Raw genomic sequence first — 72,089 nt, 5'->3', positions numbered from 1 at the left:
ATTTTTTTATTCTTTCAAATTTCCTTTTAATAGTCATTGTGACTAAAATTAAAGTAAGAATATATATCATTATAATGAGTTAAAAGATTAATTTATATTTAAATCAAAGATAATCTAAATGAAAGACTAAGGGAGAATTTATATTGTATTCATATTATATTTTAGTATATTTATCATGCACTTTAAATATAAGAAATTACTATTGTTATGACATTTGTAGAGATACTCTACCTAAGTCAAATATTAACAAAAAGAAAAAAGAAAAAACTTTCTTTTATTTAAATATATTATCAAATATTATTATTATTATTATTATTTGTCTTTTTAAGAAATTTAGCATATTAAAAATAGACAAAGAAAACTTTCTTTAAACAAATTGTTATATTGAATGATTTTGTCAAAATTTTCAATTATTTCCTTTCAAAATTTTAGCTATATTAGAAGAAAGATAGAAAAAACTTTCTTTATTAAATTATTTTATAGAGAGATTTAATAGTTTTTCAATAGCAAAGTTGTTTACTTCTTTCATTATTATTATTATCGTTGTTATTATTATTTTATCTCCTTCATATCTCTTACCTGTTCAAGGCAATACATAGGTTCTCTTTGAAGTATTATGTTGAAAGAACAATAAGGTATTTAAATTAGTTTACTTTAGTTTTTTTTCTTATGATGAAAAATTTTATACTTGTTACTTAAAAAAAATACAATTTTTTTTTAAAAAGATTTGATGGTTTTGAGTTTTTTTTTTTAAATATATAAATGAATAACAATTAATATTAATTACACTTTATTTTTCTTAAATTTTAATGTTATAATACATTAAAATTAATCTTTTACTTCAAATATATTAATTTTATATAATCATGAATAAATATTTATGCAGTATTTTTTGTACTTGTAATTTGATTGTTCTTTATTCCTTTTCTTGCAACGTAGAGACATGTGGATATTAAGCAAGTGAAAATGTATTTTTTTTTTCCAGTTGTAATCCCTCTAAACAATTCAACATAGTGATGCATAAACAATTATTTAAGTGGATTATATGAGTTGATTGTGAAAATGTAAATTTTTTAATTATTTTTTTTTTGGTGAAATTTTATATTCTCATTCATCTATAATAAAATTCTTCAAAAGTGTTATATATATATATATATATACACACAAAATTTTTACTGATAACAAATAATTATGGTTAGATTCATTTAATGACATTGTAAAGCTAAATACACATTATTGATGATAACATATTTTAATAAGAAAAAGGACATATTACTAATGATACATAATTGCGGTTAAAAATACATCTTTAATAACAATATAAAATTGTAGCAAAAAATGTAGATTTATTACCATATACAATTTCTAATAACACATATATAGTGGTGATAAATAATTGTCATTAAAACATTTTTTTTAATTGCAATATAAACTTGCCACTAAAAACATAATTTTAGTGATAAAATATTATTGTGGCTAAAAGTTCGCATTAATGAAAATAAATAATTGTTACTAAATTTTATTATTTAGTGGCAACTTTATACTTTTTTGTGAATTATAATTTGAAATAGTGGTCATAATTATTGTCATTAAAAACAAAATTTTACCGATAAAAAATATATTATGGCTAAAGTTATAATAATTAGTGGCAATATTTTAAAATGGTGGCTACAACATTTAGTGATAGTACTTATAGCAATAGACTTGTGGCAACCAAAATATTGTCACTAAATCTTTTAGTGACAATTTTTAAACTATTAGCTGCAATTTTAGTCATGCCTAAAAAGCTTAATTTCTTGTAGTGTTTATAGGTTCCCCCTATCGGACTTAAGTGACTTAAGCCAATCAAGGCTTGGATCACTTAATCTAGTCAAAATGAGTCCTAATTGATTAATTAATCACATAGAGTCATCTAACTAATCAATTAGCCCAATCTAGGGACCTTGTTCACTATCCCTTATACAACCTTACATAATTTCCAAAACACCTTTTTTCACAAGAGTAAATCTAGAATCAATCAAACTCTCATAAACTATATTATCATGGGATATGAGTTCAAAGTGAGGACTATTGGGATCCATAAGAGTACTGACTTCCTCATAATCCAATTTTGAAGTTGATTTAACATTTCACTAAAAAGAGTCAACTACACTCTAGTATCCTATGTAAATAACAATTAGATGAAATTCGTATTCATGACCTACTATTCATTGCATGTAGACTTCCCAGGAATCAATGTTTGTAATCTAACAAAGTAGTATTATCACCTATCAAGATTATCTTTCCAATCCTTGAGTTACAGATCCCACTTATTATGTAATTAATTATCAATGTTTGGATGATTTTATGGTTCTTGACAATGATAATTATGTGTTGTCAAATACTTCTAATAGTTATTATTTGTTGATGACTACTTCTAGAAATACATATGATAATGGTAATCATATGGCATGTTAGACTTGGGCATATTGGGCAAGAAAGAATTAATAGACTAGTTAAAGAATATCTTCTAAGCCAATTCACTAAAATTGATATATCAACATGTGAATATTGTTTAGTTGGTAAAACAATAAGAAAACCATTCGAAAAAGGAACTAGAGTGGAAACAACATTACAGTTAATTCATTTTGGCATTTGTGGTCTTATGAGTGTTAGAACAAGGCATCACACCTTGGACTTTATCACATTGTAGTTATCCCATATCTTTATAGGACATATTGGACAAACGATTAATTTGAAACTAAAAGGCATGAACTCAAAATGAGGATTTTTTTAGGTTACGTTGATAAAAATGTGTTCATAGTTGATTAATTATATTGTTTTGTAGCTGAAATAATTCTGAATACATTTATAATATTGTATAATATACGGCTTCAAGGGATTAAGTATATACAATGATTCAATCTTAATGAGTGGTTACTAGTTGGAGTCTTCATGAGTAACTTTCTTGTTGCAACCTTGATGAAGTTAGGATGATGCTAGCTTTTATCCCATTGAGTGTCATGGCAATCTAATGAAGCAATAATAAAGGATGAAGTCAACAAATTTCTTAAACACTTTATCTTGTAAACTTATTTTTACACTAGGCAATTGGGATTCGTTTTAGAGGGTATTATGTAAACATGCATTATTTACAAAATATGAATAAAAAGAGAACCCAAAAAAGTCATTTTCACTGTAAGTGCATTTTAGAGAAAATAATTCTCATTTCATGTTCTAGAATAATATCTACCTCACATTACTTAAAAATGTCCTTACATGTGTTTTAGTTGTAAAATAGCATTGTTTTGGTTTTAAAGTAGTACTGTTTTGAGCTTAAAGCACATTTGTTAGTTGAATGATGCATCATCCTCATGTGGATTGGGTTGGTATGGATGACAACCCATATACACATATAAGAACATTTCTAGGTAATGTGAGGTACAAACTATTTCAATGCATGAAATGAGAATTATTTTCTTCAAAATGCACTCCCCATGAAAATGACTTTTTTGGGTTTTCTTTTCACCAATATCTTGTAAATACTGTATGTTTATATAATTCCCCCTTCATTTTTTATGCTATGATAAGGTAATATACTTTCATTTTTTAAGTGTACGATAATATAAAATTAATAGTTAAAGATTAAGTTTCAAACATGAATTGATTAATAGTCTGGATGTAAGCTACCTCTTAAAGTACTAAAATCTTATTTGAGTTTTTAATTAATGACGTTTAGATAAAAAATTATGAAGTTAGATTTATCTACATCTTGAAAAAAAGAAATTTATGCTCAATGTTATAAATGGGTTTTTCTACACTAAAATTTAAAATTATCATGTTAACTCATGTATAATAAATAAATAAATTTTAAAATATTAACTCATACATAATATTAATAACGCAAAAAATAGTTTTCGTACTAAAAAATAAAAGTTAAAAATTATTCCAAAAAAGTTCAAAAATGTGGATGTTTTACTGAAAGGGAAGAAATAATAATTGAAAATAATGTTTTATTTGGTAATTATTTTTTAAAACAATTTTGAAAAATAGTTTTTAGAACAAATTCATAAACTATTTTATAATGTTTTGTAAAACAAATGCCTGTTTAAGAACTTAAAATATTTTTAACCTATTTTCTACATATTTAAATATCTCTTAAAAATAACTCTTATAAGTAGTATTTTATTTTTAATCATTTTTCATATTTGTATAATTAATTTTTGAAAAAATATTCAAAAAATAAATAAATAAAACAACTAAAACAACATATTCTTTAAAAACATCATTTTTTTTTAAGAACAAAAATTGTTTTATATTTTTTAATTGTCAAACAAATTTTTTTTTTTTTTTTTTCTGTTTTGGAGAATAAAAAACCATTTTTGAAAATTGTTACCAAACAAGCCCTAACTCTTGATTATTTATTTTTTTATTTTTAAATAGCATATAATTTTTATACTCATCACATTTGAAAACATTTTTTGAAAAAAAAATATTGATGTTTAATGAAGGTAAATAAATATTCATGAAGTGTAGGTTAAATTTGCAAAATGGAGATTAGTTTGTACTCTTAGCCCAAATATTTAAAAATGATAATAAGTATATCAATATCATTATTAAGGAATTACTCATTTTCTATTAGGTTTTAATGGCTTTGGTCATCTATTTTTCATGTTATAAAATTAAGGCCACAATATGGATGGATTGAACCTGATCCAACTCAACCTAAACTTTAAGTTATGAAAACTTAATCATGAATTGAGAAAATTTAACCTAACCTTGGGTTGGGCTTGGATTGAGTCATTAAGGCTTTATCAACCCAAGTTCGAGCCAAAATCTCACTTTATTATTATCAATTTATATATGTTTTAAGATATAATGATAATTTTTTATGTAAAATATATATATATATATATATATATATATATATATATATATATATATATATATATATATATATATATATATATATATATATATATATATATATAGTCTGATCCTGCTAATCCAGTCAAGGCCACCCAACACCCAGTCATTTCAGGGTCCCAGACCTTTAAGCAAGTTACTAAGGCTAATCCCTCTCAAAAGGAATTAGTATCAAGCTCCTCTTTTTCAAACAAGCAAATTGTGGTGGCTGCCAACCCCACACCTCTTTCAACAAAATCAAGATATTGGCAAAATGATTTAAATCAAGCTCTTTTGGTTATTGAAAGAGAATTTTTCTCTGAAAACCCCAGAGAGATTGCTGCAAAAGCTTTTAAAGAAAATTTTCATTATCCCTCTGGTGATATTTTAAAAACAAGAGAGTTTTATGAGGCAGTCCTTACAGAAACTGGTTCTGTTAAGATTAAGCATCATGCTGACAAATTCAGCAATATAGGTTTGGCATTCTCCACCTGCCATATCTATAAGATTCTTACTGTTAAGCAATGGGGTGGAAATCCCAATCTTTCAAGGGAATTTTCTGAACCATCTAAGCCAAGGTTTTTTAATTATTGGGATTATCAGAAAGCATGGTTTAATGCTTTTCTGATCCAGAATAGGGACTTCCATCATTCATGGATGTTCTATTTTCCATCTAAGAATCAGCTTTCCTCTTTCCCATTCTGGTTCTACAGTTGGTGGACTTATTATGGTCCAACTATTAAGATTTTTCCTAAGCCCATCCTGGATGGCTTTTAGCTATTCAGAAGTTCTTTTGATGTCCCTAGAGAACTTTCAGCTTTTCCCCCTTCACTATTCTTTTTCAGCATTTTTGGCCTTACTTGGATAGTCCAGTGGGACTATATTATCATTACGGATGAATCAGCAGCCTTTCCATCTCTGGGAAGGACTTTTAAAACTAAATGGTGGGATGCCTTGAAAAATGATGCATCTATTGATGCAGTCAAGCAGTATTTCCTCAAGAACCCCACACAAGTCTCAGCCAGTGATGATATGTCTCAGTTTCTCCTCAAAAAGCAACAGTTACAAGCCTTGCTCGCAGCAGCTAAGACCCCTCAAGATTTCCAGAAAATCCTTGAAGAAGGAAGCTCAAGCTTCTCCCAAGAGAATTCCTATGCAGAGTCTGATGATTCAACAAGCTACCTTCCAGACAACGGTGATGACTGTGAAGGAATCCTTCCTCCAATAAGAAGATCTAAGTAATCATCAGCCTTATGTCTTCCATCAAGAATATTTCAAGCTCTGCAGTTTCTGCATCAAAAGCAGCAAGCATGTGTTCACACAGTTTAAAGATGCATTTCAGCCGAAAGCACGTTTCCGGTTCAAGAGTCAAAAGTTCTACTGTTCACTGTTCACTATTCAAGCACTATTCAAGGACGGTCTGTTCACTATTCAAGCACTATTCAAGGTCGGTCTACTGTTCATGGTTACTGTTCAAGATTCCCTTTTTGCCTATTTAAGGAGGCTCGGGTCTCATTTGTAGACACACTATATATATATATATATATATATATATATATATAACAATAATGATAGTTTTATTTTACCTTTAATTTTATGACATTTAATATATGAAAAAAAAAGAAAAATAGAAATTAAATATAAAGAAAAAATTGATCAATTTCTATAATAATTAAAAATATGATATTAAATTAATTTATGCTAAAATTAAAATCTTTTATTATATATAAATATGTTATTAATATCATCCTTATTATAAGTTTTATATTATCTTCATTTATAAGTTCATCTTCCATTTATAAATACATAACTCCATAAAATTAAATATTTTTGTAAGTCTTGTATTGTTAAGTTCTTTTTCTAACGGGTGTTCAATAAATTAACTTAATAACTTAAAGTGATTTAATAACTTAATTTAAGTCATTAAATAAATTAAGTATGTTATTTTAATTAACTTAATTGTGTGACTTAAAGTAAAAAATAAATTTAAGTAACAAGTAAAAACAATTAGCTTGTTTTTAAATTCATATCTTCATTTTACTTTTTAAACCTTATTTGTCTTAATTATCTTCACGATTTCATTTACTATTCCTTGATCTCCACTATTATTCAACCTTCTTTGTCCTACTTATAATTTATGAGCATAAAAATATTAATTTGATAATTTAGAATACGTTTTAAGTTAATTTTATTGAATAACACTAAAATTTAAATAAGAATTAAATAATAAATTTTAACTCAATAATTTAAATATAATTTAACATAAACTCAACTTAAATCATTAAATAAACCCTAGACTTAAAAAAGAAATTTAAACTTATACAAATGGATTCAAACATCCCATAAAATAGGAAAAGTTCTAGTGAGCTATACAAGTTCGAAGCATCAAACCATTTAATAAAAAATACTGACATGGAACCGACTCTCTGGTTTGAAACAACAATTGTTTCCATTATTAAAACATTTTTCTATTACTCTGTTGTTATGTCAACGGTGTCTCTTTCCGCTAGAGCTGCAAAATATAAGATGAACCCAATTGATTTTCTGCTGACAAAGTCTCCATCTTAGGGTTTAACCCCTTCTTCAATTGCTTTATAAATGTAGTTTATTGCTTGAGTACTTGGAATGACCACTTCCATTGAGCATGTTTATGTCAATCTTTTAGTGGTTCCTTCCCTCAGTCCCTTTCTTTAATGGTCACAAAATGGCAACAACCTTAAGCAACTTGGAATATTTAAGAAACAGAATTGTTGTTGCCAGAAGAAAGCATAATTAAACCTACATGTTGCTTGATAAAGAAAGTAATCCTGTACACAATTGGGGAGCCAGAGAATGCTTATGAGCTATATAATGCAAGAACTTGGAAGTTTGATTCGTGAAAGTAATGTCTCAGCCACTTATGGGGGGATGTATGGGTTGACCTGCTTTGCTTTTCATTTTATTGGTGTTCATTGCTGGTGTAATTTCTGAATGGCTGCAAGCTTTTCTCTTATATTGCTTCTGGTTTTCCTTGCTCTATGGCCTAATTCTTTTCTTTTTGTGATCTATCATGGGTTCTTGCTTTGTTCTATAGTCCTTGTCCTTTTGTTGTTGAGGGGCGTTTGAACCAATATGCTGCCATTGCCATTTGCCAAAGTCATTCTGATCTTTTTGTATGTTTTTGTTCAACAAGAAGGGAGTTTGTCTGGATAAAGGTAAGCTCAAAGCCAGCACGTCTTCTGTGATTGCTTCTTCCACCAAAACATGATTGTTTGTCATCAAACTTTACTTCAATCCTTCTCTTCTTCAAATGTTGCTTTCTTTGATGTAGATATCGGTCCAATTGGCTGTCACTTTTTGACACTAGTCGAAGGATTATGCGTCTTTGTCTGCTTATCTGCAGAAACTCATGAACTTCACGCGAGGACTTTAGGAGAATCACTTTGAAAAAAAGGTCTCATCGGGGGAAATAAATGGACTGGCTCTTGATTAATGACCCTGCGATATCAGAAGAATAAAGGGATGGTTGCAACAAAGCTTTCAAGAATATAAATGACAATGTGAACGAAGATTTTGAGATAACGCAGGCCTTACATCAAGTGACCACTCTAGGCCTAATACGATGAAAATTCAGACCTTATGAATGGCAAAAAAGTTGTACATACCAAACCCACTAGTCCAAAATATCCGACTTTGTGACTCCATGAAAAGGATGATGTGATAAAGATATATACAAGGACAGCCTTTCATCACATCAATTCTGAATGGAGAAGTTCGCGAGATTTTGATTGATGCCCCATACACCCTTTGGCAAAAGGGACAACTTTTTTTTTTTCCTTTCTGGCTATAATTTCTTCCACCACCGACCCCCTTCTCTATTTTTCCATGTCAGGGTCCGTTAACTTCGGCTTCTAGACTTCTAGTGTTCTACCCTTTTTCATTTTTAAATTTCTGGCATTTTAAATGGACTTCATGTGAGGGTCTTGAAAGGCGGATGCTCTCGGGCTCTCATTTTTTCAAATATATCGTTTTATAATAACAAAATAAATTTCATGAGGATCTTAATATTCATATTTTTAACTGTCAAGAACAATATGTTCTTAAACATAGAGGATGACTCGAAAATAGTTATAAATTGTTATAATAAAAAGAGTAATATTTCTAGTTCTATCATATTATTAATGGATGATATTTGGAAGTTATTTCATGATCTAAATATTAATGATTGTTGTCATATTTATAGGAAAACAAATAGAATAATAGATTGTTTAATAAGAAATGTATTTTTGATTTAAAATCAATCATTTAGTGGTCAAATTTCTCCAAAAATGTTAGAAAATTTAATTTTTAAAGATTACTGTGATTCATATTTCAATAGTTTTGTTAATCAAATATGTTTTTGTGAGGATATTAATATTCATATTTTTATAATATTTATAAAAATTATGATTTTATTATAATACTATCATTCCTATTTTATTAAAAAGTATTTATCTTTATTTCATTTGTAATTATAAAATTATTTTTATTTTTAATAAAACTTGAATTAAATTAAATTTATATTATATAAATTAAATTTATAATCTTTAAAAAAAATAAAATCTATTTTTTTATTTTTAAAAATAACTCATCAAATAAGTTTTTGGTTTTTTTTTTAAAGTTATTTTAAAAATTAAAATACTTTTTATCAAATATGAATTGAAATCCCACTTACGTGAAGATTTCATTCTCGATTGAATAATTTTTTATTATATTTTCATCCTCACTTAAATTATCTAAACATGAGGATGAATAAGGAAAAAAAAGATATTCATTCTCAGTCTTTATTTCCACGTATCAAACATGGTCGGAGTGGAATAGAACCAAACAAAAAATAACTCGCATGATTCATATGAAAATTATCAAAGAATATTGTATTGAAAATTGATGTTTTTTTCTCTGAGAGTAATCCAAAAATAGGGAAGAAATATGATCCATGCAGTAAGGCATAAGCAGTGGAAGAAATCTCTGTCCTTGACCACATGTTTGTTATTGAACATCTTCCACAAGTTAGGTGCAGGCCATTGAATATGAATGACAATAGAGTTAGGCTGCTGTCCATTGCAGCATGCCAGCATTTCTCATATGAATGAATGACAACGGTAGTTTTACTACTGTGTTAGCATTAAGAAAGCAAAAAAGAGAAAAGAACACAGCAGAGACTCCTCTTTGACTTAGCACGTGTTCAAATAGATGGAGTAAGCAAGACTGTATTTTGATTCCTCCTCCTCATATATCATTTTTATTTTTATTTTTAACTTTTAGTATAAAACACATTTTTAATTGTTAATAATAAATATTTCATACCGATTATTTACATTTTTTTTTAAAATAAGAGAGTTTTGCATTCAGCACAAATTTTAAAATTTAAGAAGTAAAATTTATTTCACCCCTTCGTTTTGTAATTAAATCTTAAGATCATTACATTCGATGCAAGTCTTTAAAAAGTAAGATATTTTATTTAAAATTATTATTATTATTATTATTTTAAAATATAAAAATTGACACATGATTAATCAAAATTAATAATTAATAAATTAATTAAATTTTATTATGAGAAAACTTGAAAGATAGCCAAACAAAAAATCAAATAAAAATAATTTTTACCTTATTTTTCTTTATAACTTTTTTTTTACCATTCAAAATATTATTTGATAATATTTATTTTTCAACTGAATAAAAAAATCAAAATATTTTATTTTTTTATATATATAAAATATTGATATCAATTAATATAAATAAAATGGATTTATCATTAATAGTTGATATCAAGTTGTTATTTTTAATTGAATAGAAAAAATTAATATAATAATATTTTATGATATTTTTTTATTTTTTATTTATATTAAGATGAAATTAATATAAATAAATTACAAAAGTATGACTAAAAAAGTTGTTTTAATAATTCAAATAAAGTTGATTTTGCTTTCTAAGTACAATGTGAAATATGCGGTATGTTAAAATTCAGACTTACACATTAACCACGTTTGGTTTGATTCCTACGCTCCATGATTTCTTTCCACTTCTCATGCCCTATTTGGATTCTTTCTGGAAGAAGCCCCAAGTAGAAATACCTACTGCCTACTACTTGACTAAAATTTTGTACCCAAATTCTAACCATATCCGCATTAAATAAAGACAACTATGTTTTAGCGGCGTATAAAATGGATAATGGGCCTACGGTCCACAAAAGTTGTAAAATTCATCTCAAAGGCTAATATGCATTTATAATTGAATTAAAGAATATGATTTTCTCGTAATGTCAAAAGTATTTAAAGGCCATGAAAATGGTATAAAATGAATTTATAGTGTGTGATTGCGATGTATCATATGTCATTCATTTTATTTTGTTTTTTTTTTTTCTTTTAGGTTTCTCATTCTATTCATTTTTTAAAATAATAAAAATAAATTAATTAAACTCACTTATAAAATAAAATTTTGATTTGAAAAATTTATTTTAAATTATAACTTTAAATTATTTTTAATGATTTCAACATAATTTTTTATTGCATATAATAAGAATATATATTGTATCAAAATTCTAAAATATATGCAAAAAAATCTTTAAAAAAAAGCGGTTATTGCTCTCTTTCAAATATATGATAATTATATTTTAAAAATACGATTATTAATATTAAATTACTTTCAACAACGTTATTAAAATGTTATATTATTAATAATAAAATAAAATAGGAAAATAAAAATAAAACAAAAAATAAATTTAATTATAGAAAATATTTGTTTAAATTATAGAGATATAAAAAGTCTATAATATGTCACTGTGCTTTCCTTTTTCAATTTTCTTTTGATAAAAAAAGAAGTGGAAAAATATTAAAATATTTTTAGAAAAGAAATTAAAAATATGACATAAATGTGATACTTGAAAAACAAAAAAGGGAGAGTAAAAGAGCGAGAATGAAAAAAAAATGAAAAAACATATAAAAGTCAAATAATCAAAAGTATGGGACCCACAATCACGTTCAGTTTTGATCATTTCCTTCAAAAAAAAAATAATGAAAATAAAAAAATATATATAAAAGTCAAATAATGATAAGTGTGGAAAATATATAAAAGTCAAATAATAATAAGTATGAGACCCACGATCACATTCAATTTTGATAATTTCCTTCAAGAGTATTTTTATCTTTCATATTTCATATCCTGAACATTAATTATGCAAAAGATATGGACCTCAAAAAAATACTTTAACGAGGCCTAAATCATAATTATCCCAATTAAATATATGAGAGTATTTAAAGGTAAAATATTTTGACCATTCATTAGTGTTACACATGTGACCTACTATTATCGCAGCTAAAATAGGCAAGACGAGATTTTGGAAAAATGTAATGCCTTTTGAAAGAATCGGCGGTTTCAAAGTAAAATGCTTGAGGTCAACCAAACAATATTAATGTTGGTAACGGCCCAAATTTTCAAAATCAATATTAGCCTGCATTTTAGATCATATGCTAAAGCCAGCATTCACAGTGTTGATTTTATAAATAGGTGTTTAGTAAATCATCTTGATATCTTAATAACTTAATAATTTAATTTAAGTTATTAAATAAAAATATGTTTAGTGAAATAATTTAAAGTTAAAAACAACATATTATATATATATATATATATATATATATATATATATATATATATATATATATATATATTTTACATTGGGCTCTTTCATTAACCCGTATAAATATAAATATCAATTAGTCCACCATATTGTTTCTTATAAAAAAAAACTAAAGAGATGGCTCCATGTGCTCTGATATGCACTATTCATAGTGCTATGATACAAAATATTTTATTTGAAGATGGTGATGGTGCAAATATATTTCCGGTTTTTAATCAAATTTAAGTTGAAGAAACTTATTCAAAGTATAAGTAAAAATAATTAATTTATTTTTAAGTTTATATTTTTATTTTATCTTTTTATCCTTATTTGTTATAATTATCTCTATAATTTCTTTTACGCTACTTATAACTTATGAGGGTAAATATGTCAATTTGATGATATAGAATAAATTTTAAATTAATTTTATCAAACAACTCTAATACTTAAAGTAAAAATTAATTAATAAGTTTTAAGTCAATATCTTAAGTATAATTTAACTTAAAAAACAATTTAAGTAATAAATATTAAATTTTAGGAAAAATTATGTTTTGGACCTAAAAATTGATTTTTCCATTTAAGTCAAAGACCTAGTAGAAGTATACAAATTGAGAAGAAAAATATGAAACTTCAATATTTCTCAAAATAACCTTTGCTTTATGAAAAAAATACAAGCACAAAATTCAAGTTGAAAATCATATACATAAACTTTTTTTTTTAACAAGAGAAAATAAAAATAAAACTCTTCAAAATAAAAATTGAAAAATCGTTTTTCTTAAAAAAAGTAGAAAAAACATTTTTAGAATAAAATTGAAAAGGAAAAAAAAATATTTTTTTAATAAAATTGAATTTCCCTTTTTAATAAATTGAGTTTTTCTTTTAATAAATTATTATTTTTTAAATAAATATATATTTTTTTAGAATTTGAAATCACATTTTTTTTTTAATAAATTTGAACTTTTTTTCCCTTAATTTTTTATAATTAATTTAAAATATTGTTGGGATAAAACGTGGATTTTTCATGTCATTGTCACATGTGCAACCAACCACCTTTTAAAAAAAAATTATAATATGTCATCTTCATGGGTATTTTTGTTTCTTATAATTTCATATTTTTTTCTTCAATTATGCTATTTATACGGTTTGAAGGCCAATTCAAGGTCCAATTAGATCCAAAATATAATACTCCCTAAATTTTATCAATAACGGGGAAGAAACTTTTACTATATATTTTAACAATTATTTGGAAAGCCATATTATGCCAATAATATTTGTTTTTGGAAAATTATTATTTTCTTTTTTTTCTAAAAAACTCTAGAGAAGATTAGGATTTAGGGTGGGTAAAATATTTTGACCCAGTGCAGCTAAAAGAGGCAACAAGTGTGAAACCAAAATGCGCGTGTTTTATTTTTTTTCTTTGTACGAGAGTTGGAGGTGTCCGTGATAAATTATAATAATATAATATACAGTCAGCATCCCAAAATCAAATATCTGCCACGAGTGGTACCGGTAGATGGGGACCACCACCATCATATGCGCTCTGGGGGCTGTCTTTACCAGTTTACCTCCAAAATGGGTTCTCGGTGAAGTGCGAAGGCTATATAGCCTGATAGCCACCATCGGTGCTCCTGCAAATCGATACAAATCATAGGCTTCGTACTTATTTTGGAGAGTGGAGAGTGGAGATTCTCTACAGTCTCGGAATGCCTTGCGTCGATATCTCTACGAATGTGAACCTAGAAGGCGTCGACGCCGATCCAATCTTCTCCGACGTCACGAAAGCCGTGGCTTCAATCATTGGGAAGCCTGAAAACGTACTTTCTCCTTCTCTATCTCCATCTCTGCATTTAATTCTTTGATGAAAGTGTTTTTGATTGTTTGGAGACGTGGAAATGTTTGGATTCGTGAATTTTGGGTTTTAGTTGTTTGACTTTTTGGTTGGGTAGCGTTTTGGCTAAGATCGGGAAAATCCATGGATTTCGGATAACTCTGAATTGGCGCTATTTGAAAGTCTCGCCATGTCGTCTACTCTGATCTCTTTTGTCTGAGTCGTCGTCGTCGTTTCCAGGATCTTATCAACTTCTTTTGATCTTTCTCCACTTCTTGCAGATTTTTGCCCTCTGCTTTAGGTCTGAACACTGTTTCTTTGAATTTTGTGAATTTTGCGAAGTTGAAGGTTTCTTTTAAATCCCTTCGTTTGATCTTTTCGGTTGCAAAATTGTTGAATTTTACTTGTTTCTCCTTCGAATCATTTTTTTTTTTAATTTATTTAGTTGATTTATTGCTGAGCCTACTCGGTTCTTTTTCAGAGGTTAGGTTTGTTTTATGTAACGTTGGATGAGGTGGGAATTGTCTGTGAGACAGTAAAAATCTACACACATGCTACTGGAATAATGCATGCAAGTTGTTTGATTCTGAATATCCAGAGGTCAAAAATCATGGTGTCTTTGAAATTCAAAATCGTTTCCATCCCGGAAATTTAATTTTAATAGGAAATTTATCACATCAAAATTGGAACTTTTTGGAATCGATTGATGGATAAAACATCTTCCTTCTTTCTTTTTCTTATTGCTTCTTTTTCCTATAGATGGACAAATGAGCTGACAAGCCAGAAGTCTTTGGCAGTTTCACACCTACTTCAATTGTGAGCTGATAACTTTATTCATATATAATACATATTCACAAAGGGTGGATCCGCCACCCACGTGAATTACCCTTCTATCAAAGACCGTTTGACATTTTTCAATGTGTATATGTTTGAAACTAATAGAGCGGCAGCCTCACTGCTCCCAGTGCAATCCATTAGGTCCTTAGCCCAAATGATTGATCATCAGAATTTATTCTGGTAAAAAAACCCCAAAAATGGAAATCTGAAGTGGAGCTAGCGGGAAATTCCACCAGTGCATAGATCCCAACTGGGGCTTTGAAATTGACGTGTGCTCATTTCACTGTTGAGTTGACGGTGGAATGCGCCACAAAGACCCTCTCTTTTGAGAGGAAGAGGCCTGGAGAACTATTCGGAATCCGTGGACAGGAATACATTTGAGTATAGCAATAGTAAGCTTTAGTAGTACAATGATTGGAGCGCCGGACCCAAAGTGTGCAAGCAATGGTTGCCACTGGAAAGTGGAAACAGAAATTATAGACAAAGCGGCCCATTATTTTTCACCCTGTTTCTTTCACACTGTCGATTTTTAAATTAGGACCATTCACCTGTCGTATGATGCACCTGTCATGGCCTCCTTCATTAACCCTTTCCCGATCATTTCGGGTTTCAAAGTAAAGGATGATTATAGGTCTTGTCAAGTGAAATTGGATGTGATGTGTTGGACGGTCGCCTCCTACCTATTCAAAGCATGGCTTATTCCATACTTTGAATATCAATAGACTATCTTTTATATATATACATATCTTTTAATTAAGAATTCGATAAATATCGAATTGATATTTTAATTTTTTCCTTTAGTATAATATTAAAAATTATGTCATGAATAGGATATTAATCGACTTGACATAGAAACTATCTATGTATAGTACAGGTCTTAAATTAGTTCTTGGAAATATTAAACAAAAAAAAAAAGGGAAAATGTGAATCGTGCAGTACGAATAGGGTATTAAAATGTTTCGTCTCGTGGGTTCCAAGTTGGCATGTACAAGGCCCTATCTTGTCCTTTGGGATGCGTTAATGTCTGGCTTGTTAATTGAACTGCGTACCCGAAATTTGAAACAGAGGGAACTTAATGCGAGGACGCTTAATTGTTCGTTTCCAGAAGGCAGCCAAATAAAGTTGCATGAATTATTCAAAAGACCCATCCTTTTTTCCATACTACACTAAATCAGCAACTGATACCGTTGTCTCGTGCCCACTTCTCCACGTTTTTTCCCTCTCTCTGGTTGTGGGCTTGTTTTGACTCTCTCTTATGGAGTCCGTCTCCGTCTGCCGACCGACCTGACAAGTTTGATGGGGCGAACTACCGTTTCAAATGCCCTTTATTGCTTTGTTTCCGTCTTTCATTAATTGGAAAGTTAATGACACACCAAACTATCACATTAGGCGTTATAAGTTAGAACTAGCTACGTGGAATTGACAATCATAATGTTAAAGAGGCTTGGAGCCCAAGTCAGGATGTGGATCCAATTAGTGGCATTACGTCACTTCCATCAAATATGTGCACTTCTTTTTTTGAAGTGTTTGTTATCTGTCACTTTCACATGTCTCTTTTAAAATTTGTTTTCATATCTATAAATCTAATACATAATACCCATTTGTTGTTTTAAGTTTAATTTACGTGTAGTGTGCTTTATGTGCCTTGTCTCTTTTTTCTTTAGATTAAGCTTTATTGTATAATTTTTGACTGCATTTGTAAAAGTATAACTAGTAAAAGCAACTGATTGACAGTTGACTGACTTTGGAGTCGTATCTCTTGTTTATTTATTCATTCATTTATAAGATGAATCACTCAACCGTCCGAAGCTCTTTGTAAGTGGTCTCTAGAACTAAAAAAAATCTCATCCCCTTTTTCCGGATCTTATGGGTCTACTGTAATGTCGTATTTAAATTCAAAATTTAATGCTGGCTTGCAATGTGGACTTTTCTTTTCTATTTTAAAATGGTTAGGCATCCATCAATTCGTATAAGTCTAAATGAAAGTGACAGGCTTCTTTAATTCTTGTTTGTTGGGTGGGTTTTGGCTGCTTTTTTCACAGTATGTGATGGTCCTACTGAAGGGCTCGGTGGCCATATCCTTTGAAGGAAATAAAGAACCAGCTGCATTTGCTGAGATAATATCAATGGGTGGCATCAACTCTGAAGTGAAGAGGAAGCTGATTGCCACCATCGGCACAATTCTACAGACCAAGCTCTCCATTCCCCGGACACGATTCTTCCTCAAAGTTTATGATACCACCATGGCACATAAAATCGCCAAACTTTGACTTTTGCTTCATACTTTTCAGTGCTTTACAGCTTAGTTAGAATTATTGTCTTTCAAATCATATGTCCCATTTAAATACTGTGTGTGATGACGGTCCAAGGTGTGTTTCCTATGGGTCGGCTCTCATATAACTTTCAATATGAAGCCAACATCGAAATTCACTATTCCCCAAAGGAATTTTTCATTGGTGCTTTCCTTTATTATTATTATTGTTATTATTATTTTCTCTTAATAAAGAGTTATTACCTTTTGCAATTAATTCTGGGTGCGACAAAGAAATGGAGGAGCCACTCCGACAAGGAGGTTGAAAATTGGTTGTGGAACCCCATCAAGATATGTAATTCAATGAAAAATATAATTGGAAAGTCTAACGGTTATTTTTATTTCTTTAATTAGCTAAAAGGAAACCTCCCCCTATTTGTTGACATAAAATAAAATAAAAAAGGACAAAAAAATGAAATTTATTATAAAATTTGTTATTTAAGAATTCTTATGAACTGCAAGGCGGAGAGGCTGAGAATCGCTTCCATTCCCAATAGCATTTAAAAAAAGAAAGATACTATCCCATGTGCAACCCGATTCATAATTGGCGGGACCCATTTCAGACTGATGGCCTAACTTGAATACTGGTCATGGTTAGTGCCCACAATTTTGGGTTATGGGTCTTGGGTCTTTGGCAGCTAGTTCACATTGGCCCTTGTCCTGATTTGTCCCGAATTTTGCAATGACTAGTTTGGGTTGTCGTATTTGTGAGATGATATTAGTTCAGGCTGGAGCTTGGGTCTGGCCGTCTTTTGGCTGGATTGGATGGCCCCATAATTTGTTGTTTGTTTTCAGTGGAAAACAAACGAATAACCAAAGTGTGAGTAGAACTATATGGGCTTTCGTTATATGGTTTTAATTCACTGGGGTTGAATAGTCCCATACATTTGGGGTAGTTAGTTCCCTTGAATAAAAATTATGTAACCTTCAGTAGATTGGAGCATCGGAAAGCGATCATTTGTAAAAACTCAAATTTAAGAGTATATTTCAACATAAAGCTACATTAGCCAAACGAAAGATAATTTAAACCTCTAAGATTCAAGATTCGGCATTTGATGGAGTTGATTGTACAAGAATTCGAGTTGTTTTGAAGATTAATGAATGAGAGTTTAAGTAATATAAAAATGTGGATGTTGAAATTTTATCATGCTAGAATTTAAGAATAAATTAAATTTTAATAACTTAGGTAAATTAAGTCAAATTAAATTAAGCTTAGGTAATTTAATTTAAACCAATTTTAAAGTGAAGGAATTTGAATAGTCCCTCAAGAAAATAAATTCAAGTCAATTAAGTAACGGGAGTTTGATATTTTCTTAAATAAATTAATAATTATTAGAACTTCGTTCCAAAGAATTATTTTAATTTCTTAGGTGACTTATAGGAAATTATGCAACTCTCGCCTTTTAGAATTATTAAGTTCAAGCAAAGGTACTCTTTGAAAAATATTTCTTTTATGAACAGTAAAGTATAATATTCTTTTAAAAATTTTAGAAGGAAAATTTTTGTTAAATGTGTAAGGACCCTCTTCTGGCTAGTCACTTTTGTAAGTCCTACTATCATAGACATTTCAATAAGTTTCACTATGGTGACATTTTCTGTAAAAATAAAAAAAAATAAAATAAAAAAATCCGAAGTTATATTTTCAATAGGTGTGTTCACAAAAGAAGATATTTTAGACACATGTAAGTATGTCTTTTTTTTGTATGTTTAAAAGCGTGCCATACAAATTCCCTATTTCATTTCTAAAAATACGTATATTTGGTCTTTATTCGCCTTAGTGGGCTTTGAACTTACTCATTTTACTTGGATGTTTTAGTTTTGACAAAGGGTCACATGGGTAGGAGGGGGTTTTGAAAAATCCATTTAGTTCTTACTTCTTAGTCATGAGATTAGTTTAATGGGTGACATTTTATTATTAATAGTTTAATTTACCAATTACCACTACCAATTTAGATAAATTACCATATTTGGATTATGGATTTCATATGTAAGGATAATTTATAATTAAGATATTTTGTTGGCTTGATTACCATTTGAAACAAGTTTTGTAATTAACATATTGTTAATCATTTTAGCTTGTTGGGTCCCTTACATGTCGAGCCTTCGGTCTTTGCATGTGAAATGATAATAGTGCCTTAACCTTTGGTTTGGGTCATACACAAGTAAAGGATTGGTCCTAAACTTCTTTACATAGTTAAGTTTGGGTTAGATGATGTGCAATAACAATCTTTATTTATTTATTTGAAATTTCAATTCCTTTAATAATTAAATTATTTCATTTCAAATTTTGTGTATTCCTTCCATCACTAATCCTCTTATGCCTTGAGATGAATAGGTTCTTATAGCTTCCATGTGTGCTATTTCATCTTGTGGCAATCAAGCATCCAAAGATATTACACCTTTTAGAACAATTGAAAATATAAATGTTCCAACTAGCAACACTAAAGAAGTTTTGGCACCTTTCTCTACAGTTGAGGAAATGACTCAAGTTGCGGGTTATTGGGAGAGATTGATTAAGCACTAAATTTGCACCGCAAAAAGCTCAATCTCACGTTATTAAGGCTTAAGCTTGAACTATAAGAATCCAATCATAGGGTTTATCATTTTCTAGTGAGAGCACTTTTGAGTAGTTTAAGAAGTTAGGTCCTCTTTTCTTCAAAGGAGAGCTAGACCAAATAGTGACAAAGTCTTATATTTTTTATTTAGTGAAGTATTTTGATGTTTTGGGTTATTTTGAGACATAGAAGGTGATGTTCACCATCTTTATGTTAAGAGGAGAGGTAAAGCACCGGTGGAAAATGGAGAAAAGACTTTTAAGGAATCATGAACTTTAATTTGGGATTAATTTAAGGGAATCTTCTATAAGAAAGATTTTCCGAAGAGTGTTTGAAACCAAAAGGAGGTTGAGTTTACACATTTAGTACAAAGTGATATGATAATGGTTGAGTATGAGGCTATACTTTCTCAGCTCTTTGGTTTTACTTTAAATCTTATAGCTAATGAGGAGCATAAGTCATTTTGTTTATGAATGGTTTGAATTCACTTTTGAAGGATATACTTTCTTTTCATAAGCTAAAAACATACTCAGAAGTTGTAGACAATGGCCTCATATTGAAAGGAGTAGTAAGGAGTTCTAACAATATAGGGAATAACAATATAAGAGAAACAAATATGATAACAAGGTAGTCAAGATTAGAAAAGATCCAATTAGTTAGGGAATAAAAATAAGAAGCTAACTCAAAAGATGAACTAACATACACCTTGTTCTAAGTGTGTTAAGAGACATTGTGATACCACATGCTATAAAGAGATTACTACATGTCTCAGTTGTGGCTAACAAGGCCATTCAATTTAGGAATGTCCACTAAAAAAAATCTCAAACTTAGAAAATTGAAAGAGAGAAGTCTCATTATGATAGAACCCTCAAAAGCATGACATAATGATATTACAGTTTTACTTTCATCTATCCTTATTCCATATATTAAGAGTCAACTTGGGTACATTGTACTTGACTTGGGTACATTAGGAGTTGTACGAAAGATCCAAATTATGAGTTCTTTGTAAGTAGATAATTTGTTCATAGTCGGTTCGTGGATATAGATAATCCATTTGAGGTTGCAATGTATCACCTCCTAATTGAATGGATGACTGGTCTTGGCTAGTGGGATAGGGTTTTAATGGTAAGTGTACTTGTGGATACAATTACACATTAGACAAAACTTATAATAAATCATGATGTAAGGTTATCATATTGTCATGATTTCACCAAGTTACTATGATTTATTATCTCTTAACCTTGAGAGATTATTGAGTTTGTACCTAAATTAGTAGTGACTTTGATTTACAAGTAAAATAATAAAATAATCAATATTTTAAAAACTAGACTGGATTGATCGATCGGATTGTCGACCGACGAACTCTTTGGTTCAATTAGGTGTCGTGGACCATTTATGGGTTGGATCGTTATCGAACCAAATGAACCAGCTGATTTCTTATGAACCGGTTAACTATTGTTTTGACCAAAACAACATTAAGTTTACTTTTCATTTAGCCGAATTTATTTTAACAACTAAGCCCTCCAACCCAATCACCTTCAACTTGAACTGGTATTGTATAGGTAAGAGATTTATATTACACATGGAATTCATAACATTTCAATGTGAGATTGGTTATAATATAAGGAAAGACGATTTGCATAAGTAGGGACTCAAGTCGTGGACCCATGAGTGACAAAAACAAGTGCATGACCACTATGTTATACACTTCCTTTGTAAAATTATATGGTAAGGTTTTATATATTAATAATAGTTAATGATAAGTATGAAAATATTATAAATTAATTAATATAATAATTTAAAATTTTAAAAATAATAAAATACATAGATATGTACATAAAATTAAATATTATAATTTTTTTTCATATTAAATATATCTTCATATTTAAATATTACACATATTTTATTTAATAAAATTTAATATATTACACATTTATATTTTCTTTATTATTTAATTTAATATATCAAATATAAAAAATGAAATGTTATTTAAAATTTGAATTATATATATTTAAATTTTTTATAATTATTTTTAATTTTAATAAAATAAATTATATATTTATGATATCATCGATTTGATTATGGTTCAACTACCAGTCTAACCATTGAATTATGAACTGATAACATTTCTATTTTAATAACCAGTCTAGTTTTTAAAATATTGAAAATAATAATATATTCCTTATATATTGAGGTTACTGTTGATAGAAGTCAATAGTAATATATATTATCAATAAAGACACCATGATATTTCATATACTTTGAGACAATATGTCCTTTTAGGTGATCCTAAGGATATATGATCATGAAATCTGTGACGTCACAATAATTATTTTAATGAAATTTGACATATACTTTTAGCGAGTTAAAGTGTGTCATTTAATCACATAATAGGAGAATATGTAACTAAAGGATGATAGAGACAATGTTGAGAAATTGATAGCTTTTACCTTATTAGATTATGGACATCAATTCATGGGGAGACTATACACAGTGAATAGTAGGTTGCGAACTCAAACACTTAGTGTTTCATTGTAATATACATAAAGTACTGAAGTGTAGTTAACTCTTTGTATTAGGATGTTGAGTCAACTTCAAAATTGAATTATGAGAGAACTAATATCATCCTATGAGTCTTAGAGGTTGATCAAGCTCATACCTTGATGACACAATTTATGAGGATTAGATTGGTTCTTGGTTTACTTATGTGCAAAAAAGGTGTTTTGTTAATCACACAAGGTTATACAAAGGTAAGTGAATGATATCTCTAGACTATACTTGATTAATTAGTGTCCAATTGAACTAATTAATCAATTAAGCCACTTAAGCCCAATAAGAAGTACATAAATACTTTCTTAGAGGTTAAGACTTCAGTTTTGGTTTCCTATCTACTTAGAAAGAGAGAGAGAACCCTAACTTCCACTCTCTATGAGATTTATACTGTCTCGATGCCTAGACTCAAAGAGGAGTCATTAGGGTGAAAAACCACTGTGTTTATGAGATCTTTTGGAGTTTTGGATCTTTTTACACTATTAGGAATTGATATAGGAACATCTAAATCACAAGTATGACACTAATCTCTAAAAATGTGGTCCTATTATGTTTCTATTGTGATAAGATCTAGAGAGCCTATGATAGAATTTTATGCATCCTAATGATCTTGGGTATGAGAATGAAGTAATTTGAGGTTCCCTACAAGTCTAAGGTGATGTTTTTCTTTTTTTCTTAAAATTCTAAATAGAACTTAAAACAATATAATGGTTATTAGTGTTAAGTATTAAGTTATTTGTTTTTTTTAAATATTTTATTTCTATTAAGTATTAAGAGAAAAAAAAAAACTAACACGTTACTTTTAGCATTTAAAAAAAAACTAAATATTTTGACATTTTCTATTTAGTAAAAAAAATTTAAAAATAAGTAATAAGTTAACAAAAATTGAAAAAATAAACAATCTAAAATTTGAAAGCAAGTTGCTTTCAACAAAAAGTTAAAAAAATAAACAACACATAAGCTAAAAGCTTAAGGAAGAGTATTTTCCATGACATACTAGAATGCTTAGGCTTTGTTAGATGTCATAAGTATTATTCAATTTCATTTCTAGTGAGATGGGGTTCTATTTTAGCTAGGAGCTACTTATTCATTCATTTTTGCATCATTTGTCGATTTGTTAGACTTACCTATTGGTTCGTTGGAATTTGATAGGTTTGTTTCCACTTTAGTTGGGAAGTCATTTTGTAGGGAATACCTTGGATTTCTCCATTCCTATCTTTGGACTAGTGAGGGTACATGCTTAGTAGTCATTAGATATGTTTAAAGTAATAAAAAGAGATTTTATTTAATAGTGAAAAAGTTAAGACAAAATGACTTCAAAAAGAAATTAAAAATTTTGACAAAGTGAATGACATATCAACATGCCTATCGGCACAACTTATTAACATGGCCCACCAAGATGGCCCCTAGCATGGCACACCGACACGATTGGCCCATGAGCTCATGAGCTGTGTTGGGTCAACTATTTGGATTACATGGGTTTGCATAACACAACACAATTTTTAAATAGGTTTTGTCAACCCGTAAAGGCCCGCTCCCATTTGGCACCTTTAGGTTGTACAAAAACATTTTCAATCTTCTAACTTAAATATAGAAAATATGGCACAAAAAATATGGCTCATGTAAGTTTTTGCTATACATTCTATTTTACGTAGTAGGTAGTTATGAAAAAATATAACATAATTCAAATATTAAATATAAGGCATAGAAGAACAAGATATTTTTGGAAATGATAAAATAATATAAAACTTTGTAGTGCATCTATGAATGATGCGTTGAAAGAATATTTTTGGTTCGGAGTGGGTTAAGGTGTCGTATTGATAAGGCGTTATAAATAAAATGAAAAATAAAGAAGAAATAGAGTTATAAAAGAATTTTGAGTTATAAAAAAAATCAAAATTAAATTTAATATTTAATTATTTACTAGAAAAATAAAAATTATCATGGATAATTGTGTGTTCAAAAACAATAACCATATATTTATAACATATTTTATATTTCCTCAGTCTTCTTTCCGAGGTGTTAACAAATATACCTAGAGGGCATTTTGGGCAAAAAGATTCAATCCCAAGGGAACCGCTATAGGTGGACAGGAGAAAGAGAGAGACAAGGGTAGCAACTAGGGTTTTGCAGAGCAGAGCAGAACAAAGAGTGATAGAGCGAAGATGCCTTGCCTGAACCTGTCCACTAACGTGAGCCTGGACGGCGTAGACACCTCTTCCATCCTCTCTGAGGCCACCTCTACCGTTGCCAAGATCATTGGCAAACCTGAAGCTGTAACCTCTATCTTCCTTTCTTTTCACATCCACTTTCTTATGCTTTACATGTTTTTAATCTCAGATTTTTCACTAACTTGATTTTTTCTATCGTCCTTTTGCTTGCTCCCCAAAAGCGTTGGGAGATGGAGTGACTAAGATTTTTAGATTTTCTTTTCACTGTTTGGGATACAGAAAATAGAAATGCTTACCTACATGAAGCCGACAAATTATCTGGATTCTTTGAGACTCTTCTTCGGAACCAAGACTCTACAAAATTTGTGATGTTTAAAGTTTTAATATCTTTTATTTTCTTCGGTTTTCTCCGCAAACGCTTGACCTAATCGATGCCCCAATATTTGTCTGGATGGATAGCTAAATTTGGATGTATTTTGCTTAGAATATATTTCTATTACCTATAATCTTGATGCAAAGTTTGTGATTACCCTGATTTATATCTAACATTTTTTGTTATTTAGAGCGCATTGAATTTGCTGAAAGGGAGTTTGATGATGGAAATCTACCTAAATGTTCATGCTTTGTTGGTTTTTCTTTCTTGCTAGTGAAGAGCGATCCAAACCCGGAGTAGTTGGTTCTTAGTTTATAATGGAGCTTGCCTATGTCTGTGCATCAAACTCGGAGACAATGTAGATAAAACTCTTGTAATTCTGGCATTTCTTGAAATTGCAAAACTGATTCATAGGGGCAATCTCAGTGAATTGGAGATAGCTCCAATTTTCTTTTATGGTCCCACTGTAGATGATTTTTTTTTTCCTCTCCCATGTGTAAAGTTGATTAAGCCATACCATCCCAACCGAAGACCAGTTGTGTGTCAATTATTTAACTGGAAAATTAGTTCCCTGGCAGCCAAACACCATTGTGTTTGTTTAGACTAAAACCTAAAACCACGAATTCCTCCAGTGTGGGTAATAGCATTTGTATTTAGCTCCTATTATTTTTTTTCCTTTTCTTATTTTTCTTAACAAATGAAAGGAAGTGTATGTGGTTGTTAGCTTAATATTTTTATATTTTTTAAAATTACAATTATTAGTTTTTAACTGTTTTGTGATGCCAATATGCAGTATGTGATGATTGTGTTGAAGGGTTCAGTACCGATTGCTTTTGGTGGGACTGAGCAGCCAGCAGCCTATGGCGAATTGGTTTCCATTGGTGGCCTTAACCCTGGTACCAATAAGGAACTGAGTGCTGCAATTTCTGCAATTCTTGAGACTAAATTGTCAGTGCCGAAGTCACGCTTCTTCCTCAAATTCTATGACTCCAAGGCAAGTGATCTCTCAACCTTTGGAGTCATTGTAAAGATGGGTCATTGCCATGCACATGTTTCATCTCATTGCATTCTTCCTGTTTGTTTAGGCCCATCAAAGTCAAGAATATGCACAGTGTTTGCATGCTTTACATCAGCACTAGATCATGTAAATAAACCTTTACTGTTTGAAACCATCATAAGAAGTCTTATTAGCTTTTAAATCTCTTGAGAATCCTTTTGAACTGAATTTTTCTCCAGCTGTTTCTATAGTAGGAGTCATTTCATGCTATTGCTGCCACCTTGATGATACTGATGCTGCTTCTTTTGCACAGGGTTCCAACTTTGGATGGAATGGGTCCACCTTCTAAATCATGCATAAAGCATGCAAACTATGTATCCGATGATTTGGTATAATAAGATCCAATGCGTGGTTCCAACTGGATCTTATGCATTGGGGAACTATATATCTGGTGATTTGGTATAATAACTACTTTGGTAATTGAGAAGGTCATTGTATCTTCTGTTATGATTAAGTGCTAAGAGATGTGTCTTCTTGTATGCCTGCTTTGTGGCAATGCTGACTAGCTGTGAACTTCTTTTGGAACTTTTAGTTTTCAAGAGAAATCAAGGTAACTTCTGGACTGAGTTACATGATGCTGGTCAAATGATATGGAGGTAGTCCTGCTGCAAATTTCAGGTTTGGATTAAAATGACCTTATGTTAATGGCATGCTGTTGTGGTCTTTTCTTTAACACAGTCTATTGTGGGAAATGACAACCACCAGATGCAAAACATGGATGAAGGTTCTTGATTAAGATTAGATGATGGGAAAATGAATTCATCAAATGCGTAAAAGCAAAATGGTATTTCATTTTGGGTGATTTTCATCTGAGCTGCCGGGTTACTTATGAAACTAGGACGCTGTCATGGCATCCAAAATCGCAGGGCATTAGAATTTCTTTCCCTGAACTAGTATATATTGTTGTTCCCCTTTGTCTTCGCAAGTTCACTCTTTATTGCCTGGGTGATGTTCAGCTGCTCAGTGGAATATGTTCAGACAGTAGACATCATATGCATCCTGTGAGGGATGAAGTCTAGGGTGTGTACCCCAAACCTAAAGGTTCCTTCCTCAATAGCTTAATTATGCAACCCATCCACTGTAGGGCACTTGCTGTTCGGAATTGAAATGTGTGCCTCTTAAGCGATTATGGAAGTAGATGATGGAGGCTGGTTTTCGCGGTCGTTCCCTGACATGAGTGACAACTTGGACCCCCCTTGGCGGTATCAGCAAAATAGTGTAGTCTAATATCTTCTGGTTAAGGGATGACACCACTAGCTCAGCATTCGGATATTCACAATTGAATTCTGCGCAGTTTACCCTTGTTTAGCTTGAATTCAAATCTTCCGGAATGTTCTATTGCGAGGCAAGCAAGCAGGTGATGCGTGTTGACTTTATGGATGGGAAATAAGGTAAACAATACGGGGGACAGTAGGGGAAGAGTCTTTTGTTGGGGCTTTTGAAGAAAAATATAATATTATGATCATCAATTTAATGGTATTTTATATTATTATTAAAAATTAGATAAATTTTAAATATTAATTATAAAAATGTATTAAATTAAACAACCATGGTACTAAAAACACTTACAAAAAGTTTTAGATTTCATATAAAAAAAACTATCATGATTTTTTAAAGGAAAATTTCAAAAGAATTAAAAAAAATTATTAGAAATTTTCAACAATTTAATTATTTCGTAGTAAAAACTTTTAAGATATTTTTCAAATTGAATAGGTGTACACCTTTATGTCTTATTGTCTTACCATTTATATCTTAATCTCATTTTTGTGCTTACCATATTTTCTTATGTGCTTTTAAAAGTGGAGATTGCTTACCATATTTTCTTATGTACTTTTAAAAGTGGAGATTGCTTAAGGGCTTGTTTGGCCATGTTTTCTAAAATTATTTTTTTATTTTTTAACTTAAAAATAGTTTTTAAAAACAAGTTTTAGAAAACAAAAAACATGGTCAAACATATTGATATTATCTTTCTGTTTTTAAAAACCTATGAAAACAACTTTTACTTATTTTCTAAATATTGTTATTTATTTTACTTCATATTTTAAAATTGTTTTAAGAGAACAACAATCAAACACTATTAGAAAATTTTAAAAATAGTTTTTTGTTTTTAAAATAAAAAACTATTTTTAAATCACACGATCAAAATAAACTCTAAGATTTTCATAAATATCAAATCAATACCTTAATTTTTTTTCAATAACTAAAATATAAGGTAATTGAAAGTAAAGTATTTTACTTATGTTTCATATAAAATAAACCATTAAAACACTAGTAACTTAATATTTAGATTTTGACAGATTCATCTTATATTCTTACATTCAAGTAAAAACATAAATAGTTAATAAGATTTTAATAAGTATTATTTTTTATAATACAGTTAAATCAACCATTAAAAAAAAAACAAGTATAAAAAGGAAAAAGATTAAATGAACAAGAAAAAATAAGTTTGAATAATATTGATAAGATTTTATTTTATTTTTTAATTTTGGTTTAATCTTAATATATTATTAGTAATTAATAGCAAATGTTATTTTTTTGGTAATAATATTTAGTTACAATTATTTTTTATTTTTTAAAATTAAATTTATATTTTTTAGAGGAGGCAAATTATTCATTTTGGTTTTTAATTTCCCAAAAAAAATTTACACGTATGGTAATTTTTTTTATTTGGAAAATTGAGGGGGACATGTGCCCCGCGGTTCCATCATTGACAGTTGTATTTGATAAAACTTAATAATTTTTATTTAATTATTTAAAAATTTAAATTGATGTTAAGTTAAATTATATTTAAATTATTCCATTAAAATTTATTATTTAATTCTTGTTTTAAATATTAAAGTTATTGATAAAATTAACTTAATCCTTATTCTAAATCTCAAATTGACATGTTTACCCTCATGAAATATAATTAATATTTATTATTTACCTTATTAATATAAAGTAATAAATTTATTTTTTTAAATGCATATTAAAGTATTATAAATACCTAAACTTTTATAAAATAATTACAAAATATTTATTATAAAAGATGAAATAATATTTAACTACTAAATAAATACACAACAAATTATTTTAAAATTTAATTCTAAATATTTTAAAATTAATATTAAAAATCAAACAATATTTATATTGCAATTAATAATAAATAAAAAAAATGTAAACTCTTGATGAAGTTGTGGCCGATAGTAATATTGATATTGAAGCTAAGAAGAGTTCAAACAATAATAGAAGTGAAGTAATAGTTGAGATTAAAAGGTAAAATGAATATGTAAATTTAAGAATAAGTGAATTAAAAGTTATTTTTTATTTTAAATTATATAATTAAGTTAATTTATCAAATATATTTAATTCATTGAATAATTTAAATTAAATTATTAAGTAATTCTAAATTATTAAGTTGTTATGTCAAACATCCACTTACAAGCCGTTGGACGGGTAAGTTGATCCGGGCTTAGCATGCTTAACCATTTAAGCAACCTGAGAGACCCTTTTCAGTCGTACAAGTAAGTTCCAAACGCGTCTTCCATACGAGTTTTCGAGAGTTCTACGACGACTTCCTATTAGTAGCCGCATGAAGGCTGGAACCGGAAGAGCATCGACTGTGGTGGTGAACCAGCCGCATCCTGCGTTTTTTTATAATGGACGGTAGTTTTAAAAAACGATTTATAAAATCGGATTAAATATGTGTAATAGCGGACCAGCCCCATCCTGGGGTGTTTGACAATTCTTCGATAGTTTTAAAAATAATTTATAAAATATGGTGGTGAAAAAAATATTTTCAAAACTGACCTAGTTTTGATGGATTACCAAAAAAGGTGTTACGTAATTCAATTAAAATGAAAATCATCTTTTAAAAATATATTTCTTTTAAATATAAGCCGGAATTGTTGATTAAAGAGTTGAATTCTAAAAATTCTTTAAAAAAGACTCACTAAAATCGTTTATTTAAGGGATGATTTATAAAAATAGAAAAGGAGATATTTCTAAAAATAAAAAATAAAACTAAAATCGTGTCATGATTTCTAAAATTTTTTAAGAATTTTTAAAAAGTTTTTGGAACAATTTAAATATAATATAATATAATTTCAAAAAATATTAATATAATTGTTTTTTGAAAAAAATTAGAATTTCATTTATTCTTATATTTTAAATTGATTGAAAATAGTTGTCATCCAATTAAAAGTTATTACTTAAAAAATATTAAAAAGTAATATAAAAGTGAAATGAACAGTGAAAGAAAGCAATAGATAAAGTTTAAAAATTAAAATATTTATTATTTATCAAATAAATAAATAAAAATTGGATCAGTTTCTATTTATAATATAATTACTTAAATTAATTTTTGAGATAAAATTCCAAATAAAGACCACAATATTTTTTTTAAAGATAAAATGATAAACATAATTTTTACTTTTATAAATATTATAATAGTAAATCACATTCCTTACTTTATTTCTCTAAGTCCTTCTTTTTTATCCCTATGTATGCTTGGGTAATGAATTGGGGAATCAAAGTATCATCCTCCAAGTAGGACAAGGCTTCCCATTGATACCTGGTTCGGCTCTCACGAGAACATCGCCACCATTTGTATTGCATCCATCGTTATTATTCTCTCAATTCGTTTAATAGAGACCGTAAGTATACGGACTTAGAAGGGTGTCATGACTTTTCACCATACCTTCTCAATAGGTAACCTAACCTCCGAATCTAGACTCAGTTTTTGCAGACACGTCTTTTCCAAATAAAGAGTCACATAGTGTTTTCTTTTTTATTTTATTTTTCATTTTAAAAATAAACAAAAATCAATGACAACTTAAACTTTTTTTTTAAAAAAAAAAAAATCAAATTTTCACAATAAAAAGTGAATCCCATTGTTTCGAGTGGGGACACACGTGAAAAATGCGGATTTACAAATATTTAGGTGAAAAACAAATTATTTTTCAAGACAAAAAAAATGAGAAGGTTAGATTATAAATATGAGATTTTATCATTTTTATCAATTAATTCTTTTACAAATTAGTTTTTTAAACTATAGTGCAGTTATCAAAATTTTCATTTTTTATTTTTTTATTTATTTTCTCTTTACATCTATGTTGTAGATCTCCCTAACATCTACCACCCAACTACCTCAAATCTATTAGCTTAACAAAAATCATCCACCACGAAAACCACCATCAATGGCAACTTCGTCTCCTCATCTCCCTCCCCGCCACTTGGATCTTCTTCTACCTCTTCTGCCTCTCTGATCCCTTCTCTTTGTTTCACTTTCTTCAACGTGAGACCCTTGACATCCTCATCATCCTCAACGTCGTCGTTGTTTTCCTCACCAACATGATAGCATACAAAAAAAAGCATGGTGGTAGCATACAAAAAATTAAGCATGGTAGCATATAGAAAAATGCATGGTAGCATATAAAAAATTAATCATGAAAGGGATAGATGGCTGATATGGAATCATACAAAAAATTAAGTATGAAAGGGATACTTGGTTGCAGATGGCTAATGTGGTTGCATGACTATATAGAAAATTAATATGTTGAGAAATTTTTTTAACTAAACACCCCTATCTTTCATCTCTTATTTATAGCCTCATTTCTTCAAAGAGGTAGGCTACAACAATACCTTCCTTTTTCTTTCCATAGCAAGACAAATAAGGTTACCTCCTTTTACTCATATACAAACCTACTATTTTATGATTGCCCATTCATATTATACACATGGTTCTTGCTTTTTCCCTATCATTTTTGTGAAACCAAGGTTTGGTTAATCTTGGTATTGATAATAACAAAATAAGGTTTGGAACTAATGATTATATTTCAAATGTGATTAGGTAAGAAGATTTCTAAAATGGCGATCACAAAGACAAAATCAAGCCAAAGGGAAATCCATAAGAAAAAGAAGACCTCAAAGAGAAGTATTTTCCAAGACCTAAGTTTTATAGGATTTCTTTGTAAGGTTGTTGGTGCACTAGGTTTTTCATGCATTACATTATTTATGGATCAAACTCATACAAGAGTTATTTTGTTTTAAATCTTTTAAAATTAAATGATTTCATGTTTTCAACTAAAACCTTATGTCAAATGTTTTTCAAACTTGTTTAAAAGGTTTTAAGTGGAAAAAGATGGTTGTTGAGCCAAAAATGACTCAATCAGTTGAATTAGATGAGGAATCGGTCGACCTATTTAGTTCAACCGATCGAGGGGTGCAAAACATTCTCTTTCTTTTATAACACTTGTTCAACCGATTGAGGTTGAACCTCAACCGGTTGAGAGGCGGTTAAGGGATAGTTGACGTCCAACGGTCACCTGTCATGCATTAAATACTAACGGTTAGTGAACCGATAGAGCCAAAGCTCGATCAGACGAACCTCCAACAACTAGTTTGACATTTTTCCTCTATAAAAATGCTCTTATTTTCATTGTTTTAAGAGTTTAACATTTCTAAACATTTCTTGAATATATTTGAGCATTAGGAGAGTGTTTTTGAGTGAATCATTGTTCTAAAACTTACATATTATTAGTGCACCATTCAATCTTAGTTTTCTTGTATCATTTGAGCTTTAAGTTTTGTACTAGAATTTTGTGAGATTATTTTTATCTTTATTTGTAAATCTTTGAGATGAAGAATCTAAGTGTGAGGTATCACTTAAGGGGTTATTCAATAGTGAGGTATCTTTTGAAGATTGTAAAAGATGCATGGAGTCAAAAGTCCAAGAAGGTGTATTGAAACCATAATCCAATTGTATTGCTTGAAAGTTTTGGTTTGAAAGTCTTGAATTAGTAAAACCTCAAGCTTGGATTGAAGCTAAAGGAGAGTGGATGTAAGCTGGGTTGTTTTAAACCACTATAAAAATCTTGCGTTTATATTCTCTTTTCCCTACTTTTTTTTTTTTACTTTATATTTAATTGTCCTTATATTGTTTTATTATATATTTGTATATAATTGTCTTTTATATTCACATAATTTAAATTTACAAAAAAAAAAAAAAAACCATCACTTTATTCACCCCCCACCCGGGTGATTACCTTAAGTTAAATTAGCTCAATTTTTCTAACAATTTTCTTGCATCAAAAGCCTCAACAACTTTTGTCTCATGTCCTTTTTTCCATTTTGTTACTCCATTCATCTCCATTTTGTTTTTAATATTCTTTTTAACTTACTCAACTGTTTGTTTAATTCAATACACTCTTTTTTAAAATCATTTCCTTCAACTCTTATATTTCATTAATTTTCACTTGGCATTCATTAATTAAATTTAGTATTGTATTTGTGTCTTCATTTGATATTTACTCGTTTGAAAGTATACCTTAACTCATTAAAATTATCTCTCATGTATGGTTTCAAGAAAAATAATACCATTATTGATGCTTCACTATTTTCCCTCGATGTTCTTTTACTTATAGACACTAAATTTCTCAAGCTATAATTTTAAATGGAATCTTAAAAGAAAAATGAATTAGTCTAGATCCATTTGGAAATCATTCCTCATATTTCTTTAATGTATTTCTCATGAACTTTTAATATTCTAAAAATGTAATTATTTTAGATGAAACCATATAGTATTCTCTAAAATTAGAGAAAATGATTAATTTGATCAAATTTACCTAATTTTTTGAATTAGTGCCATTAGTGTCTTATTTTCATAAATCTAATTGAATTTCCTTTTTGTTTATTTGTTGTTTTCATAATAGAGTGTCATCAAATTTTATCTATTTCCTTGCGATTCTGGTTTTAGCTACTCTTGTAAAGTACCAACATGAAAATGTTTCTCTGTTTGCCCAATACAATATAGCTATGTAAATCTCCTTATTTGCAACATTTATATATTTCATGGTAGTTGTGGTTTATAAGATCTTCAATTCATATGAGATTGTCAAAATTGAAGATGATGAAATATATCTCCTTATTTTGAGTCATGTTAAGTTCTTGAGTGGAATAGTATTTGCAACTTTGTTAATCTTGATCCTAATCCCATATTTTGGATCGTTCCTCCTTGTCATATAGACCATGTTCTGAGTGAAGATAGCATGCTATTAGGATAAAACATTTTATAACTTTGACATGTTCAAAATCAAGAATCAAAACACCACTAGTAGGGAATGAGGACAAAAGGAGCAATTACCTTCAGTTTAGGGTTTGTTGAGTTGGTTTGGCCCATTGGAGTAGTAAATATTTTGGGGTGTTGTAGTTTTTAAAGTGATGTTGTCCTATACTCTCGTTAATAGTGATGTTTTAGTATTAGTAAGTTATTTTGAGAAAACGTAGTGTTTTTTTTTTCTCTATACATTGGTAATCATTCTTTCCCTTATCCATATCAAAAGATCAAATGGCCATAAGTTTATGACATGTTTCATTGCAAACATGGTTTTATATAATAACATTATGAAATAAATTAATAAAATATATTTTCTACATGGTGTTTAGATAGGCCTCCCAACTATCCCTTCAAAATATATTATTATTATTATCTTATTCCTAAAAAAACCTCCAAAAGAAAAAAAGTTGTTAAAATAATTAAATCACTTGAATTAAACAACTAAAATTTAGGAATTTAATAATAGTCTTCTACCTTTACCCATAAATAAAGGTGACTTCTCTTGAGAAAGGGAGAGAAAATTAGAGATGGGAAAATCCAGATCTTAGAAAATTCGAAAGAAAAATCTAAGGGACAAAATCCAGAAGAGATTAGAAAAATCCTACGAGAAAAACTTTATACGGGAAATGAGGTAAAATCTCTTTACAAGTTTGATAAATGATAGAAGTGTTACACGTGTTTTTCACCATTCAACAAGTTCATTTAAAAAAAAAGTCATTTTAGGTCATCGATTAATCCTCAAATCTAAGGAAATAATTTTGCCATCTTATTATTTTCTTTTTTACTTCAGTAGTTTATGCTACCGTCCTGTTGAAATACCTGCCTCTGATGGAATTAGATGCTGCTGTAGGCTGATTTTCGTGGCTGTTGCCATGACATAGGTCACAACTTGGGGCTGTCGTGCTGTTATCAGCAAAATAGTGCAGGCCGTCTTCTTGTCAAGGGATGACTCAAGCTCAGAATTCTACATCTCCAGATTTTTAATCAAATATTACACCATCTATGTTTCTTTTCATGGAAAAAACTTGTTGAAACTTCTTTTGCGAGGTAAGCACGCACACGATGCGTGTTAATTTTTCTATCGAGGGGAATAAGGTAAACAATACAAATCATACGGCGGGTAAGTTGGTCCGGGCGTGGCTTGCTTGCTCATTAAGCAACCTGAGTGCCCTTTATCGGTCCTCCAAATAATCCAAACGCGTTTCTTACATACGATATAGGAACGAGGTTTGAAGAGTTATATGACGACTTCCCATAGTGTTATTAAAACCATTTAGGAAAATGAATTTAAAAATAGAATAAAATAAATTCCTAATTTTAATAGCCGCATGAAGGCTGGTCAGAAGGGAAAATACAAGTGGTACAAGGTTTATAATTGCGTAGTTAAATCCAATCAAGTATGGTGCAGGGGTGGACCGGCCCCACCTTGGTCCATCGTGGTGTATTGCCCTCTCTCACCTAAAGTCGGTGGAATTGTGAGGAAACAACGCAATACATTCTTTCTCCCTACATCCACGCTATAGATATCCCCAAAGATCTGTCACCCACCCCCCTCAAATCCAGTCTTGCCTAACACAAATCGTCGACCTCCAAAACCCCCATCGATGGCGACTTCGTCTCCTCCAATTCTCCCCATTTCCAACCCAGAAACCACCGCCACATCCGTTCAATCGCAGCCTCCGGTCGCCACACCCGCTGTCCGCTTATTTATCACCCACATCACCGATTCCGTCCGCAACGGCTTCGCTCAGCGCCGCCCCTGGTCCGAGCTCGTCGACCGCACCGCTTTCTCCCGCCCCGAGTCCTTCTCCGAGGCCGCCCTCCGCGTACGCAAGAACTACACCTACTTCCGCGTCAACTACCTCTCCCTCATCGCCCTTACCCTTGCCTTCTCTCTCCTCACCAACCCTTTCTCTCTCCTCCTCCTCCTTTCTCTCCTCGCCGCCTGGCTCTTCCTCTACCTCTTCCGCCCCTCCGATCCTCCTCTCGTCCTCTTCGGCCGCACTTTCTCCGACCGCGAGACCCTTGGCATCCTCGTTGTCCTCAGCGTCGTCGTCATTTTCCTCACCAGCGTCGGATCCGTTCTCATCTCCGCTCTCATGGTCGGTGCGGCCATCGTTTGCGCTCACGGCGCATTTAGAGTTCCCGACGATCTCTTCCTCGACGAGCAAGATCCCGCCGCTACTGGATTCTTGTCATTTCTAGGCGCTACCCCCTCCAATGTCGCTCCTGTAGTCACCGGACGCGTTTGAGGGTTACAACCATCCATCCCGACGGCGATTGTTAGGGGTAATTTTGTGATTGCTTGTTTAACTTTCGATCAAATTTTATTGTTCCGTAGAAAAAAAATTGAATAATCGAAATTTTCGTCATATAAATATATATAGGTTGGATATTGATGCGAAAATGTACGGATATATTCTCCTTTCCCTTGTTTTGAACATCTGGTGATGGATCTTTCAGGTCCATCGTACTTACCCTGTAATTTTCTTTATGATTGATTATATTTGTTAATTTGTTCTTCCATTCATTTGTGAAGATCTAATTTTACTTCGATTCTCTGGGGAATGCATATTTTCTTCTATCTTTTAGAAATTTGTATTCCGTAGAATGGTTTTGCTAGGGTTTTATCTCAGATCTGCATTCAACACAAAAGTCCTAGCGTTTCCATTGAGGCTACAAAATGAAAATGGCCTAATTTATCATTTATTTTCTTTAACGTATGCCCAATTTATTGATGCGCCTGCTTCAATGATATACCTGTTTTCATTTTGATGACGCAACAAATTGGCTTCCTTTTCTGCTGGTTGCAAGTAATTTGCAATATCATCCAGGGTCATGTGCTGTTAAGGGATCTTTCAGGATACTCATGTCGATTGTTATAGTGATCATTTTTGCTCTCTTGACAGATACGTTGAAGAGCAAGCTGTTCATAGGATTAGAATCAGATGACGGACGGGGAGATTTGCTCATTGAATGTAATTTGTATAAGACATTACCAGTCAAGGAAAAGCAAGAATTATATATGAACAGACAGTAAGATTAGTTGATGAATTAAATTTAAGTGTTGCTAAATGATGGTGTTTTTAATTGAGGAGAAAAATATTGGCATGTAGTTAGGGTGATTGCTGCAAAGTCTATAGGAGTTATAAAATGCGCGTTTCCATTGCCCTTGGGTTAAGCATTTTGTTTTGATCTGTTTGTTAGCAATCAATGATAGATGTAATGAAATAAGGCAAAGTATGGGTGTCCAGTTGGTTTGGGTGAATGCCTCGATGTGTGGTAGACGCACAAGCTCTTGGGTTTGATTCATGTTGCTGGCTGCATGGCTTGAATTACAAGGTGTTGGTTGTGGTGGCCACAAACAGTACCCCAAGGGTTTGGATTCCTATAGAGAGTCCAAAGGGCTCAGCCATGGAAGGGATTTGTAGGTATAAGATTTGTATGCACTGTCAAATAATTGAGCCTCTCGATTCCTTAATGTTGGTGGGAGGGAGGTTTAAAACTGTAATATGGAATGTGCTTTTCTCCATCACCATTCAAGAAGTGTTTCTTGGATTTATTATGAGGTATTTCTTTCTGGGCGGGCCGGTTCAGCAGTAAAGTGTTTGAATGTGTTACCCAAGCTTTAAATGGGGAAGCACTCGGAGCAATTTTGGAGCCGGCATTGAGCCCAATGGATCCGTAAATCATATTTTTTACTTGCTAGCAAACCTTTTTGGAAAAGTTTTATCCCACGGTGTAGTAGGGATAATCATACCTCTATTTTTGGGATGTAATATGTTTGAAAATATGATTCCATTATTCATATCCAATTTCCAAAATTTTCAAGTCCTGTTTCATGGGGATGAGGACCGGAATGGGGTGCAAGGCAGAAGCAAGAATTGAGGAGCCGGTCACTAGGGCCACCCAGGTGGATCCGAATCTGGGCAGGCACTTTTGATCAAAGCTCCTATGAAGTTACCGAAAACACTGCCCACCTCCCACCTCTCTATTATGAAAGTATAAGGAATAGTCCAACCAAAAGGTCTTCTAGGCGTGCAATTTGGGTGAGTTGAGTGAATTTTAACAATCATTTTCAATATTTAAATTGAGGTTAGGTTAGATTTTTTCACATCGATCTCATAAAAACAATTCAAGACTAACCCAACCTTAAATTAACGTTTTTATAATATTTATAATGTTTTATATATAATAATATCAATTATTTATTTATTTATTTTGTTGCTATCTTAAAACTTTGTCTTATTATTATTTGAATTTTGATATATTTATATAGAAAAATATTTTTAAAAGCATTAGATATTGATTTTGAATTATGCAATCCAACCAAACCAAGTTTAATATGAATTTGATCAATTTGAGTTTTAAAAAATGAAATGGGATTGAACTTGAGTTGATTGTTTCTTAATTTGGATTAGGCTTGGGTTAGTCAATAACTTGACCAACATATCCAAGTGGTGATTGTGGGGGACTCCCTTCCACGTGTCTTTTTTCCAACCCGGACACCTTGACCGTCTAGCACATGCATGCAACCCATTTGGATCATTCTGTCTGGACCACTACTAGTTCCGTCTAACACTAGGCAAAAGGAGGCCCTTTTCCCCTACAGGACCAGACGACAAGGAGAAATTGGACTCTCCAAATAGATAGGATCGTCCAATCAAGCCTTTAAGACCCATTGACATGCGTGATCATTTACACCTGACATATGAACGCTTGATGGGACCTTTTCTAGCCCTCAAATCCATGTCAATTAATTCCTGTAAATAACCCTAGACCACCAATAGATTGAGGGGAGAAACGGCTGCATAGTTTTAAGTCATGGCACGTCAGCTGATGACACTTGCCAGGCACCCAAAACTGTGATGATTACCTAACTGCCTGTAAGACAATCATCATTACAACGAGAGTCAAAGTGTCTAGTCAACACTATAGTAACACTCACTTTAGCATTATAAAAACCCTCTAACGAAGCACACATGAGGTACGTGTGCACACATACGCTTACCTATTCTCTCTCACAAAGCAACTTGATCTATCCTTGTTTGACTTAGGCTTCGAAGAGGCATACCTAGATCACCCGTTTGAACATCCTTTTGTGCAGGAAATGAGTTCATCCAGACCATTACTATTGGGCGAATTCTCTGATAAGCACAAAGAAGAGAGAAAAGTCGTCTAACTTCCATTAAGTTGGACGAATTTGACTCCAATTGGCTCAGAACCAACAGTAATCCTTGTCCTATTTGTTTTGTACACTTTGAGACCTGCGAAGCACAATGGATAGTCAAGGACCACCATAGTTTTTCTCGTCCACCGCCTCAAAACTAAAACGGTAGAACATCATACGTTGACCTATCCCATTATCAAGGGATATTCTCAATTGTGAGTTGACTAGAGATTGTTATGATCAAGGCAAGACCTCACCAGAGATGTCAGAATTGGTTGTTACTAGGCTCTCTTCTTGTAGGTGAGTCCAACATGAGTCAATTTCAACCGTAATCAACTAGCCATAGTTAGGTCAATGACAACTATACTTATTATAAGCGTTGGATCCCAGAAGATGATAACTCTTTCATTCGTATCCTCGCAATCTTAATCCATCACCCATACATAACCTCGTGTTATACACTTGGTGCTGAGGTTGGAACTACTAGCTTTGAGCTAATAATTTTGTATAAATGTTATTGTGTGATCTTATATTAACTTGATCGCCAGAAAAACGTGGTTGGGAAGCTCACAATTACCCTTTTTAAGTTTTACTTGCAGGAACTTAAGGACATTTCGCACGTAGTGGAAGCTTTAGAGGAACTTAATGTTATTTTTTTACTTTAAAATTTAATTAAAAATGCTAAATTTTAAATTATTATTGAAATTAAAAAAATATACTTTAATAATAAAAACTTATATATTTAAATTTAAAGATCTAATATTACTTCAATAAAGATAATTTGATAAATATAATAAATAAATATTTTATTTATCAATTAATTAATAATCTTAAAATAATAAAATTATATGACATATAAATAAAATATAAAATTATATAATTTATTAATTTAAGTTATATCACATGTAATATTAGGGAGGGATATTTTTTTTCCATTATATAAATGTTAAATAGGTATTTTTTGTGACTTTGATGAAACTACTAAAAATTACATTTTGTAGTAGGTTTTTTCTAATTAATTTCATTAATTAATTTCAAATGTATCTTCAAGGCATATATATATATATATATATATATGTTGTGTGTACAAATACTAATCTTTTTTTTTTTTTTACGTTAAACTATAAATATATGCTTTAAAATAATAATAAAAAATCTATATATAAAAGCTTAAGAATATACTATTATTTTAATAAAAATTATTTTGTCAAAATACAAATAAATTAATATCTTAAAAATATAACAAATTAAATATCTTAAATTAATAAATTATATAATTTTATATCTTATTTAGATTTCATATAACTTTATTATTTTAAGATTATTAATTTATTGATAAATAAAATATTTATTTATTATTATATGTATCAATTTATCTTTATTGAAGTAATATTATATATTTAAGTTTAAATATATAAATTTTCATTATTAAAATATATATTTTTAATTTTAATAATAATTTATAATTTAATATTTTTAATTAAATTTTAAAATAAAAAAAAATTAACTCAAACCTCAATTGTCAATTAAGGTTTTAGTTAAAAAATGAAGTCTCAATTGACAACTGAGACTTCAGTTAAAAAATGAAACATCCGTTGACAATCAATTCAACTTAAATTTTGAAAAAAAATAATAATTATTATTTTTTGTGTATAAAACAAATGCAACGTCTGATTTAGAAGCACAGATATACCATCACTTAATGACATATTGAGGTGGGTTTGGGTCAGGCTCAGGCCCATATGCACATCACGCAATCCAGACTGGGCTTTAGCCTAAAATTTTCATGGAGCCCAGGGCAGACCTGGGTCCAAGGACCCGAATTAAACCGTCGTTACGTGCAATCAAAAGATGAGTGAACTTGGGTTGAGTGTAACATGGTTCTTAATGACTTAAAAGTTAAAACTGATAAAACTGTACAAGAAAAAGTGAAAGTAAATGCAAATTGATCTTTACTCGAAGAGTTTAAAATGATGACGTTTTGAGAAATTCCAGCTCTCACGGCACGCTTGACCAAAATTAATAATAATTAAGGATGTTTATTTTAGTAACATATGTTTACACGCATTCATCATGGTCTCTGATACCGTACGCTCATGCCACTGGCCATATCGTTTTGACTGACGATATTAAAAAAGTTCATCAAACGCTGTCTTCATATGTAACTTCCTAAGATGACAATTCATATGCTGAAAATTATGAAAATGTTATGGGTAACTCCTTGTACCATATTTGATTCATTATTTTATCATTAAGGCTTCTTAATATAATGCCAAAAAATAACTTTTTTTATACCATAAAAAAAAAAAATAACTGAGGCAAGCGGCGCTTGCTAGAAGGACACATAAAAAATAACTTTCTCCATCCCATCCCTCTTCTGATTAATGGCCGTACGTAAGCAACTGTTGATTACAATATTTTGAGTAAATACAGTTCAAGGTCTCTAAAGCGGGGACAAGCAACTTGCCTGCGGTAATTATCCACTCTGGATACGAGGTAAATCTCTAGCTGTGGTAGTAAATTGATTTGATGGGGCGGAGGCCGTTAGTGTCCTGGTCAACTTTCCAACGGCAACCAGAGACTTTTAGTCAATTTTGTAATTTAGGGCATGTGGGTGCCCCACGAAATATAGCCGTTGCAGTAAGTCTCCAACGAACAGAAAGACCTTAGTTACAACCAACCCTACATAAAACTAGCCGTTATGATCAACTAAAATGAAGTTTCCCCATCCATCCTCCTGCCTTAACAAGATTCCCTCTGCTCACTCACTCACTTCCCTCACATGCTGTATCAGAGCTCCCACCCATCCCTTTCTCTCCTTATTTACCGTTTAGTTCTTCTTTCTTCTTCAATAAACTCTCTTTCCCAAATCTGGAGATAGCATCACACACACCTCTTTAAGGAAAGGGGGAGAAGAGAGACTTCCAACTCTGCTCTTCCCTAATTCTATTTCTATACTTGTTTTGGGGTTAATGGGAGATTCCTTTCAGTTTATAGTGGAAGAGATGGGTGATTTGTGCCTGATTTCCGATAATAAGAAAAAGAAATGGAAGAGCCATCCGCGTGACAAATTCAAGTCCTTTCTCTTCAACCACCTGTTCTTGTTGGTTCAGGTGCTGCTTCTCACCTTTCCACTTGTTTCGGGCCATCCATGGGATGGGGTGGTGGTGACTCAAGCAGATTATCAAGCACTCAAAGCCTTAAAACATGAATTCGTTGATTTGAAAGGCGTTTTGAGTACCTGGAATGACAGCGGTTTGGAAGCTTGTTCTGGTGGGTGGATAGGAATCAAGTGTGCTCAGGGACAGGTTATTGCCATTCAACTTCCATGGAAGGGATTGGGGGGCCGAATCTCTGAGAAGATTGGTCAGCTGCAAGCACTCCGGAGGATTAGTCTCCATGACAATCTTCTTGTTGGCCCTGTCCCTACGTCGCTCGGGTTCCTTCCCAACCTTAGAGGTGTTTATCTCTTCAATAACATGCTTTCAGGTTCAGTCCCGCCTTCTATTGGCTACTGCCTTCTTCTTCAGACCCTTGATGTCAGTAACAATCTGCTCACCGGGACTATTCCGCCTAGTCTGGCGAACTCCACCAAATTATACAGACTCAATCTGAGCTTCAACTCATTCTTTGGGTCAATCCCGGTTAGTCTCACTCATTCCCGCTCTCTTATTTTCCTTGCCCTTCAACATAACAACCTCTCTGGTTCCATTCCGAATACTTGGGGTGGAACAGGGAAGAATGTTTATCAACTTCAGACCTTGACTCTTGATCAAAATCGTATCTCGGGAGATATTCCTATTTCTCTGAGTAAATTGGGAAAGCTTGAAGGGATTTCTCTGAGTCATAACCAGATTGATGGGACCATACCTGATGAATTAGGAAGTCTCTCTAGGCTCCAAGTGCTAGATTTGTCCAACAATTCCATTCATGGAAGCTTGCCTGCTAGCCTTTCCAACCTCTCCTCTCTAGCTTTGTTGAATCTTGAGGGCAATCGCCTCAATGGCAATATCCCAGAAGCCATGGACAGGTTGCAAAATCTGTCGGTATTCAACCTGAAGAATAATCAATTCGAAGGCCAAATCCCTGCAACTATTGGGAACATCTCTGGCCTCACGCAAATTGAATTATCTGGAAATCAACTCATTGGAGCAATTCCGGATTCACTAGCCAACCTTCCCAATCTCAGCGATTTCAGTGTTGCTTACAACAATCTCTCCGGTTCTGTTCCATCTCTCCTCTCCCAAAAGTTCAATTCAAGCTCTTTTGTAGGGAACCTACAGCTATGCGGGTACAGCATTTCCACCCCATGTCCTCCTCCACCTCAAATTCTTTCACCTCCACCAAAACAATATCACCGCCGCAGACTAAGTACCAAGGACATAATTCTCATAGCAGCAGGCGCTCTACTAGTAATTCTGCTTCTACTGTGCTGTATTTTGCTTTGTTGTTTGATGAGGAAAAAGGCTGCTACAAAAGCAAAAGGAGGTAAAACAGCAGGCCGCTCTGCCACAGGGGGAGGCGAGAAGGCAGTTCCAGCAGTTGGGACTGAAGCTGAATCTGGTGGTGGTGGTGAAACTGGTGGAAAACTAGTCCATTTTGATGGGCCATTTGTGTTCACAGCCGATGATCTGCTGTGCGCAACAGCAGAGATAATGGGGAAGAGCACTTATGGGACTTCATACAAGGCAACACTGGAAGATGGTAATCAAGTTGCAGTTAAGAGGTTAAGGGAGAAGATTGCAAAAGGCCAGAAGGAGTTTGAGACTGAGGTTGCTGCTCTCGGAAAGATCAGACACCCAAATCTCTTAGCTCTCAGAGCTTATTACATGGGACCCAAAGGAGAGAAGCTCCTTGTCTTTGATTACATGCCTAAAGGGAGTCTTTCATCCTTCCTTCACGGTAAGTTGGTTCAACCCAACTCTTAAATTTTATACACAAATTGTGAGTCATTTAGAATTTAGGGAAAAAGTTGCAAAGAAAGAATTCATGAATAAGAAGACATTTTATTCAGTAGTCGTGATTCTCATGAACGCATATGAACTGACTGATTAGTCTAACAACATGTGTGTACATCTTTATATATGCAGCTCGTGGGCCTGAAACTGTGATCAGTTGGCCAACAAGGATGAACATAGCCATGGGCATCACGCGTGGCCTTTGCTACCTCCATGCTCAAGAGAACATAACACATGGGCATCTCACTTCGAGCAACATACTACTTGATGAGCAAACCAATGCTCATATTGCGGACTACGGCCTGTCCAGGCTTATGACAACTGCAGCCAACACCAATGTTTTTGCCACTGCAGGAGCACTAGGCTACCGGGCACCAGAGCTTTCAAAGATCAAGAAGGCCAATACCAAGAGTGATGTCTACAGCCTTGGGGTAATCATATTGGAACTCTTAACAGGGAAGTCTCCAGGTGAGGAAATGGATGGAGGGGTGGATTTACCCCAGTGGGTAGCATCAATCGTAAAGGAGGAGTGGACAAATGAAGTATTCGACTTGGAGCTGATGAGAGATGCATCAACCACAGGTGATGAGTTGCTTAACACATTGAAATTAGGTCTGCACTGCGTTGACCCTTCGCCTGCTGCACGCCCGGACGTTCAACAAGTTCTCCAGCAACTGGAAGAGATTAAGCCAGAGCTGGGAGGCACTTCTGGTGATGATGGAACCAAAGTCCCCCCCTTGACAAACGAATAAGAATAAATGGTTGGTTGGATGGCGTTGAATTGGGTTGGTTGGTTGGATAGTGTTGAAATTCATTCTTTAATTCTTGGGTAGTTGCTTTATTGTCTGTGTGTAAATACAAGTCTATATGTTTTTGTCTGGCGTAAGTATTCTTTTTTTATCTTGGAAAGTAATAATTCTGGGTTCATGTTGAACAGAAAACATATATTTACTACAATGATTATGAAATTCTGTAGCTTCTTTTAGCTGGTTATATAATGAAGATTATTGAATTTTCCTTCATTTATGTCATTGGCTCATTGCATGATAATCTGAAGCACCCATGATGCGGTGGAAATTACAATTGCAGAGGGGAAAAAATTACGATTAACAAATGTAGTAACACAATAAAATGTGACAGGTCTCTAGTTCTCGAATTTAGGGTAGCAAAACAAAAATTAGGTTCAATAAAAGGGACGGCTTTGGCAGCAAGTACAATTTCAGAAAAGAAAAGAAAAGAAGTGGGTAATTTACTAATTTAGCTCAAAATTTGTGGTTCGCTCCAGCCTCCAGTACTCACATATTACCTCCTCCGTTTCCTCTCTCTTGTCTTCTCGCTTTCTCACAATCTGCAGTTGTGACATGGACGACCTTCCACTGCAGAAAATACAAATATCGGGGCCAACCCTAGCCTCCATGATCCAACGCTTCTCCACCGCTCTTGGCGACGTGGACGGTCTCCTGTTCGGCCACGTCTCCCACATCGCTCCCTCCTCCCTCTCCGACGACGACCCGCTGGGCTCCTCCTCCGATCCCTCCACCTTCGTCGCCACCGTCTCCGGATTCCTCTGCTCCGGAACCATCGACAGTTTCTACGACTCCTCCGGCCAAGTCAACGTTCTCGCCCTTCGCCGCCTCCTAGCCGACCGCGTCCCCCTTCGTTCCCTCATTGGTTGGTTCTCCGGCCGCCGCCGATCCCCCCTCCGCCCTTCCCTTCGGGAGTCCTCCGTCACCGCCTGTCTCTCCACCAAAGCTCAATTCTCTTTCCCAATCGAAAACTCCCCCTCCAATTTCAGACCTTCTCTCTTCCTCCTATTCGCCTCGCCATTGTCGGATCAAGTCATTCACACGCATGAGTACAAAGCGTACCAGTACTGTCTCTCTTCTCAGACTCTCGAGCCCAAATCAATCGACATCGTCAACATTGGACCCGCATTCCGCGGCCATTACGGTTCGTTTAGCCCTAGCTCTCCCTTCCCTTCGTTGGCCTGTGATTTGAGGGGTTCGCCAATGGCGGAGGACGACACCGATGCGACGCGAGTCTCCAAGGCTCAGGCTCAGCGCGAATTGGATACTTGCGCGGAGGGTGTCCAGATTGGGAGTCTACGTCGGTTGATGGGCTCTGAAGCCACGAATTATACAGCCGGATTGGAGGATTTGTACGAGAAGATGCTAGCCAAGCTGGACAGCTTGGCTCGCCTTGTGGAGAAGACTTCAGCCAAGGTTCATGAGCAGGTAAAGTCTACTAGTTAAATGAAAGAATTTTGTTGAATTGAGCCTTTTTTTCCCCTACATTATGAAGTTTCTAATTGGTTTTCATTTGAATCGTTTGCGTCCTTCTTTCAAATGAAAATGGTACATTTTTGGGGCTTTTGACAGGAAAGTCACAATGTGAAGTTAAGGTACAAAGTTGCTGGCTATGATTGACTGCTTGAGACTTGACCAAGATTTTTTTTTTTTTTTGGGTTATATCTGGTATGTTTTTGTTTCTTTTATTAAGCTTTAATGACTGAAGCATTTGCAATCAGTATCTGGGTGTTGCCTATTGTACTGGTGTTTTCTTTTATATAATTTCCATATGATTTTTGTTATTGCTCTTGTTTTTATGGAAAGAAAACAAAGTTTAAATTCAATGAGGTATTGTTGGCAACTGTTAAGAGCTCTCCTGTGTTGAGTTTACATATTTCATGATTCTTCCTTTCTCTTTCTATGGAAACTCGCTTTCAACCATTTCTTCCTTTTCCTGCTTGATATCAGTATAGCTGAGGGCATGCTTTCCTAAATTATTATTTGATGTCATCTTCTTATTTTTGTACCTGGACCCCAAGTTAGAAACTCAACACTTCAAGATGTGAAACCCCAAAACTTAGCACACATTAACCATAGCTATGCTCCTTAGCTCCACACAGGTACAGAGAAAAAGGCTGCAGTGACCTGTGGCATTACAAGGATCAATATGGTTTTTCAGTTTTATTGTGCCATTGTTCTGTGAAACATTGAAAGGAAAGGTCTGAAATGGTTGGTTAGACTTTATTAAAATATATCCCCTACAATAGTTCTTCTACCATGCACAAAATGTATATCTATTTCTGGTTTCCAGATGCATCCGCTTTTTATTTCTCATGTTTTTTATTCTTCCTATAGCTGTGATATCCTATCAGCTGGGTTAATTAGTGTGCCTGCAATCATGTTGACTTAGCTATGGTCCTAACACCTAGGCCAATGATTTCATGTTTTATGTTAGTTTGTCTTCGTAGTCATGAAATTCAGCTCTAAAGAATCCTCACTTTCTTTCCTTGATGTTGGAAGCTTTTCACTACCACCTGATTGTTGGAGCCTCTTCATGAAGTAATGGATCCAATTGCTGTACTCTGTTATGACTTCTCAATATCCTCTTTGGCTTTGTCAAGAGCCAAATTCAGGAGAAACACATGATGTAGAACAAGAGCTCCTTATTGATCTTCTCTTCTTTCACAGTTGGTTTGTTTTCCACCCAAATCTAGTTTCCAACTGAGCTGCCAGCACTACACATTTCTTGTTGATGCAGTCAAGATATTTTACTTGCTTCCATGTTTTAATTGTCCATATGGCTATATTAATGCCATTTAATCCATATGCTTGAGGTTTGCACTATGCTTGTATGATTTCTTGCTTGTGTTGGAAAGATGAGTTCTTCAAGGATCAATCCAGTCCTTATCTGGTCAGTCTGAATTAACTGTTTTGTTAAACACTAGTATAAAGAAAAACACCTGCAAATATATGATAAGTGCATAAACAAGGATTACAAATTTCTGATGAACCTTTTCTCATAAAAAATGTGCATAATAAGTAGCTTACATCACAAAACAAAGTTACATATAAATTTTCATTTCAAATATAAGGAAGGGGAAAAATAAATAAATATGATTGTAAAGAGAATGCAAAATCCAACAAATAAATGAACTGCTCTTGTATTGGTTACTATTTAAATACTTAGCTGATTCTTATATTTTGGGCACTTATGCATTTGAATTTGTTTGGTCAACTTAACTAGAAAGAAGTATTAGTGCCTTGATGTCATGAGCATTGCCCATTTGACAGTGTCAAGAATTAAATGAGATACAATCACTAATGATAAGAATTGCTCATATCAGTTGGCTTGCATTTGAAATCTCTGTCTCAAAGTGTCTATTAAAATAAATAAAAAATAAAAAATCTGTCTCAAAGTATTGTTGGAACTTAATAATACCCTGTTGGAAGAAAGCCCATTGCCAATTTCCCTGCTTGTATGTATGAACTCTAAAAGTTGCACATATGTATATGCATATAGAGTAGGAACTAGGATAACGTATAGAAACTTACAGTTGATGATAAGTTAAATTGTTTGTATAGCAAAAATGGAAACTAGATGCTGTATAATTCACTACCTCCACATTTCTCTCTTCCGCAGTCTTATTTTCTTGGTTTTCATATGGAATTACAGAAAACAGGACGATGACCCATCAAATCTTGCTGTTGACCATTGTAAAAATATCCAATGAGCATGGAATTACATTTGATTATTCATGCTGTTCTATCTTTTGGTGGCTTTTGAGCTGATCATGGAACTGCTACTGCTAGTTCTTGGGATTGGAATTCTTTTGGTTATTTAAATGATAGGGATGGGTTGATGCTACCTTCTGTTTTGGGTATATGCACACTAGGTAACTTATCCCTTAATGTGTATTCTTGTATTTTGCCTCGTTATATTTCTGCTTCCCACCCATGGTCACATATATGTATCTTTTCTGAAGTTCATTTAGGTTTTTTGTCAACTCAACAGTGCCTACTTTTTCGTATCCACGGTTGTGTTCCCAACAGTTAGCATGAAGCTATCAAACTGCTTGGGATTTGTAAGGTTCGTGGCCCTATATTTTCTATAGGTGTAATTGAGCTTCACTAAGGCTACATTTGGATGGTGGGATAGGATAGAATAAAATATGTATATCCTGGGATATATATCCATTAAATAGTAAATGCATATTCTAGGATATGATTTCCAGTAGGATATGATATAAACGTGATATTCTAAGTAGCATATCCAATGGAATATGTTATGTTATATTATGTTTATATTTAATTAATGAAATGAATAAAAAAAATATGGAATATAGATTATTTTCAATGTTTAAAATAGAAATTATATCACATTCAAATATTTTCTATTTTTTTTGGTAAAAATTCTCTTCTATTTAACAATATTCATAATTAGAATATTTAAACTTTATAAATAAAAATTTTATATTATGTTATTCAATATGTAAAAATAATTTATATATTATATATTAATATTATGTTATAAATATATAATTTTTTAACCATAAATTTAAGTTATAATAAAAAAAAATTATTTTACAAAATGAGTATATAAAAAGATAAAAAATTGATTAAAATAAAATAAATTTATGATATATGAAATATGCATATCTCATAGCATGAGATTACCATATCTCATGTAAAGGGGATAAAATAAAAAATAAAAATAAAAAGAGAATGAATAATATATTCCACTACATATCCTATTCAATGTTTGGTCAAACATTGGTTGAGATATCTTAACATGTGATTAATATATCTCATGTAGAGGGGATAAAAAAAAAATGGATAATATATTCCATTACATATCTTATTTAATGTTTGGTTACACATAGGATAAGAAATCTTAACATGAGATTAACATATTTCATATAGAGGGAATACAAAAAAAATTGGATAATATATCTCTCTACTTATTCTATCCAATGTTTAATTGAACATAGAATTAGATAAGTGATGAGATAACTTGTCATATTTCATCATAAATCAAATATGAGATATGATATAATATCTCATCTTTTATCATATTTCATGTTATATCCGATTAACCAAATATAGACTAAGGTTACGTTTGATTGATAAAATATGATATGTATATCTTAGAATACCATATCTTATTAAATATAAAATTTATATCTTTTGAATATGATATCTTATAATATATATCTTATAAATATAATATTTTAAAGTAGCATATCCAATTAGATATGTTATATTATATTATGTTTATATTTAATTTATGAATTGAATAAAAAAACTACATGAAATATATATTATTTTCGATGTTTACATTTCAATATTTTTTTATTTTAAAAAATAAAATGTCTCTTATGTTTAATGGTATTTATAATTAAAATATTTAAATTTTATAATAATTTTATATTATGTTATTTAATATATAAAATTAATTTATATGTCAAATATTAGTATTACTTTATAAATATTTTTTTTAGTTTTTCTTTTTTAACCATAAATATAATTTATAATAAAAAAACTTTATTTTGCAAAATGAGCATATAAAAAAATAAAAAAATAATTTTATGATACATGAGAGAGATGCATATCTCATACCAAAGTAAAATATAGTACTAAATTCTTTTTTATGTTATTTTATGTCTATTGGTGTTCCAAAAGTGCCTTTTCGAAATCTTGGAGAGGTGCAATTAGATCCATTGCGGCTTGTCAGATATACCGGGTGATGTGGTATTTTCCTGTTCACCCAAGAAAGATTGATTGAATTATCAACAATTTGGACCGTGAAGTGTAATTAGATCATTTTATTTTTGGTAATTATCTTAGCATTGGATTAGCATATCCTATTAAAAAGAGATAAAAAAAAAATATGGATAACATCTTTCATCATTTATCTGATTTCATGTTTGGTTGAATATAAGATAAGTAATGAGATATTTTATCCTATAACAACTAAATATGAGATATGATATTGTCAATCAAACATCATTTAAGCGGATTTGTTTGAAAATATCATGAATAACTAAACATGGATCATCCTATCTCATGTTACATGTTATATAACATCATCTAAGTAGATTTGTTTGGAAATGCCATGAATTTGGGTGGTTGGTCAGGCAGCCACGTATCAGGGATTTTGCCTCCTTGCCATATGATAGTCCAGTTGCACTGCCACCACCCTACGGCTTTGAGAATGGAGCCCAAGTGAGGTCCTCCAAAGTTTGCATTTGCAACTTTTTTGGTCTACTCACTTTCTCTCTGGTTCATGTCAAGTGTTTCAGTAGCCACTGACATCTGGCTATGCAGCAGGGCTGCAAGTTGGCTGGATTTGATTCAGTGCACCCTAATTTGAGTTGGCCTTGACAATAAAATATCAATACTCCTCGATTTGCTTCTTTAACATACTAAAGCTGGTACAAATTTAATAATATTTTGTCACCGGTATTTTTTGAAAAGAAATATTTGAAGGGAATAACATCTAATTTTATTTATTTTTTTAAAGGTTTAATTTCATTCACCTCCAAAGTTTTTAACTAAATAATTGTCTTTATTGATTTAAACTTTCATCAAAATTCTCTTATATTATTTTTATTTATTATTTTTACTCATCTTTTCTGAAGAAGTATTTAATAAATTTTTAAATATGTAGGATCAAGTATTTGCAAGAACTCTTATGACCAATGCCAGTCTTAACATAATCACAATGCTTTTATTTTCTCATTTCATTTTCACTCTTATCTTACTTATGTTATAGTTTTTTTTCTCAATATATATTAAAAAAAAAAAAAAAAAAAAGGAAGAAAAGGGCCTAAAGGGAGAGAGGGACCTGGCCATGGTCGTCCACCATTTCTAACTGCAACTTGTGGACAGCAACAGTCACGACAATTAACGGCATGTTTGGGAAATGTCTTTGAAAATGATTATGAAGAATGATTTTTTTAATAATTTAACAATTTTTTCATGTTTCCAAGAAAAAATTGAAAACTGAATTCTAAAAAAACTAAAAAAACATGTTTGAATAAGTTAATAAAAACAGTTTTATAAAATAAGTAATTCAATTTTATAAAATAAGTAAAATGAAAAAATTTGTTTGGAAGTTGTTTTTTTAAATGTAGTATTTTCTTCTATTAACTTGATATATGTAATTTTTTAGATTTACATTTAATTAAAATTAAAATAATTATATCCATTTTTAAAATTATTTGCACCATTTTTAAGTTTCTTTAAAAAATCTTTACTTTATAAAATTTCTAATTATATTTTATTTCAATATTTTTATTAGTACATATGATAAACTCATTAATCATTTTAAAGAAATAGAATTGCATTTGAAAGTTGAATTTTGAAAAATATTTTTTTGTCGATGAGAGAAGTCGATGAAACCTCATTGTTGATGGAGGAATCTAATGTCTCTCACTATAGTAGCAGTAATATTGTCATCGAACTATTGCATTGTACTCGTCGATTTCATTGTTGATGAAGGAATCTAATGTCTCTCACTATAGTAGCAGTAATATTGTCATCGAACTATTGCATTGTACTCATCGATTGTTGTAGGGTTAGTGATGTAATGCCTTAATCTTGTTTCCTCTTCTTATAGACCTTTACAACTCAATCACAGATTGTATTGATTATTTTATTTCTTCAGTCTTCATCTTCATCTCATGAATCTTGAAAATGTTTTTTTAGATAATCTTTATTTTGGTTGTTTGTTCTAATTTGAAAGTAATAAAAATGAAGCCTTTGAGATTTGTTGGTAATATGTTGGATGTTCACAATGCAGAGAATAAGGCATTTAGAACAAGAGCGATCCCTTTTCTTTGTTATTTGAATAGCGAAAAAAACTTCAAAAAACATCTTTAAATTATTTTATGAAAATAAGGGTTTTAAGAATATGAAAAACAACAAAAACAAAAAAGACTTCTTTACCAAATGTGTTTTGTAAAATTTTATGTTTTTGAAAACAGAAAACAGTTCTAGGAAACACTTCCCAAATAGGCCCTAAGGTTGATGGCAATGACTTTCACGACAACTAAGGTTGATGACCATGACTTCTTCTTCTCTTGAATTTGAATGGGAAAGAAGACTCTTCTTCTTTTGTTTTTGTTCTTTGTTTTTTATTTTTAAAATTTGAATGGGAAAAAAAAATATTCTTCTTCTTTTTCTTTTGTTTTTATTTTTAAAATTAGAATAAGAAAGAAGATTCTTCTTTTGAATTTAAATGAAAAAGAAAATTGGATGGATGTCAAAGGATAAAATATGGAAAAAAGGGAAGAGACAAATGGGAAAGGGGAAGAAGATTCTTCTTTTTCTTCTTTTGAATTTGAATAGGAAAGAAGATTCTTTTCTTTTTTTTTTTCTTTTGAATTTGAATGGGAAAAAAAAAAGATTGGATGGATGTTAAAGGATAAAATGAAATGGGAAATGAGAAAAAGATTTTTCTTTTTTTTTTCTTTTGAATTTGAACAGGAAAAAGATTTTTTTTTTTTTTTTGAATTGAAAAAAGGATTGGATAGATGTTAAATGATAAAATGAAATAGGAAAGGGGAAAAAGATGGGAAGGCAAAAGTAAAAAAAATGAAGGTTAAGGTTGTGGAGTGTTTAAGCGTATGTGATTTTAAAAAGAAAAAAAATAAATAAATCTTGTTGGAAAGTGATGTTAATCAAGGTTGTCCTTTAGTTATGTGTGTTTTCACCCAAGGAAGCAAAACCATGGGCCTTATTTAGCAACTATTTTTTTAAACTAGTTTTCTATTTTTTAGAACAGAAAAACATGAAAACATGTTCACGTTGGGATTGAGCGCTTAAAAGCAAGAGATAATATAATAAAGATAGACTTAACTATCATTTTACTATTACTTTGATATATTGACATTGATTTGAGTATTTGTCCCATATTTTTTACATTGTACACGATTTAGGTGCATTAGGAGTTGTACAGAAGATACAAGTCATGGGTTCCTTGTAAATAGATAAGTTATCTATAGTCGGTTCATAGATTTAGACAATCTAGTAAATACTGTAGTGCACCACCTCTTAATTAGAGAGATGACTTGTCTTAGTCATCAAGTTGAGTTTCCCATGGTGCGTACACTAGTGCATGTAATGCACACTAGACATGACCTACGATGAATCATGACATAAGGTTATCGAGTTTATTCCAAAATTAATAAGAAGCTTTGACTTATGAGTGAGATCGTAAAGTGGTCATATATCTCTATGAATTGGGTCACTATTGATAGAGATTAGTGACAACATGTATTCTCATGGATTGAGACAATGTGTCTCATTGGGTGATCCAAATGACACATGATCATGAAATATATAGTCGCAACAATTCCTTTAGTGGAATTTAACATATGCTTATCGTAGGTAGGGTATGTCAGTTGATCACATGATAAGCGAGATTTGTAACTTACGGATTTGAGAGGAATCTTGATAAGTGATAATACTGTCGTGTTAGATTACGGATTCCGATTCATGGGGAGTCTACCTGCAATGGACAGTAAGTCACATACCTAAGTTTTGTCTCGTTGTTATTTACATAGGGTATTGAAGTGTAATTGATTCTCTTTAGTGAAATGTTAAAAACCTCAAAATCCAATTTTGAGGAAGCTAATTGTCACAGACTTAGTCTTTTCCTAAGCTCGTGCGGCACTTAGACAAGTCAAGACACTTGATCTTGCTAAATCAGTCTTACTCCTAATGCTTAGCTTACTAGGCTAAGATGCTCACGACTCGGAAGCTTTAGGAGGCGTAGTAGGTGACGCTTAAAGAATGGAAACTTTTATTGCTCAAATGAAGCTTTACAAATGCTTTTGGGGACTCACTTGCTTGGTTGGTTAGGTTCTTGGGTGGTGTCTTGGCCAAATGAGGACCTTACCTATTTATAGGCACCAATGGAACTCTCTGAAACCTTGGAGGGTTCCTTACAAATCAAGAAGATTCTAGAATACCCTACACAATTCTATATACAAACCTATGTACAAGAATATACAAGAGATTTCTAGAATTCTCTAGAAAACCTTGGACTCCTCTCATGCCTTTCACTATAGTGTATAGATGTGTGGACATCTCTAGAACCTTCCACACTCTTCCCACCAATGGCTTAGTATAAATGGCTCCAAGAGTCTCCAAAAGCTTCATAGGCTCTATATAAACCCATGGGGAGGCTCATTTGAAGCATCCTGTGACATAATACTCTTATGGGTTCTGGTGGTCTTCGTTTTAAGCTCATATACCATTATGACATGACTTATGAGAGTTGGATTGACTCTAGGTTCACTCTTATGCATAAGGGCGTTTTGGTAATTACGTAAGGTTGTATAGGGAATAGTGAATAAAGTCTTTGAATTTGGTTAATTGATTAATTAGATAACCTTATGTAGTTAATTAATCAATTAAGACCCAATTTAGGATAGATTGAGTTACCTAAACCTTGGTGAGTTCAACTCACTTAAGCCGAGTGAGAAAACCTTATAAATACTCTTTTATGGGGTTAGAGTTTCCTTCTGATTTTAGTTAGTCGTCTTTTACCTCCAAAGAGAGAGAGAGGGTCAAGGTTTCCACTCTTCTAAAGCTCATACTTTAAAGTGTCAAGATTATGGTTTGAGTCATCCAATAAAAGATGTTGAGTACATGAGACCTTTAAACTATTCAAACGTGTTCTTTATCGCGAGGAATTTATCTAGGAACATACAGATCCAGGTATGGGTACTATATCTCTAAATTTATAGTTAATAATGGTTTTAATGTCATTTTATTTTGCTATGGTAGATTTAGAAATGCCTAGAGACATACGCATGCACCTTACAAGATTCAAAGCATGAGAACGGAGAAATCCAGGATTTCTAATAATTTAACAATAAAAAAAATAAAAAATAATATGTTTTTAGAAAAAATCTTTTAGTTATTTCCGCTTATTTTTTTAGGATTACTATAAAAAAGATAATTATATAGATATAGAGAATGATTAACAATAAAGCTCTACAAATAAAAATTATTTTTAAAACATATTTAAAAACATAAAAAACATGTTAACAACATTTCGGATTTTCAAACAAATTTTTATTTAATAAAAAATTAGTAAACAATTTTAAAATATATATATTATTAAAATCTTTTTTTTTAAATAAAACTCTACAAATAAAAATTATTTTTAAAACATATTTAAAACATAAAAAATATGTTAAAAACATTTTGGATTTTCAAACAAAATTTTATTTTACAAAATATTAGACAATAATTTTAAAAAAATATTATTAAAATCTATTTTGTAAAACTATTTTCTAAAATAAAACCATGGTATTTGGTTTCTATACAATTCATGGTCACATCAACTATTGGAGCTAAAAAGAAGACAAAACCATGGGTCTTCCTTTCATTATTCATTTCTTTACCTTTTTGGTTTTCCTATGATAAATCTTTGAACATTGTAGGTGGAAGTCACCTTAAATGCCACTTGATCTTCTATTTTTTTCTATTTTATTTATGTTATTATTTTAAAAAATTAAAAAATTAAAAATATGTTTGAAATAAAATAATAATAATAATAGAGATTTAAAATTAAAAAAATTTAACAATAGAAATTTAAAAATTAAGATTAAAGAATTGAGAGTAGATGATTAGAAAACAAAAATTAAACTAAATTATAATTTCAGGTTAAAAAATTATAAATTTAAAAGAACTTTTAATAATGGGTCTGAATCTCCAATAGAAATGATTTAGAAAATGCTAGTAGTTACTAGAACAAATCCTACTATCATTTATTTTATATAATAGTAAATAGAAACAACCTTGTAATGAGTCTTATGAAAAAGATAATTTTTTCCAAAATCAAACGAGCAATGTAGCGGGAATTTTTTTTTTTTTTTTTAGCTTACCTTTTTCCTCTTTTCATAGTCATAACTAACTAACATAATGAATCTAGTATCTTTGATAGGCATAATAACCATTGTTTTAAAAACCGGACCGGACCAGCCGGTTCAATCGGTTTGACCGTTGGCCGGTCACCAATCTGGTCCGGTTTGGCCATATGAGCAGGGGGGAGCCTTTGAACCACAGTCAGACCGGTGAACCGGATGACTTGACTCGCTTCGGGTGAACCAAACGGTTCACCTCCCCCCATCAAATCAAAATATTAAAAACTGAGATTTATAGATACAACAGAAGGTAAAAACAAAAAAAAGATGATAAAAACTAGACAGATTATAGGTTTTAGGGTTTGTTGAAATTGTTACCGACGACAGCACCGGGTAGAAGGGAGCCGAGATTGGTTATGTTGAAGTTCTCCTTATTGTTGCTCATGGAGACTTTATAGAGATTGGGATGAAGAAAGCCTAAAAACCAAAACCCTAGAAGAGAGCCTTGTTGTGGCCGGTAGGAAAGCTGATTTGGGATGAGAGTTAAGGTTTGGAGACTCGCTTCAAATCTTCTCCATTTCTTTATAAACCTCACACTTTTCGCCTACTTATTGTGGTTGTGCCATTGTAAGGCCGCGTTTGGCACTTTCCCTTATTTCTAACATTCTTATTTTACTCTTACTTTTCCTTTTTTAAATGGCATTTTTTTTATAATCTTAATTTCTTAACCACGAATGGGTCGAAGTTTTTCCCATTAGGATTGGGATTTCGGATTTTAAATAAAAGTTAAATAAAAATTATAATTTAAGTCAAACTCATCTATTAAATACCCAATCCATTTCAATTCCAACTCCAACTCAAGACGCAATGCACAATCAATTTTCCACCATAATTTTTTTAAATAGTTTCCTAATAAATAAAATAATTATTCTAAAAATCATAAGATATAAACAAACTACATAATAAAAACAAAAAATGTGTAAAAATCATTAGTTATTAATTAAACATTAACAATAGTCTATAAATTTGATTCCAACATTCATAAATGTTTTAGTAATTAGACAAAAATAATAAATCTACTAGTTCAATATAATTAAAAATATTCTATTTTTGTTTTTAATAATATAAATTGTTAAATACAATTCTTCTCAGCCCCTTGCAATGCTCCCACCCTTTCCATTTTCGGTGCCCCTACCCAGATTTTTGACATTTTTCGATGCCCCCAAAACCCTTCCTTCTTAAGGAAGATACGAGATTTTCATTTTCCTACCTTCTTGGTTGCCATTTCCAAATTTAATTTTATTTTTTTTTACTCCAACATTATTATTTATTTTATATTTATATTTATCATTTTGTTACTTCATTATTTTTAAAACTTGTGATTTTAATTTAAATGAATGAAAATGTTATAATTTTAAATAATTTTATGATTATAAAATAAGTTTTTGATTTAAAATTTAAAATTTAAAATTTAAAATTAAAATTCTGATTTTAATTTTAATTTCTAATTTGAAACTAATTTTATGATTTTTCAAATAAAATTTTAATTTTTAAATAATATATAAATTATTATTATTATTATTATTATTATTATTATTATTATTAATTTTAATAATATATAAATTATATATTTATGACGTCACCAATTCGACAATGGTTCGACCACCGGTCCGACCAGTGAACCGTGAACCAATAACTTTTTCAATTCAATGACCGCTCCGGTTATGAAAACATTGGTAATAACAATGTTATTAGAAGCTATTTAAGAATAAATTAAAAATAAATTATAACATTGAAATTTTAAAATTGGGAACCAAAAGATGAAATTAGAAAGAACACACACATGCAATGACCTCCTATATTTATATGTCCATATTCAAGATTGGAAATGAGATTAGGGTAATAGTACACTAGAGCGACAACATTGGATGATGATGAAATGTAATGCTTAAATCGACACAAATAGATGTGTAAAACTAGGCTCATATGATACTAATCCTAATAAAATTAGGATTTTACAATGTTTTGGTATTAGTTGACTTTCAATAAAAATTTTAATATGAAATTACATTTTAAAAATATGGCTTTGATATTTAAAATAAATATTAAGGGCATAATATTTTTCTAAAATTGCATTTAAAAAATGTGGCTTTTAGATATTAGGATTTTAACTATACTAACCTAAGGTAATCACTCTAAAGGGGGGGAATAAGATGATGACCACCTTTTACAAATTTAAACTAAGAGAGGAAGTGACAATTGGAAGTAATAATATAAAAAATGGAATGGAAAAAATTGCATAGAAAGTGAAGAGAGTAGGTATGAGAAATTGCAAATACTAACTTTTATAATGGTTTAATACAACTCAACCTACATTTATTCTCCTGAGACTCCAATTGGATGAGGATTCCACTAACAAGGCTTCCAATCGGAGCTCACAAATAACAAATAGAGTTAGAACACATATGACTAAGATGTTTAAACCTAAATCCTCCTCCCAATGTCATCATCATCCTCATCCAATGTATCAATAATAAAAAAATTTCCACTAATATCAAATCCTCATATTTCATCTAACTTGTCATCTTCATGAGTTGGTGTCAAATTCAAATTCTTCTCTTTGTAGCCTCCACTTTTACCTAGCATAAAGTATAAATTAGGTGCAAATATTACAAGTTCATTAATAAATTTAACCAAATTTATAACTTTTTTTTTTTTTGTACTTACTTGCAAAGTTATCATGTTTTCTTTTCTAGGAATGTGAAGAAACTATATATGTTATCCATTAACACTTAATTTTTGCATGACATAATTCTAATAGCATCAATGTTAACTAGTTTATTTTCTTCAAGGTAACACAGATTAAGCAGGAGAAAAGGAGTTTCTTTACAATCCATTCATCATTTGAATCAATCTTCTCTATCAAAATTGGATCAACATTTTGTTTTGTTGTTTTTTTTTTTAGACTTCACTTTCTCAATCTAATGTTGTACCTCACATACACTAGAGTAATTGACCTCTTATGTCCAAGTTCATTTCTCTTTTTTGTATGAATCTATAACTAATAAAAGAAATAAATTTATATGTTAACATTAAATCAAAGTTCTTTAATATTAGAAATTTAGAATATCAATATATGTACTAAAAACAGAAATATTATTGATTCAAAAGTACTCTAATTTCTTTCGCATCTTGAAGCACTACATGTGAGGTTAAGGACTCCAACAAACTTCCACAACTCTAATTTTGAATCCCCAAAACATATCTACCAACTTGTAGGACTTCTTAATTTTCAAGAATCAATTGTAATGTGACTTCCAAATTCACCCCTTACTTGATCATATGAGTCTAATTGAATGTCAAACTTTTAAACATTCATGGCAATCCAACATCTGATCCATGCATTCAAGTAATCCCTTCATCACTTTATCCATATTAGAAAACTTATATTTATAGTATAAGTGAAGGTTAAGATAATAACTTGTTGCATGTAAAGATCAATGAAGGTGTGAAGTCCATCTTGCATGTATTTTTTTTTTTTCCAAATTAGGTCATATTTTCTCTCTATGCCCCCACAATTACATGCAATCTTGTCCTTGGTTAAGTTCATAAACTCATAAATATAACTCATGGTTGGCTTCTCTATTAACACTAATTAAAGGATTAGTGGTTTTTATACCAAAAAACAACATGAGGCCAAAAATTTGAATTAAACAACACTATACTTCAAGCTTTTACACCTTCAACCTTTTTTACCTATGTACTTGAACACTAATTTTCAAATGAGAACATTGTTATAAGAACTTGTTTTTTCTTATAAAGACTTTGGAGAGTAAGAAATACATTAGCAAACTATGTAAGGGCTTGAGAGTGAAGTCGTGTAAGTAGTGATAATTGGTGAAGTGAGAGAGAGAAAGAGATAAGTGAGAAGAAAAAGTGAGAACTTGAGAGGAAAGCAAAAGAAGAACCTACCCGTTAAGACGAGAAAGAAATTTCAATGTAGAATTCATCAACAAGATGATGTCACGAAGTGAGAACAAAATAAGCACTTTCGTCGTAGAGAGGCTATTGTCAAAGAAGAGTCAAATCTTCAAGTAGCCAAAGGTCTATTATTTTCTTTCTCTTAGTTTTTGGGGTTAAATAATAGAATTTCATCAAAATTTTGTGTTTTTTAAGGTTAGCCACCTCAAGAACCAAAAGACTCGCACATCAAACAATGAGGTGTAAAAGACATACGCAAAGCACACCTCAAAAAAGACCTCAAGCCAAAAGGCATGTGTTGAGAAAAAACCAACCTAGAACTAGGGACTGTTAGAGCAGAAACTAAACCAGAAAGAGATGACCAGTTTACAAAGAACTTCTCTTAGGAATAAAGTCAAACAGTTTGTACACAATCAACCAAGATCAAGAACAAAATAGAATTATCGTGGTTCGATCAACTTGATCTACATCCACACTGATTTCCTAAAGCCTTTATTAAATTTTACCAACCAGAGCTTACACAAGAATCAAAAACAAAGAAATTACAGTTTTTCTCCAAGAACCCTCCTCACCTCTATTTCTTTCTTTCTATATAGGAAAACCAAAACAGACCTGTGGTTATGGATTTCAAAGCTCTTTTTTTTTCTTGCACTCTATTATGTACAATTGAATGTCTTGATCTAGTTTTCTCGAGTCTGAATCTTTTATAACAGTAAAAAAACTCTAACTATCTAACAACACTCCCAAGATAGTCGTTATCCTACCCAGGTCAGCAAGTTTTCTGTTTGTTAGTTAAGCTTAGTCAACAACCTTGCCACTTGTCACTTGATAGTTGGCAAACTCTACAAAACTCCACCTTGACAACCTATTAAGTTGACAAGTGTTTGAACTACCTTCAGGTCTCAGTACCTTCCCTAATGGGAAGTCTTCAACAGCCTCCCATGTTGACCAAATTCAAACAGTGTTTGAACTTAGTCACATTTAGAGACTTAGTCAACATGTCGGATGGATTGTCTTTAGTAGGAACTTTTCCAACTCCAATCTCTCCTACAACAATGATATCTCTCACAAAGTGCAGTCTTACATCAATATGTTTGGACCTTTCGGGGGATGATTGATTCTTGGCTAAATGGATTGCACTTTGGTTATCACAATATACAACAATTTTACCTTTGTACATGGCCAATTCTTCTGTAATACCCTTTAGCCAAATTGCCTCCTTCACAGCCTCTTTCATTGCCATGTATTCAGCTTCAGTGGTTGAGAGAGCTATCATTGATTGAAGGTTGGCATTCCAACTCACTGCTCTCTAAACATGGTGAATACATACCCAGTAAGAGACTTTCTTATGTTAATGTTCCCAGCATAATCAGCATCTACAAACCCTAGTAACTAAGTTCCCAACTCACTATTACCTCCATAAACTAGCCCCAAGCTTCTAGTACCAACTAAGTATTGAAGAAGCCACTTTACTGCTTGCCAATGTGGCTTTCCAAGGGAGCTCATGTATCTACTTATCATGTTAACTGCATATGCAAGATCAGGTCGAGGACACACCATAGTGTACATCACACTGCCCACCATGCTAGCATAAGGTATCATTTCCATAAACATTTTCTCTTCATGAGTCTCAGGTGCTTGTGTTATGGACAATCTAAAATGTTTTCCTAGAGGAGTACTCACTGTCTTTACATTATTCATCTCATATTTGCTTAGTACCTTTGAGATGTATGACTTTTGAGATAGCTTAAGTAACCTCTTGCTTATATCTTTTTCTATCTCCATTCCCAAAATCCTCTTGGTTGAACCAAGATCTTTCATTTCAAATTCAGCCTTAAGCATCTCTTTGACCTGCTCCAAGTGTCTTCTCTCCTTACATGCCACCAGCATGTCATCCACATATAGTAAAAGATATACCATGTTGCCCTTAGTTAGCTTAAAATATACACATCCATCATGGTTGCTCCGATTGAAACCAATATCTAGAATGTACTTATCAAATCTCTTATATCATTGCCTAGGTGATTGCTTTAAGCCATTAAGAGATTTCTTAAGTAAACATACCTGACCATCCTTGATTCCTCCCCCAAAGCCTTCGGGTGGTTGCACATAAATCAACTCATCAAGTTCTCCATGTAAGAATGTTGTTTTCACATCTAGATGATCTAACTCCAAGTCTTCATGAGATACAAAAACTAGCAACAATTGGATTGAATTATGTTTGACTACAGGAGAAAATATCTCATTATAGTTAACACCCTCCTTTTGTGAAAACCCCTTAGCCACCAGCCTTGCCTTGTACCTTAGAGTCTCCTCCCCTAGTGTCCCTTGCTTTCTTTTGAAAACCCACTTGGAGCCTACTAGCTTTCGGTCCTTAGGTTTAGTGACCAATTCCCAAGTCTCATTTTTCCTCAAGAAATCCATCTCCTCTTGTATAACTTTTACCCACTGATCAGTTTTATTGTTGTTGATGGCTTCTTAGTACGTTTTTGACTTCATATCCACTATTTTTTCAGCTACACTCAATGCAAATGTTGTCATCTCAGCTTGGTCATACCTCTTGGGAGGTTTGACTTGTTTTTTCTATCTGTCTCTTGCCAGACTATAGGACTCTAGCTTGAGTTGGTTCATCTAGTCTTTCCTGTACTACTTCTTCTTGAACTGTCTCTAATGAAGTCTCTGTAGACTTTTCAAGTTGCAAAGTCTCATACTCCATCTCAAACTGTAACTGATATGACTCTTCCACATCTTTGGCTGGAGTTTGTTTTGGCATATCTTGCTCATTAAAAGTTACATCTCTGCTAATTATACACTTCTATTTGCCTTGTGTTTCTATCCACAACTTGTAATCTTTAACTCCTTTCAGATACCCTAAGAAAGTACACTTTACAGCCGTGATTCTAACTTATCTATTTTGGTGTGTACATAAGTTGTGCACCCAAAAACTTTGAGATGTTGATAATTTACAGCTTTCCTAATCCATTTTTCTTAAGGGGTTTTGAATATTAATGTTGATGATGGGCTCCTGTTGATCAAATGGGCACATGTTTCTGCAGCCTTAGCCTAGAAAACCTTTAACAACCCTAAACTTGACAACATGCATCTTACCCTCTCCAAAATGGTCCTATTCATGCGCTCAACTAGGCCATTTTGTTGAAGTGTATATATGACAGTTCTATGTGTAGCTATGCCTTCATTTTGACAAAATGAATTAAAATCATTTGATAGGAACTCAAGCCCATTATTTGTTCTCAACTTCTTTCATTTTCTGCCTACTTGAGTTTCAACCGGAATTTTCCACTCTTTGAACTTTAGGAAGGTCTCACTTTTATTATTAAGAAAATAAATCCACACTTTCCTAAAGTAATCATCAATAAGAGTTAAGAAGTACCTTGCTCCACCTAACGACGGTACCCGTGATGGTCCCCACAAGTTAGAGTGTATATAATTCAGCTGGTTTTGTGTTTCATGTACTGTTTTGGCAAACTTCACCCTTGTAGTCTTGCCAAACACACAATGTTCACAAAAAGGCAAATCTGTCAGCTTGTAGTTTCCTAGCACCCCTTGCTTCTGCAGCTCTTGTAGTCCCTTATGGCTAATGTGACCAAACCTCTGATGCCATAGCTTGGTTGTCCCCACATCTTCCTTCAGCACAGTAGAAACCTTGTCTATCACAGTTTGGCCTATAAGGGTATACAACCCATTTTTAATTGTCCCTTTCATGACAGTAAGTGAGCCTCTAGCCACTCTCAAAGAGTTAGGTTCTAACTTGAATGTATATACTAACTTGTCTAGCATTCCAAGTGAGATAAGGTTTCTTTTTAACTCAGGTATATACCTGACATCTTCAAGAACTCTTTCAATGCCATCATAGTGCTTGATCCTGACAGTACTAGTACCAAGAATCTTTCAATGTTTATTATTTCCCAGCATGACATGACTTCCATCAGTTTCTTTAAAGTCTTCAAACCAAGCTTTGATAGGACACATGTGAAAAGAGCACCCTGAATCAAGTATCCACTCCTTGACCGAGTCCACCTCTGTCACATTCAGCACCTCAGCAGTGTCATATCCATCCAAAATCACAACAACATCACCCTCATTCACGGTTTTCTTGATTGTGTTTTGTCTCCTATCCGGGCAATCCTTCTTGAAGTGCCCTTTCTTGTGACGGATAAAACACTTGAACTTCTTGGTCTTGGATTTTGATCTAGCCTTTGAATTATTGCCCTTTTTTTTTTCTCATTCGTCATATCTGCCCCTGATGTTTAAACCCTCACCCGACTCATCCTTGGGTTCTTCTTGTTTCTATAATTCTCTAGCATGCAAAATGGACTACACCTCATCAAAGGTTAGGTTGTCTCTCCCATACATTATGACCTCTTTCATGTTAGTATATGATGCATCTAAAAAAGTCAGTAACAAAATTGCTTTATCTTCATCTGATATTGTGATATCAATATTTTCCAAATCTAAGATTATCTTATTGAAGTGATCAAAATGCTCTTCAATTAACATACCCGGGGTCATCTTGAATGTGTATAACTTGATCTTCTTATGTAATCGGTTTACTAATGACTTGGTCATGTATAGGCTCTCAAGCTTGAGCCACAACTCAGCTGCAGACTTTGTTTTGGCCACCTCTCTTAGCACAGTATCACCTAAAGAAAGAATGATGGCACTGTGAGCTTTCTCCAACAATTCTGTCTTCTCTTTTTCTTGCATGGTATTGGGCAGGTTTTTCTCTCCAAGTAAGGCATCTTGGAGCCCCTGTTGAACCAGTAATGCCCTCATCTTTAGTCTCCATAACCCGAATTCATTTATGCCTGTAAACTTTTCTACATCAAACTTTGTAGTCCCCACTATAACCCAAAGGCTCTGATACCAATTGTTGAGAAAAAAAAAAAACCAACCTTGAACTAGGGACTGTTAGAGCATAAACTAAACCAGAAATAGATGACTAGTTTACAAAGAACTTCTCTTAGGAACAAAATCAAATAGCTTGTACACAATCAACCAAGATCAAGAACACAAGAGAATTATTGTGGTTCAATCAACTTGATCTACATTCACACTGATTTCTTGAAGCCTTTATTAAATTGTACCAACCAGAGTTTACACAAGAATCAAAAACAAAGAAATTACAGTTTTTCCCCAATAACTCTCATCACCTCTATTTCTTTCTTTCTATACAGGAAAACCAAAACAAACCTGTGGTTATGGATTTCAAAGCTCTCTTTTTTTCTTGCACTCTATTATGTACAATTGAATGCCCTAACCTAGTTTTCTCTAGTCTGCACCTTTTATAACAGTAAAAAAACTCTAACTATCTAACAATACTCCCAAGATAGTCGTTATCCTACCCAGGTCAACAAGCTTTCTGTTTGTTAGTTGAGCTTAGTCAACAGCCTTGCCACTTGTCACTTGATAGGTGGCAAACTCTATAACATGCACACACCTTTTGTGTGTTGCATTTTTTTCCAACGCCTCAAGGTGTTTTCAAGACATCTCGAACACATTTGTGTATATACAATGAATTTAGGGGAGTTGGGTGTACAAAATGAAAAAGTGAAATGCAAGATCCTAGTGCACTAACAACTTTATAAAAAGATCTTAAGAAAAATATTGAACTTGGAATATCATCTCTTTGATGTTGTCTCCTTCTTGATTTTCTTTTTATTTTGATATATTCTTGATTGTCTCTTTGAAAATTTTTCTTATATGATCATATTTGAAATATAATTATTAACTTCAAATGTTGTTGTCATTGTTAAAATCGATATTAGCCAAATATTAGTTTCACATTAGATTTAACACAAATCACATAATATGAATGTGTCTTCGTTTGTTTGAAAAAGGGAAAAATAAATAAATAAATACAAGAGACACTGTGTTGGCACACTAGTAATAAAATAAGGGCTAGGTTTTTCTTCACTGCTCTATGGGGCAAAGAACAAGTACACGTAAACCTCCTCACCCATCAAGTCAAAAAGGCGAAGGCAGTACTAAAACAGATCTCAGCACACAAAGTTGACTTCTAGGTCAACACTCTGCATGGCATGAAAGATACCATCGTGGCCTGTTTGCGTTTGAGCATGCACCCTGCAGTGCATCCAGCAACCCCTCAACCTTATCCAACATGGATTCAGTCTCAGGCAACACCATGATACACACCAACACACAAGATGATCAATCGTTCCAAACTTGTTGGACAAATCATAGGATGTGCAGGACATGTGCAGTAAATGGCATGATGTGTATAGACTCATTCTGTATAAGCCAATTTTATTTTATTTTTATTTTAAAAAAAACTTAATGCCAATAAAAAAAGAACTAGAAATATTTTATCATTTTATTTATTTGAATATTCTTTATTATTATTTTTTAATTGGAGGGCTTGAGAGAAAAAAGGAAAAAAAATTAAATATCACAAAAGTAAAATTTTCTCAAATATTCTAAAATTTTATATGCGATTTTTAAATTTTGCTAGAGGCATGATTGAGTGGCCTTGCCCCCACCCTGAACGGACCAAACCCTCTTGGGCACAGCGTTCCCTTTGAGCACAACGATGAAACTTCCACCCTATAAACCTCCAAACAAAATCCGAAAAGCCATTCTTGTCCGACCAAAGGAGCCCCAGTATGACAAAGGGGCAGGAACACGAAGTCACAAAATTATATGAGATAAGAAATATATATATTTACGAAGAAAATCCAACCAAAGTGGTTAAGCTTCATCAACCAAGAAAACACAGGCGGCTACAGATTTTCCCGAACATGTGCTCACCGCCTGGCAGAAAATAGCGGCCAGGAAGAGGCCACCTCATGCTGAGAGATGTGCCACGTGGTAAAAAAGGCGTAGCCCTTTCTTTGTCCCTAAGACACAGCCGGTGAGCCAGCTAGGGTCCGCGTTGTTGCTTACTCATACTCGTTAAGTTTTGCAGACGACCTTTTACATATTTTTTGCTTTGGGGTCTCAGAAAACGTCTGACTAAGTAGCACTAGTACTATCATTATCATCTGTAGAGTGGTATACGGGCATGTCATGTCGTCCGAAGATTCTAAAGGGTGACTTTCTATTTCCTTCTTTCCACTGATGTGACCCTTTAATTTCCTTTCCTTTTCCCCTTGCCTGCTCTTTCTTGATTTCACTGCTTCTTTGTTGTTCTTTTTGTTGGTTTCATTGTCTTATGTTGAAATTTTATGGGGGTGATGTAAATTTTTGTGTTGTAGTATTCTTGGTGCAAATTATGAGCATTTCTGGTGTAGGTTTGGTGCGCCTGATATTTTGAACAATTGAAGAGGATTGAACCTTTGTTTTTTTTCTCATTTTCTTTTGGTGCATCAGAGGCTTCGCTGTTTGTTTATTCCAGTAGTGGTTTTTAAGCAGTTTTCGAAGTTCTTTATTAAAATAGTCTGCTTTATATTATGGGCTCTTGTGGGAAGAAGTCTAGAGTTTAATCCTACCATGGGGTGGTTTCAGGGAAGGAAAAAATGCTAAAAGACGCAACGGGTGCGATTCTATAGCAGACACTCTTGCCAAGTGGAAGCACTATAACCAAGAACTTGATTCTGCCAACCAAGGAGTAAACAGGAAGAGAAAGGTCCAATCCTTGGGCTCCAAGAAGGGATGTATGCCGGGAAAAGGCGGGCCTCTGAACTCCGGTTGCAGCTACAGAGGTGTTAGGCAGAGGACGTGGGGCAAGTGGGTGGCTGAAATTCGAGAACCCAACACTTTAAGGGAACTTGGTAAGGGGAGAAGAAGGCTGTGGCTGGGTTCCTTCTCCACTGCAGAGGAAGCAGCTCGTGCCTATGATGAAGCTGCAAGGGCCATGTATGGTTCTTCCGCCCGTCTCAACTTTCCTGAGGACAGTCAACAATCAGTTGAGTTCTCTCAAGACTCCACATCAACTACAACCAGCACATCGCCCCCCAAATCTATAGAAAGACCAAATAAGTTTGGGACTAGCTTTGCTGAGGAATCAAGTGTAGAACCTGAGTGCCCTGTTGTTTGTCCAAAAGACAATAATAGTACACCTTCCGACGAGGTAGAAGTTGAGACACCTATGGATGAGGAAAATTGCGAAAATGCCACAGATACTGGTGGTTGCTATGGCTCCGGTAATGAGCTTGAGTACTTCCAGAATTTGTTGACACAAGAAACCTATGATTTTGGTCAATTACCAATTGTTACTTCCCCTTCTAATGATGTTGAATTCAAGACCCCAATAATATGGCAAGCAAATAATGAAGAACTTGAGGAGAGTCCAGAGAACAGTGACCATCATGGCTTCAACAAAGGCTTCTGGGATTTGTTATTGGGAGGACCATCTGACATTGAGCCTTTAAATCTAATAGGTACTGATAACCCTGCATTGGAGCAAACTGGGAAGTATAATTTTGGTGATTTTTCATTTACTACCATGTCTTGGACTGGTTCTGAAGTTGAGACACCAGGAATGAAGGAAGAAAAGAAAGAACAACTTGAGGGAATCATGGATTACAGTGGTCATCATGGCTTCTACGATAAGCATAGTCACTTCCGAGCATTCAAAGAAACAGTTAACATTAAAGGTTCTGAGGCAATCAATACTGATAAATCATTGACACAAGAAGGGAACTATGATGGTGATCAACTCCTGTTGCCTTTAGAAGGTCACATGCAGTTTGGGAGACCATCAGATTGCTCCCCCCAGTCTCAAAACCCAGATGCCCAACCGCTCAGAGAATTGCACCACATTGGGGAGACAGATGCCAGTGTGGATTACAAACTGGATTCCTTGGAACCCGAAAGCTATCTTGACTTCAATGATCCAAAGTTGCTAGAATCATGGTTCCCTGATTTAGGATTTTAGTCATGTTAAAGGGGCTTATTGTGATGTTCCTCATTTTATTGGTCTTTGGTTTCCTGAGACCACCCTCACTTCATGCTTTTGAGGAATTTTTTTTTGTCAACATGCTTTGGCATTGGTTTTGCAGTTCTCCTATAGAGGCTTTTGTTCTCTGTTCTCATATAGAGGCATTCAGAATTAACAGGTAGAAGGCATTTGCCTTGTATCCCTTTCAATCATAAAGCAGAGACGATTACTTAACATAGGTTTATTCAGATGTGAGATTGACAGATATCCAGACGCATTGACATTGAGTGTACAGTAGTTGCTTTCTTAAGGAAAGTTTTTTCAGTCTGCCAAAATCCCTTGATGCTATGTAATCGTTAACTTGAATTCAGTGAGGAAGCAGGTATGGTTTTACCTCTTTTCTATGTATCCCTTCTCTTCTAGCATATGTTCGCTGAATTTCTGGCCAGCTCAATGTTATTTAAACATCAAGATATGGCTCAATTCAAAAACACTTAGAAGAAATGCCCTGCCACTGCATGAGCAACTTGGTATTGATCATTAGGATAAATGCCTAAGAGTTTGAAAATGTTTGTTGTAAGGGTAAGGGCTTGAATCCTTAAGAATAGACAACAACAGTACCCGGATGCTTCAGTAATTCATGCAATACTGTGGAAGGCCATATGCTCTGTAATCTTTTATCAGATCAAGAGCATTCATACATAATGATATGTATTATAATAGAAAAATTGACCAATTTATTTAGAAAAGTAAAAGGAGAGAGGAACTTACATTACTCTTTTTATATCCTTTCAAGCCTGTTGTCTTGATATTTCAGCCTTGCTGATTAATGTGCAGACCCAATGAAATCAGTAATTTCCATATGAAGCTGCGTGATGTAGTTATTCTAGAATGATTTGAAGACAATTTGGAATGTCAATCTCACCAGCTAATGAGTAAATTAGTCTGGTAGCAGTTTAAGGTTCTACAGCTCATTTTATTGATTTAGTTAGTTTTCCAAAGACTCCATCCAAGGAAAGGCACAAGATTCTCTGCTACATAATTTCTTGTTAGTTGTTTGCAACATAAGCATAGAGTTTGTTCAATACCTATCATTCCTGCATGTTAAGTTCTCTTAGTGAAAGGTCAGTTGCTTACGATCTGACAGGATATTTGGGTTTAACATGCCACACTAGGAGAAATAGTGAACCAGTTCAAACTCATTAACAAGATAGAACTCCCAGATAAAAATCAGCAAATACAAGTTGCAACATGCTGGAATATACCAATAATTGTTATTCCTTTAAGAATATGCTGTAAAAATTCAAATCAGAAGAGCATTACAAGTACTAGAAATCACACTAAAAAATCTATAAAAATGACTTCTCAGACTATAGAACTATTGAGAGAAAAAAAAAAAAAAAAATATATATATATATATATATATATATATATGAGATACCTTCTCTTCATAATATATTGTTGCAAGGCAACATGTAGAGAATATCAACCTCTGATTGCTAGTATGCTGAGCTACTGGTCAGAGGAAAAAGGAGAATATACAAGATATTTTTAATCTGAATTAGAACATGGTGGATTTGGAGACAAGCAACTTGCATTTGAAACCCTTGCCATATGTTACCTCCCATTTGTTCCCGAAGTGCCAGCATCTCATCTCTGGTAACTAGTCAACAGCCTATTGAGAGCCATCCTCACCAATAAAATTTAGCCAGCCTCAATAAAAGAATAGGGATGCTAAAACCACAGCACAATATCTAAGTCGAAGTACTGCTTAAAGTGGTTGATCCAATGGTTAATAAAATCTGGAGCACTTTAATGTGTCATGTCCCATGACCCCAATGGCAGTCACCATCATGAGCAGAAGATGGAAAATTTTAGGCCGAACTTGAGTATCTTAGTCACTTTCCTGTTCCATCTCAGACTTGGACCAGATCATTTTCCATGGCCCACTTCTAGTGCTCAACCTAAAATGTATAAATCAATCTAAGAAAAGTACAAAGTACAGGTAGCAATAGCAATTCAAGAACAAGCTACAGGCTTTAGATTTGAATAATCTAGGCCTCAGGCAAGAGATAGCTACAGAAAAAAAAAAGAGGGGGCAAAAATGTGTGAATATGTGTGTGTGTTTGAGAGAGAGAGAGAGAGAGAGCAGACCAGGCCAG

At 32.3% G+C, this 72,089-nt stretch overlaps 7 protein-coding genes across 13 annotated transcripts in view; 6 read left to right on the top strand and 1 right to left on the bottom strand.

Annotated features, from left to right (window-relative positions):
- The first annotated feature begins 14,090 nt into the window (after positions 1-14,090).
- Positions 14,091-17,651, top strand: LOC117921324 (macrophage migration inhibitory factor homolog). Its single transcript, XM_034839190.1, has 2 exons — positions 14,091-14,331; positions 17,225-17,651. The coding sequence occupies exons 1-2, from the start codon at positions 14,221-14,223 to the stop codon at positions 17,450-17,452; spliced, it is 339 nt and encodes a 112-aa protein (XP_034695081.1). The 5' UTR covers positions 14,091-14,220; the 3' UTR covers positions 17,453-17,651.
- A 7,014-nt stretch (positions 17,652-24,665) lies between these two features.
- Positions 24,666-26,811, top strand: LOC117921253 (macrophage migration inhibitory factor homolog). Its single transcript, XM_034839095.1, has 3 exons — positions 24,666-24,874; positions 25,936-26,136; positions 26,453-26,811. Exons 1-3 carry the CDS (start codon positions 24,764-24,766, stop codon positions 26,486-26,488), a joined length of 348 nt encoding a protein of 115 aa, XP_034694986.1. The 5' UTR covers positions 24,666-24,763; the 3' UTR covers positions 26,489-26,811.
- An 8,952-nt stretch (positions 26,812-35,763) lies between these two features.
- Positions 35,764-37,856, top strand: LOC117921159 (PRA1 family protein B4). Its single transcript, XM_034838966.1, has 2 exons — positions 35,764-36,583; positions 37,204-37,856. The coding sequence occupies exon 1, from the start codon at positions 35,899-35,901 to the stop codon at positions 36,544-36,546; it is 648 nt and encodes a 215-aa protein (XP_034694857.1). The 5' UTR covers positions 35,764-35,898; the 3' UTR covers positions 36,547-36,583; positions 37,204-37,856.
- Positions 37,857-42,198: 4,342 nt separating this feature from the next.
- LOC117920229 (probably inactive leucine-rich repeat receptor-like protein kinase IMK2) lies at positions 42,199-45,442 on the top strand. Its single transcript, XM_034837636.1, has 2 exons — positions 42,199-44,366; positions 44,555-45,442. The coding sequence occupies exons 1-2, from the start codon at positions 42,437-42,439 to the stop codon at positions 45,172-45,174; spliced, it is 2,550 nt and encodes an 849-aa protein (XP_034693527.1). The 5' UTR covers positions 42,199-42,436; the 3' UTR covers positions 45,175-45,442.
- Positions 45,443-45,674: 232 nt separating this feature from the next.
- LOC117920230 (BRCA1-A complex subunit Abraxas 1) lies at positions 45,675-49,342 on the top strand. 7 transcript variants are annotated; one of them, XR_004652221.1, is made up of 4 exons: positions 45,675-46,656; positions 46,801-46,823; positions 47,731-47,901; positions 48,884-49,342. XR_004652221.1 is itself a non-coding variant. In XM_034837637.1 (3 exons), the coding sequence occupies exons 1-3, from the start codon at positions 45,784-45,786 to the stop codon at positions 48,939-48,941; spliced, it is 954 nt and encodes a 317-aa protein (XP_034693528.1). In that variant the 5' UTR covers positions 45,675-45,783; the 3' UTR covers positions 48,942-49,342. The 7 variants fall into 7 exon arrangements, 6 of the variants coding, with proteins under 6 accessions (XP_034693528.1, XP_034693529.1, XP_034693533.1 ...); XM_034837637.1 differs by lacking the exon at positions 47,731-47,901; XM_034837638.1 differs by lacking the exon at positions 48,884-49,342 and having other exon boundaries at positions 47,731-48,099.
- An 18,704-nt stretch (positions 49,343-68,046) lies between these two features.
- On the top strand, positions 68,047-70,262 carry LOC117920738. Its single transcript, XM_034838338.1, has 2 exons — positions 68,047-68,137; positions 68,553-70,262. Exons 1-2 carry the CDS (start codon positions 68,115-68,117, stop codon positions 69,922-69,924), a joined length of 1,395 nt encoding a protein of 464 aa, XP_034694229.1. The 5' UTR covers positions 68,047-68,114; the 3' UTR covers positions 69,925-70,262.
- A 1,098-nt stretch (positions 70,263-71,360) lies between these two features.
- The window catches only part of LOC117920737 (protein DETOXIFICATION 44, chloroplastic), a 22,133-nt gene continuing 21,404 nt past the window's right edge, over positions 71,361-72,089 (bottom strand). Inside the window, exon 13 of the mRNA XM_034838337.1 lies at positions 71,361-71,891. Within this exon, the coding sequence (XP_034694228.1) occupies positions 71,822-71,891 (70 nt within the window). The 3' untranslated portion in view covers positions 71,361-71,821. The remainder of the gene's footprint in view (positions 71,892-72,089) is intronic.

The sequence above is a fragment of the Vitis riparia genome, chromosome 8 (genome assembly GCF_004353265.1).
Source record: "Vitis riparia cultivar Riparia Gloire de Montpellier isolate 1030 chromosome 8, EGFV_Vit.rip_1.0, whole genome shotgun sequence".
In the NCBI taxonomy this organism is placed as follows: Eukaryota; Viridiplantae; Streptophyta; class Magnoliopsida; order Vitales; family Vitaceae; genus Vitis; species Vitis riparia.
Note: the sequence above shows the minus strand (reverse complement) of the source record. Positions and strands in the feature narration are given on the sequence as shown.

Bases quoted from the DNA above. Each gene is read 5' to 3' on its own strand.
- LOC117921324 (XM_034839190.1), top strand. From the start codon at position 14,221: ATGCCTTGCGTCGATATCTCTACGAATGTGAACCTAGAAGGCGTCGAC. The intron at 14,332-17,224 runs GTACTTTCTCCT...CTTTTTTCACAG, and splicing joins TCATTGGGAAGCCTGAAAAC to TATGTGATGGTCCTACTGAA.
- LOC117921253 (XM_034839095.1), top strand. From the start codon at position 24,764: ATGCCTTGCCTGAACCTGTCCACTAACGTGAGCCTGGACGGCGTAGAC. The intron at 24,875-25,935 runs GTAACCTCTATC...GCCAATATGCAG, and splicing joins TCATTGGCAAACCTGAAGCT to TATGTGATGATTGTGTTGAA. The intron at 26,137-26,452 runs GCAAGTGATCTC...TCTTTTGCACAG, and splicing joins TCAAATTCTATGACTCCAAG to GGTTCCAACTTTGGATGGAA.
- LOC117921159 (XM_034838966.1), top strand. From the start codon at position 35,899: ATGGCGACTTCGTCTCCTCCAATTCTCCCCATTTCCAACCCAGAAACC.
- LOC117920229 (XM_034837636.1), top strand. From the start codon at position 42,437: ATGGGAGATTCCTTTCAGTTTATAGTGGAAGAGATGGGTGATTTGTGC. The intron at 44,367-44,554 runs GTAAGTTGGTTC...TTATATATGCAG, and splicing joins TCTTTCATCCTTCCTTCACG to CTCGTGGGCCTGAAACTGTG.
- LOC117920230 (XM_034837637.1), top strand. From the start codon at position 45,784: ATGGACGACCTTCCACTGCAGAAAATACAAATATCGGGGCCAACCCTA. The intron at 46,657-46,800 runs GTAAAGTCTACT...GGCTTTTGACAG, and splicing joins CAGCCAAGGTTCATGAGCAG to GAAAGTCACAATGTGAAGTT. The intron at 46,824-48,883 runs GTACAAAGTTGC...ATGGAATTACAG, and splicing joins AGTCACAATGTGAAGTTAAG to AAAACAGGACGATGACCCAT.
- LOC117920738 (XM_034838338.1), top strand. From the start codon at position 68,115: ATGTCGTCCGAAGATTCTAAAGG. The intron at 68,138-68,552 runs GTGACTTTCTAT...GGGTGGTTTCAG, and splicing joins TCGTCCGAAGATTCTAAAGG to GGAAGGAAAAAATGCTAAAA.